The sequence below is a fragment of the Pongo abelii genome, chromosome 2, assembly GCF_028885655.2.
Source record: "Pongo abelii isolate AG06213 chromosome 2, NHGRI_mPonAbe1-v2.0_pri, whole genome shotgun sequence".
Classification (NCBI taxonomy): Eukaryota; Metazoa; Chordata; class Mammalia; order Primates; family Hominidae; genus Pongo; species Pongo abelii.
Window position 1 is genome coordinate 94646676 of NC_085928.1, and position 72089 is coordinate 94718764.

Below are 72089 nucleotides of genomic sequence, written 5' to 3' on the forward strand. Positions count from 1 at the left end.
TGCACTTTTTTTCAATGTAATGAAAAAATTATTCAGTAATATAGGCCAATATTTTCCTTTTTGCTATATCATAATTTATAATCCATGCTAACAGATAGGAGCCTCTTCTTTAATTTTTTTATTATTTTAATCAATGAGGCCAGATCCTATCTGTAGTTAAATAGATATGCAAATCTTTAAGTTACCTATCTATCTATCTATCTATCTACCTATCTATCTACCTATCTACCTATCTATTTATCTATTTATTTTTGACACAGGGTCTTGCTCTGTTGCCCAGGCTGGAGTGCAGTGGTGTGATCTTGGCTTACTGCAGCCTTGACCTCCCAGGTTCAAACAATCCTCCCACCTCAGCCCCTGCAAGCAGCTAGGACTACAGGTGCATGCCACCACACCTGGATAATTTTTGTATTATTTTGTAGAGATGGGCTTTCACCATGTCGCTCAAGCTGGTCTCAAACTCCTGAGATCAACTGATCTACCTGCCTCAGCCTCCCAAAGTGCTGAGATTACAGGCGTGAGACACCACACCCAGCCTAAGATAAATACTTAAAATTAAGATAAAGTTTAAATCTTGAAGCTAAAGTTTTATTTAAGAGACACTCCTAGAAGTGGTACTACCTTGTCACATGGAATTACAGATTATGGCATTTGATAGGTACAGCTAAATCATTCCCCCTGGGGTTGTACCAATTTTACTTCCATTGGCATTATAGGAGGGTACATGTTATCCCATATCGCTAACAATACTTTATATTGTCATTCTTTAGAATTTGTTGGCAATCTCTTGATCCTGCCATTATCAAAAGGATGACCATATAGACTGGCAAGGAAAGCACTGGGGATGGAAGAGTTGGGTGAAGAAGCACTTGAGAAAGGAAGAATAGTACACATAGTGCAGGAAGGAACAGTCCACTTCTACTTCTCTGGGTCCCTGGTCAAGGCTGGAATTCTATGATGTGACTGAACCTGCTAATAAATATACACTGATTATCAAGAAAAACATAGGTAATTGTTAAAACCATGCAGAGAATCAAAATATTTTAATTAACCTAATATAAAATGCTTATACCCTGACTGATATGAGACTCTTAGAGATTAGTCCAAGATGTCTCAAAAAAACCATCTTGTGAAGGAAGGAACAAGCGACATTTTGGAAATGGTCCAGCTCCTGTGGGAAGCTTCCTCAGGCTGTTGCTATTGTTCACTGTAAATCTCTATGAGTATACTTGCCTCTGGATGGATGGGAAATCAATAAGGACAAGGACTTTAGGAATTGAGTGTGACATCTATTGTCATGGGGAATCTTGAACCAACTCTCCAAGCCAAGAGCAAAAACCTCCAATAGGCTGATTTGCCACAGTCTGCCCTTTGACAGTTGCTAAGGATCTGGGAGGCCCAAGGTTTCTGAGCACTTTCCTTTCCAGAAGCACACCAGTGCTGAGCTAATCTTTGCACTTGCTTTCTGTTCTATATGGAACAGCAATTCCTACTCTCTAGCCCTGATGTAAATGCTACCTCAAAGCCTTCCTCAATGCCTCTTCCCACTCAGTGTTACAGCTTCCTCGAGCTCCTTTACGATACAGTGCAAATCTTGGACTCCATCACTGCACTTGGCTCATCGTGTGGCTACTACGTGTGTGTATTGGTCTTCCCTCTGGACTGAGAGCAAGAGAAATGTGTGTGTCCTACTTATTTCTAGTATCTCTTGCATCTCGTTTCATGCTTGCCACAAATTTACTGCAAAGTAAGGATGTATAAAACTGAATAGAAAGACAGTAGCCACTCATAAATGTTGAGTGAATGTTGACTGAATCTTTATTTATCTCTATTTTACTTCTTTCCCTAGAGCATTCAAGGCATAAAAAATGCATCAGCAAATGCCAAACAAGTCCATTAGGTCCCACGATTGTCCACATTCTACGGATGAAGAAAACAATGGGTGAAAAAAAAACAGGATTCACTGAGATTCTTTAACCTGCCGAAGGTCGTACAATTAAGCAAAAATATATATTTGTATAAATTTAATCCATTTCTTGTTTGCCCAGAGAAAAGTGCACTGACGTGAGCTACGCTTTGTAAATGGGAAATGGGTTAAGGAGTCCAAGTGCAGTTTTGTTACATGGATATATTGCCTAGTGGTGAAGTCTGGGATTTAGTGTAACCATCACCCAAATAATGTGCCTTGTATCCATTAAATAATTTTTCACCCCTTGCCCTCCTCCCACCCAACCACCTTTCCACCCTTCCCTGTCTCCATTGTTAAACTTGGGCTGCTTGATTTCAAAGACTGTGCTCTTAATAATGACATTATCCTGCTTCCAGGTCTCTGACCACATTAGAAGCCTAAAACCTTAATATCTGAAATCTATTCTGAAACTCACTTCAAAACTGAGTGAGGCAGAAAAGCTCACAGCAAACTCATCCATTTTTACAACTGCCCTGATGACAATGGATTCTCTTTGGTAACTTACAAACAAAACAAAAGAAAAACCTATCAGGGAAATTATAAATGAGATGAACCATCCCAATCTGCCACATCTCTTTACACTCCAAGGAGGTCTTTCTGGAGATGGGTGGGAATTATAGGTTTAAATGGATGATAAATACATCATGTTTTGAATGAAAACTAAAGTATCAACAAATCCTTTGATCATTAAATCAGCATACATGAAATTAAAATAAATTAGACTTGGAAATGATAAAGTTATGATTACACAAATGCTAATTAAATTAATATTGACAGTGTTCTAGGCTGAAGTCAAAAGGAAGCTGGCCCCTGCTCCCTCCTCAGTGTTCCCTGGCCAAAGGTAAGGCCACCTCGAGCAGAGTGACATTTGGGATGGGAACAGAAGCAGACAGATGTCTTCAGGTGACATGTGCCAAGACTGCCAAGTAGGCACCGACTGCTCTGGTATCCTTGCTATCGATGATGGACAGCCACACCTGCCATGCTCAGAAACTCAGTGTTCTTACAGCCCCCCGCAGTTACCACATAGACTTTCTCACCCACCAACCCACTGTAGCATCCAGGGCCAGACCTGAGCTTCACACATGGGAAGACCCTCCCTCTTAGTGCAATCAAGGCCCTTTTCAATGCCTCCTTCAGCAAGAGAACACCCTAGTCCTTCCGTTTGGAAGAGGATGCCCCCTCTTCCGAATCCTCAGCGTATTCAGTGTGTCTCACCCCATTCCTCTTTCAGTACCTCTGTGTCTACCCAGCTGTCGCTTATTAAGCTGTGTGTCCACAAACCAGTAAGTGCTTACTATCTTCTCTAGTTATTGTCCATTTCATCATCTGAATCCCAGCCCAATTATACTCCTTGGGGAAACTTTCTAAAATCTCACAATTGGGTGAAATTCCCTCTTGAGGTGCCACTTCTATCTTGTCCCCCCTTTTAAGAAATTTTTCATTATTTGCAATTTTACTTGTATTTTAGGAAGCATTTGATCATCATTTCCCCTCACAGGAGTGTGACCTTCATGAAGGTAGAACTGTGGCTATTTTTACACACTATTAAACTCCAGACTCTAGCATAGTAGTCAGAATGTGATAGATTCAAAGCTTACTGAATAAATAAATGAGATTACTCAAGAGAATGTTTTAAAAGCATCCTGCAAAATATCTTAACAGTAAACAATAAATAATAGTTGTAACATTACTTTACTATTATTATTATTATTTCTAGTAGAGACCAGGAAACATATACTTAGGGGTCACAAAGTCATGTCCCCTGACTAATTGCCTTCTTCTTCCCTTCTTTTTCTCCCTTTTCTATGTTTTTGTCCTGGCCTACAATAACCTCAAACTATGCAAAATAAGCTTCTCCGTATTCAAGATTTCATAAGAAAATAAGTCTAAAGGTGTCATAGACACCTGAGCAACCATTAAATAAGTAAGACATTATTGTGATTTTTCTCAGGTGCAAATCAGATAGCACTGGATACACCTGGGTTAAGCTCCAAGATGGCTTCAGCCCAGGACAATCTGTACAGAAGCACACAGCTTGAGCCACAAGTCAGCTTTCATCTCCCAGACTCTCATCAGACTTTTCCCCAAGAGACTATTCATAGGCTAAATGATTAAGGCTAAGATGGATGTCCTGAGGCTCAGCAGGGGCAGCAGGGGCAGGGAGGTCACCTTTCCAGACCCTAGGTCTTCTTTCAAGACAGTCACATGTCATAGGCAATTAGATTGGGTGCTCAGAATTGGGAGTGCAATTCAATTGTCTATGAAAACAGAGCCCAATTGAGTTGCCCTGCTGGCTCCATGGGAAGCTTCATCACCCCAGGAGGAGTGACCCAGGACCCCTTCCTTTACTTTTGACTGCCTTCAGCAATCCATTTGTTCTGGGACACTCGCCATCTGAAGACAAGCAAATATGCAGGGAGTGCCACTTCCCAGCCATTGGGATAGTTAATATTGATTAACTTTCATTGGCTGGAATGGGCAGTACATCTCACACAGCAGTAACAAGCAGTAGAGTGAGTCCATCCCTGATTCAGAGGATGGTATTAGTGTGACCCTCCCACCCTCCTCCTTCTTGCTCATGACGAGGTCTACTGGATGAACACCAGATGAGGGGCCAGCTGCTACATAAAATCAAAATCCTAAAACCACCTTGGGCTGGATAAAACACTTGGGGCATCCAGAAACCTCCCATCTTTCCCATCTGGAAACACCTAGTAACACCTGGAAACCTAGGGCTGACTATTATGACCAGCAAGTACAATAGTGAACAATCTCCTGCTCTGTGCCTGATTCAATAGAAGCAATAAGGACAGACAAGCCTTCCCCAAACACGAATAACTCACATGCACAACATTCCCGTTGACTTGAGCCCTTGATCTGAAGCACAGACTAATTGCTTTCAATCCATTTTTCTAGCCTCAGGATCCCACGCCTCTGTCACTTTTTAAACACAGTTTCATGCCAGAATCCAATGTCGTGCTGAATATAAAGACTGAGCTGTCCGATTAAAAAGACATGTTCTTGACCTCCTATCTCATCCTTATGCCAGCCTCTGAGCTTCCTCTTTGCAATATAAAGGGTCCTCAAAGGCTAGTTTGAAAAACATTGCACTGAATTACCTTCTTAGGAATCTCTAAGCTTTTATCACCAATGTGAGAACCCAGTCTTGTTCTTAATGGAGAATATGGGGCCTCAGGCCTTATCCTCAGTCAGTTTTCTTGCACACATTTGTTGTAGAATCAGGGCTTTTGATGATTCAACTCCCAGCCTCAATGGCTGGCCACTCCTGGACAAGGATGTCAGCTAAAAGGGTGTTAAGGCTGAAGTCTCACACCTCCTCTGTCTGCCAAGCCATGGATCTTGGCACAGGGCTTCCTGCAACTAAAGGCAGAGACACATTTTCCTAATGTGCCCAATGACACACAGCAGCAGCTCCAGCTCACATTTTGAGCTTTTTTTTTTTTTTTTTTTTTTTTTGCTATATGTATTCAGGCACGTAGCTCCTTGATAAAGAACGAGGAAGCTCAAACACAGCAGAAAGTGGTGATGACAGGGGGAATGGGTAGGAGAAGCATTGAATGAAGGACTCAAGTCAGATTTAAGTCAAGGATCAAGTTTCAAAGCATAGAAGCCTTCTCTATGGAAACACAAGTTGCTCTTGTTATTTTTTAAACAAATATTTGATGGGCTTATTTTGTACACGTACCTGGCGCAGTAACTGGGTTTTACATAAGTGGATGGAGAAATGAGTTAATCTGAATAAGAAGACAGGTTCATTTGAAGAGCCTGGCCCAGTGGAGTTACAACTTCTTTCTCTGAGGTCTGCCACCTCCCAGGCTGCCAGGAGGGCCTGTCGGGGCCTGCATGAAGGCTGCAGAGTGTGCAGCTGGACAAGCCCTGTGCGCTCAGGTGACCTCCTGTCTCCCCAGCTACACGCTCAGGAGCAGCGCTGCTCGCTCACAAGGCAGGGCAGGACCCCGACTCGGCTCCAGGGAATTAACAGGCAGAGGTGACAAAATGATCCCCAGTGTTTTAATTATTCTTTAATTATGCTCCATGTCATTACCTCAGCAAGGACTCTTACAGGGCCTGTCGTGCTGCCAGGGGGAAAGCAAGAGGGGGAATTAAAAGATTTCTTTTCCCACTGTCTGCAGCCACATTCGCATTCCAGGTTTGCAAAGCTTTCTAATCAGTCCAGTTGGGCATGAAAAGGCAGAACGTCCTTCCCTCAAAAGCCCACTGGAGCAGAGGCAGGAAGAGAAAGGGGACTTTTAATGTGATAAGTAAAAGAAAAATTCAATCCTGGCCTTTCAAGTTCTCTTGGGCTTAAGATTTCTTTTCTTTCCTCCAGCATCTGCTGCTTCTCCCTGAAGTTAGAAGAAAATACCTCTTGGGGGCTGATTCTATGCCATGCAGCAGCCCCGGAAGCTTCTTTCTCAGGGATGTTCTACATACCCAGCAGCAGCACCCTGAGAGAGCAGAGGGCCACATCTTCTGGAAATTAACCCTAAATTTGAGGGATGTGAAAACGGAAGAGTCTTTGAATTCTTCTAGCCAATGACTTACAATTCTATCATGTCTGAAACATCTCATCCAGCCTCTGCTTCTCAGGGTGGGTGAAGGGCTCACAGCCTTCCATGGTAGCCCACACACTGCTTAGTCCATGCTATCCACAGCAGGTTCTTTTAATTTCAACAATCCATTTATTAAACAATTGCTTCAGAAGGAGGTTTGAATCCTAGCTCTGTTGCTTGCTAGCTGTGTGATCAGCAAGTAGGTTAATTTCTCTGAACCTCAATTTTCTCATCTGTAAAACAGGGATTAATAATGGTACTTAACTCTTTGGGTTATTATGAAGTAAGATAATATGATTTAAGATCTTGATATAGGGCTTTGTGACATGTTAAACATGCTTCATTATATACCACATATGATATATAGGATATAATGTACTATGTATTATAGGATATAACATACTATATATTAGCCAAGATGGCCGAATAGGAACAGCTCCAGTCTACAGCTCCCAGCGTGAGCAACGCAGAAGACGGGTGATTTCTGCATTTCCATCTGAGGTACCAGGTTCATCTCACTAGGGAGTGCCAGACAGTGGGCGCAGGTGTGCGCGAGCTGAAGAAGGGCGAGGCATTGCCTCACTCGGGAAGCGCAAGGGGTCAGGGAGTTCCCTTCCCTAGTCAAAGGAAGGGGTGACAGACGGCACCTGGAAAATCGGGTCACTCCCACCCGAATACTGTGTTTTTCCAACGGGCTTAAAAAACGGCGCACCAGGAGATTATATCCCGCACCTGGCTCAGAGGATCCTACACCCACGGAGTCTCGCTGATTGCTAGCACAGCAGTCTGAGATCAAACTGCAAGGCGGCAGCGAGGCTGGGGGAGGGGTGCCAGCCATTGCCCAGGCTTCCTTAGGTAAACAAAGCAGCCGGGAAGCAGGAACTGGGTGGAGCTCACCACAGCTCAAGGAGGCCTGCCTGCCTCTGTAGGCTCCACCTCTGGGCGCAGGGCACAGACAAACAAAAAGACAGCAGTAACCTCTGCAGACTTAAATGTCCCTGTCTGACAGCTTTGAAGAGAGCAGTGGTTCTCCCAGCACGCAGCTGGAGATCTGAGAACTGGCAGACTGCCTCCTCAAGTGGGTCCGTGACCCCTGACCCTCGAGTAGCCTAACTGGGAGGCACCCCCCAGCAGGGGCAGACTGACACCTCACACGGCCAGCCGGGTACTCCAACAGACCTGCAGCTGAGGGTCCTGTCTGTTAGAAGGAAAACTAACAAACAGAAAGGACATCCACACCAAAAACCCATCTGTACATCACCATCATCAAAGACCAAAAGCAGATAAAACCACAAAGATGGGGAAAAAACAGAGCAGAAAAACTGGAAACTCTAAAAAGCACAGTGCCTCTCCTCATTCAAAGGAACGCAGCTCCTCACCAGCAACGGAACAAAGCTGGATGGAGAATGACTTTGACGAGCTGAGAGAAGTCTTCAGACGATCAAATTACTCTGAGCTACGGGAGGATATTCAAACCAAAGGCAAAGAAGTTGAAAACTTTGAAAAAAATTTAGAAGAATGTATAACTAGAATAACCAATACAGAGAAGTGCTTAAAGGAGCTGATGGGGCTGAAAACCAAGGCTCGAGAACTACGTGACGAATACACAAGCCTCAGTAGCCGATGCGATCAAATGGAAGAAAGGGTATCAGTGATGGAAGATGAAATGAATGAAATGAAGCGAGAAGGGAAGTTTAGAGAAAAAAGAATAAAAAGAAACGAGCAAAGCCTCCAAGAAATATGGGACTATGTGAAAAGACCAAATCTACATCCGATTGGTGTACCTGAAAGTGACGGGGAGAATGGAACCAAGTTGGAAAACACTCTGCAGGATATTATCCAGGAGAACTTCCCCAATCTAGCAAGGCAGGCCAACATTCAGATTCAGGAAATACAGAGAACGCCACAAAGATACTCCTCGAGAAGAGCAACTCCAAGACACATAATTGTCAGATTCACCAAAGTTGAAATGAAGGAAAAAATGTTAAGGGCAGCCAGAGAGAAAGGTCGGGTTACCCTCAAAGGGAGGCCCATCAGACTAACAGCGGATCTCTCGGCAGAAACTCTACAAGCCAGAAGAGAGTGGGGGCCAATATTCAACATTCTTAAAGAAAAGAATTTTCAACCCAGAATTTCATATCCAGCCAAACTAAGCTTCATAAGTGAAGGAGAAATAAAATACTTTACAGAGAAGCAAATGCTGAGAGATTTTGTCACCACCAGGCCTGCCCTAAAAGAGCTCCTGAAGGAAGCACTAAACATGGAAAGGCACAACTGGTACCAGCCATTGCAAAAACATGCCAAAATGTAAAGACCATCGAGACTAGGAAGAAATTGCATCAACTAACGAGCAAAATAACCAGCTAACATCATAATGACAGGATCAAATTCACAAATAACAATATTAACTTTAAATGTAAATGGACTAAATGCTCCAATTAAAAGACACAGACTGTCAAATTGGATAAAGAGTCAAGACCCATCAGTGTGCTGTATTCAGGAAACCCATCTCACGTGCAGAGACACACATAGGCTCAAAATAAAAGGATGGAGGAAGATCTACCAAGCAAATGGAAAACAAAAGGCAGGTGTTGCAATCCTAGTCTCTGATAAAACAGACTTTAAACCAACAAAGATCAAAAGAGACAAAGAAGGCCATTACATAATGGTAACGGGATCAATTCAACAAGAAGAGCTAACTATCCTAAATATATATGCATCCAATACAGGAGCACCCAGATTCATAAAGCAAGTCCTGAGTGACCTACAAAGAGACTTACACTCCCACACATTAATAATGGGAGACTTTAACACCCCACTGTCAACATTAGACAGATCAACGAGACAGAAAATCAACAAGGATACCCAGGAATTGAACTCAGCTCTGCACCAAGCGGACCTAATAGACATCTACAGAACTCTCCACCCCAAATCAACAGAATATACTTTTTTTTTCAGCACCACACCACACCTATTCCAAAATTGACCACATAGTTGGAAGTAAAGCTCTCCTCAGTAAATGTAAAAGAACAGAAATTATAACAAACTATCTCTCAGATCACAGTGCAATCAAGCTAGAACTCAGGATTAAGAATCTCACTCAAAACCACTCAACTACATGGAAACTGAACAACCTGCTCCTGAATGACTACTGGGTACATAACGAAATGAAGGCAGAAATAAAGATGTTCTTTGAAACCAACGAGAACAAAGACACAACATACCAGAATCTCTGGGATGCATTCAAAGCAGTGTGTAGAGGGAAATTTATAGCACTAAATGCCCACAAGAGAAAGCAGGAAAGATCCAAAACTGACACTCTAACATCACAATTAAAAGAACTAGAAAAGCAAGAGCAAACACATTCAAAAGCTAGCAGAAGGCAAGAAATAACTAAAATCAGAGCAGAACTGAAGGAAATAGAGACACAAAAAACCCTTCAAAAAATTAATGAATCCAGGAGCTGGTTTTTTGAAAGGATCAACAAAATTGATAGACTGCTAGCAAGATTAATAAAGAAAAAAAGAGAGAAGAATCAAATAGATGCAATAAAAAATGATAAAGGGGATATCACCACTGATCCCACAGAAATACAAACTACCATCAGAGAATAGTACAAACACTCTACGCAAATAAACTAGAAAATCTAGAAGAAATGGATAAATTCCTCGACACATACTTTCCCAAGACTAAACCAGGAAGAAGTTGAATCTCTGAATAGACCAATAACAGGAGCTGAAATTGTGGCAATCATCAATAGCTTACCAACCAAAAAGAGTCCAGGACCAGATGGATTCACAGCCGAACTCCACCACAGGTACAAGGAGGAGCTGGTACCATTCCTTCTGAAACTATTCCACTCAATAGAAAAAGAGGGAATCCTCCCTAACTCATTTTATGAGGCCAGCATCATCCTGATACCAAAGCCTGGAAGAGATACAACCAAAAAAGAGAATTTTAGACCAATATCCTTGATGAACATTGATGCAAAAATCCTCAATAAAATACTGGCAAACAGAATCCAGCAGCACATCAAAAAGCTTATCCACCATGATCAAGTGGGCTTCATCCCTGGGATGCAAGGCTGGTTCAATATACGCAAATCAATAAATGTAATCCAGCATATAAACAGAACCAAAGACAAAAACCACATGATTATTTCAATAGATGCAGAAAAGGCCTTTGACAAAATTCAACAACCCTTCATGCTAAAAACTCTCAATAAATTAGGTATTGATGGGACATATCTCAAAATAATAAGAGCTATCTATGACAGACCCACAGCCAATATCATACTGAATGGGCAAAAACTGGAAGCATTCCCTTTGAAAACTGGCACAAGACAGGGATGCCCTCTCTCACCACTCCTATTCAACACAGTGTTGGAAGTTCTGGCCAGGGCAATTAGGCAGGAGAAGGAAATCAAAGGTATTTAAGTAGGAAAAGAGGAAGTCAAATTGTCCCTGTTTGCAGACGACATGATTGTATGTCTAGAAAACCCCATTGTCTCAGCCCAAAATCTCCTTAAGCTGATAAGCAACTTCAGCAAAGTCTCAGGATACAAAATCAATGTATGAAAATCACAAGCATTCTTATACACCAATAACAGACAAACAGAGAGCCAAATCATGAGTGAACTCCCATTCACAATTGCTTCAAAGAGAATAAAATACCTAGGAATCCAACTTAAAAGGGACGTGAAGGACCTCTTTAAGGAAAACTACAAACCACTGCTCAAGGAAATAAAAGAGGATACAAACAAATGGAAGAACATTCCATGCTCATGGGTAGGAAGAATCAATATCGTGAAAATGGCCATACTGCCCAAGGTAATTTACAGATTCAATGCCATCCCCATCAAGCTACCAATGACTTTCCTCACAGAATTGGAAAAAACTACTTTAAAGTTCATATGGAACCAAAAAAGAGCCCGCATCACCAAGTCAATCCTAAGCCAAAAGAACAAAGCTGGAGGCATCACACTACCTGACTTCAAACTATACTACAAGGCTATAGTAACCAAAACAGCATGGTACTCGTACCAAAACAGAGAGATAGATCAATAGAACAGAACAGAGCCCTCAGAAATAACGCCGTATATCTACAACTATCTGATCTTTGACAAACCTGACAAAAACAAGCAATGGGGAAAGGATTCCCTATTTAATAAATGGTGCTGGGAAAACTGGCTAGCCATACGTAGAAAGCTGAAACTGGATCCCTTCCTTACACCTTATACAAAAATCAATTCAAGATGGATTAAAGACTTAAACGTTAGACCTAAAACCATAAAAACCCTAGAAGAAAACCTAGGCATTACCATTCAGGACATAGGCATGGGCAAGGACTTCATGTCTAAAACACCAGAAGCAATGGCAACAAAAGCCAAAATTGACAAATGGGATCTAATTAAACTAAAGAGCTTCTGCACAGCAAAAGAAACTACCATCAGAGTGAACAGGCAACCTACAAAATGGGAGAAAATTTTCGCAACCTACTCATCTGACAAAAGGCTAATATCCAGAATCTACAATGAACTCAGACAAATTTACAAGAAAAAAACAAACAACCCTATCAAAAAGTGGGCAAAGGACATGAACAGATACTTCTCAAAAGAAGACATTTATGCAGCCAAAAAACACATGAAAAAATGCTCACCATCACTGGCCATCAGAGAAATGCAAATCAAAACCACAATGAGATACCATCTCACACCATTAGAATGGCAATCATTAAAAAGTCAGGAAACAACAGGTGCTGGAGAGGATGTGGAGAAATAGGAACACTTTTACACTGTTGGTGGGACTGTATACTAGTTCAACCCTTGTGGAAGTCAGTGTGGCGATTCCTCAGGGATCTAGAACTAGAAATTCCATTTGACCCAGCAATCCCATTACTGGGTATATACCCAAAGGACTATAAATCATGTTGCTATAAAGACACATGCACACGTATGTTTATTGCGGCATTATTCACAATAGCAAAGACTTGGAACCAACCCAAATGTCCAACAATGATAGACCGGATTAAGAAAATGTGGCACATATACACCATGGAATACTATGCAGCCGTAAAAAATGATGAGTTCATGTCCTTTGTAAGGACATGGATGAAATTGAAAATCATCATTCTCAGTAAACTATCGCAAGAACAAAAAACCAAAAACCGCATATTCTCACTCATAGGTGGGAATTGAACAATGAGAACACATGCACACAGGAAGGGGAACATCACACTCTGGGGACTGTTGTGGGGTTGGGGGGAGGGGGGAGGGACAGCATTGGGAGATATACCTAATGCTAGATGACGAGTTAGTGTGTGCAGCGCACCAGCATGGCACATGTATACATATGTAACTAACCTGCACATTGTGCACATGTACCCTAAAACCTAAAGTATAATAATAATAAATAAATAAATTTTAAAAAAAACATACTATATATTATGGGATATATTATATATTATGGGAAATTATATACCATGTTGTATAATAGTGATCTATTCACTATGGATGAGGCATACTAGAAGGCCTACTAGACCATCTTCTTCAGAGTCCACAGGGACCATGTCTCCTTTTTTTCCTGTTTACCTCTGTGTTTCTAGAGCATAACATGAGGAATAGCACACAGTAGGTCCTCAATAAATAGTCATTGAAAAATATGAATAAACACTTTGGGAGATGTAATGGAGCATGGAAAATACAGTGATAGAGGGAAGCCCAGAGTGCTGTGGGAAGAAAGAGGAACCCTGCTTCTAACCACCCCTAATTGAGAGCTGAATTAAGTCCTTGCCGGCCACCTGGAACATCCCAGAGTATCAGGTCTAAGGCCTCTTCCAATATTGCCTCAAGGCATTTCTTACAGAAAGCTTGTCCAACCTGCAGCCCACAGGTTGCACGCCACCCCAGGACAGCTTTGAATGTGGCCCAACACAAATTTGTAAACTTTCTTAAAACGTTATGAGATTCTTCTTGCAATTTTTTTTTTTTAGCTCATCAGCTATCATCAGTGTTAGTGTACTTTATGTGTGGCTCAAAACAATTCTTCTTCCAATGTGGCCTAGGGAAGCCAAAAGATTGGACACCCCTGCCTCACAGGATACAGGTTTTTTTCCTCCCCTTCCTTAGCCACATTCATTACTCCCTTCTCATCTCCTAAGGAGAGCAGTGTACCTATGACTGTGCTATTTAGAACTGGACAAAATATTCTCACTGTGGCCTGTCCAGCACTAATTCCTTCAGACTCATTGGCTACAACCAAGGACGCCAATAGTTCCATGGGTTCTCAGTGCCAACCCTATTCTTTGAGTCTACACGCAGCTTCTCTCTCTTTCACACTTGGTCGAGATATTTATGTGTAAACTGCAATTTAAATTAAACTGAACTAGCTTCATTGTATTTATTGATGTCAGGGACCACTGGATAACTCGGGTTGCCCTGCCATTTCACAAAATTGGAGTTGGGATGGCCAATAGACTGCTTCCACTGAAACTGCAGGACTGAAGCACCAGTTCTTCATGAGCTGAAAGAAATTCCACCCCAGTCACAGCATTTTGGTTTAGGTGTGGATCTTGAGACATCATTACATAGTATAAGGGCTGAGTGGTTCAGAGATGTCTTTCTCCACATGCAGGTCAGATATCATCATTATCATATGAGATGTTTCTAGGTGGGGCTCATGTTCCTGTTCTAAAATGTTCACAGTTGAGTATTTCTTTTGATGTGTATGAGGTAAACCATAACCAGTATTTCAAAATCATATTTTACACAGATATTATGGCTATTTACTCGTATTAAATTAAAGTTTAAAGATAAGTCAACTTAAAGAAAGTACTGAGTACACAGAAGCACAGGTGGTGCACAGATACAACAGAACTCCAAGTTTGGTCTGGGCAAACCAGAAAAGGCAATCACAGCTCTCTCCCTAGGATCTGGGAGGCCTGGTCTCGTGGCTGCAATTGCACCAAGCCTTAGTTCCTTTATCTGCAAAATGGGAGTCAATCATTTTCAATCAGCCACCAGCTGCAGATTGCTTGTGAGGATACAGGGAAATAATATGAGCAGTCCCTGCCACTTACTAATTATATTTATTAAATTTTAGCATGGAGTTAAATTCTTGATACACTTCATCCAGTCAATCCTTACGGCGATCTTATGTGGTAGATGCAATTAATCTATTTTATAGAGGAGGAAACTGAGACTCAGGAAGAGATGAAGCAACTTGACCAAGTCACATAGACAAGAGGAAGAGCCAGGATCTACATCTATGTCTCCCAATTCTCAAATCCATGCCCTTCACTGCCCCTGGGATGTATATAAGTGTGAGCTCTGCAGAGTCTGTTGAAATGAACAGCATGAATGATATGGAAAATGAGCTGCATGAAAGTGGGGGCTTGGCTGCTCTGTTCATTGTTGTGTCCCAAGAGCATTTGGGACAGCTCCTAACATGCTGTGGATGCTCAGTAAATGTGTACATGAGAGAGAAAAAAGAAGGCAAACAAGGGAATGGAAAAATCCAAAAGAAAGGAAGAGAAGGAAGGTAGGATGGATGGATGGGAGGAAGGAAGGGAGAAAACAGCCTTTGGCAAGATGAAACTTTGTGTGTTCTACCTATGAAAACAGAAGGTCAGAGAACGAGACTCATTGCTTGGAGGTCAGGAGCTGCCATCACTGCTGAGGAATAAACAAGAGAACCTCTTTTAACCACTGACAAGTTGGTTCATCTGTACACCGGCTTGTTCTGTGCTAGAGTAGCTAAACCATCACAAGTGTCCCATAGAGGAATTAGAAGAAAGGGATGCAAAGAACAGTAAATTTTCACTGATAGGAAATCAACAGAGAAGATCGATAATAATGCCTATTTGTCCAATTATCTTTTAAAACAATTTTGACACCAAAATAATATATACATCAGGATATATAAGCTTACCTTCTAATATTATAGAATCAAAAGTTGGGAAGTATCATTGAAAAATAATCTTGTTCTAAGCAAAAACTGAAAAAAGAAATATATAAAGATTAAAGATTTCTATATAACAAAATATGTCATGAAATTAAAAAAAATAAAACTGAGAAAAATTTATATAAGCTATTCAAAAGACAAAGGACAGCATTAATATACAGGATATATTTAGTGTTCTCATGAACCAATAAGGAATAGACAAATGAAGTATTCAAAATACTGAAGAGAATTTAAACAGATTTGCACAGAAAAGAATGCAAAAAGTCCAGTAAATATTTGAAGAGATCTCAAGCTCTCTAGAAGTTGGGAAATTGTAAATTAAAACAAGATTAGCAAAAAATGTTTAAAATATTGATAGTAGTCTATTGGTTATTATGGCCTTTGAATATACAGTTGGTGAGAGCATAAATGGATGGAGCTTTCATAAAAGTTAATTTAGCAGTATTTGTCAAATTTAAAAGTGGACAGGGCTTTTGACTCAGCAGTCCTTTTTCTTGGACTCTTATCTTTGGAAACACTTGCACAGGTGGATAAAAATGGGATCCTACGGGCATTCATAGCAACATTATAATAGTGAAAAACTGGAACCAGCTTAAATACTTATCATTTAGAAGAATACTTGAACGAATCGTGGTACATTCATTCTATGAAGTGTGTTCAAAAGAATGAAGTGGACCTATACACACTGAAATAAAGATCTCCAAGATACATTATTGGTGAAAAAAAAGCAGCTTACAGAATAGCACATATAACACAATGCCATTTATGTTAAAAATAAGATACCTATGTAATATCTAAATATGTGGTATACATGCACAGAAAAGGGGGCTTGGAAATATGTACCCCAAAATAATGACAGAGATTACCTCTGGGGGACAGAATTGGAGCAGGAAAAGTCGAAGGAAAACTTTCATGGTTTGCTTTATATGTTTATGCATGGCCAGAATCAGAATGTATTCATGTATTACTAATATACATTTTTAAAATAACAGAAAAAGAAAGAATTTCAATTTCTCTGAGCCCTCCTGAACCTACATCATCCCCTAAACTGAGATGTGTTTGTGGATTTTTTGCCTTTTATTTAATTGCTTTTTCACTCCATCACAAGCTAATACCTGGATGCCCCTGGCACACTTTCAGATGCCTGCACACGCTAACACAATTCACTCGGCACCACAGAATCTGGGAAACAGCAAAGGCCTTGGAGATGATGTAACCCATTTCTCTCCTTTTAGAGATAATGCAATGAAGAGTTTCAATGGCTTGCTTATGGTCTCACAGCAAAAGAACTGTCAGGGTAGGAACTAGGAGCTGGCTATTTGGCTCCAAGTCCAAGTTCTTCCCATGGTACTCCATGGCAGGGGAAAGTCCATTGCAGGATGAGACCCCAGAGGCTGCTAATGGTCTCACCAACTGCCTTTCACCTGCAGCAGTGCCGCCTACTACCATCCACTGAGCAGGTGGAATCTGAGGCTGCTGGGAGCAGAGACTTTTCCCAATGCATCATGATTCCCACAATGCCTGTGCTAAGTCACTCTGAGCAGCTGTGAAAATCCTGCCCATGTTCAGTAGCCCTTGAAGTTTCTCATTTTTGTCTTGAAGTGAGTGAAATGTGGCAGAGAAGCTACCCATTACAGGACCAGGGGACACAGTTCTAGACTCTTCTCAAGTCCATATGCTGCAAAGATTTTAAGGACTCCCTTCACGTCTCCAATTTTTTTTTTTTTTTTTTTTTTTGAGACAGGGTCTCATTCTGTCACCCAGGTTGGAGTGCAGTGGCACAATCCCCACTTATTGAAGCCTCCATATCCTGAGTTCAAGTGATCCTCCTGTCCCAGCCTCTTGAGTCACCACCACACCTGGCTAATTTTTTTTTTAATTTTTAGTAGAGATGGGGTCTTGCCATGTTGCCTAAGCTGGTCTCTAACTCCTAAACTCAAGTGATCCTCCTTCCTCAGCTTCCCAAAGTGCTGGGATTACAGGCCTGAGCCACTGTGCCTGCCCCCACTTTTTTCTTAAATGCACTATTTTTCCATAATCAAGGTGTTCAACGCACATGCTTTGTAGTTACTGAACTTTACTTAAGATATTTTTCTTTTTGAGGTGACTTAGCAATAATGCATGCTGCAGACGAGCTTTTATGTCTGTCTCACAATAACTCCACTTTAAGTTTACCTCTCTCTGTGAAACAGATTCATTCCTAAAGAGCATGGAAATTTCGTCTTTTTAACTTGAGTTGTATTTTATTTCTTTATGTATTTGTTTGCTTTGAAACAAGGTCTTACTGTATTGCCCAGGCGGAAGGCAGTGGCACATTCCTAGCTCACTGCAGCCTCAAACTCCTTGCTCAAAGAGTCCTCCTGCCTTAGTCTCCCAAAGCTCTGGGATTACAGGTGTGATCTACTGTGTCTGGTCATGAATTGGATTTTATTTTATTTTAATTAATTAATATGTTTATTATTTTTTGAGACAAAGTCTTGCTCTGTTGCCCAGGCTGGAGTGCAATGGTGCCATCTCGGCTCACTACAACCTCCGCCTCCCTGGTTCAAGCGATTCTCCTGCCTCAGCCTCCCAAGTAGCTGAGATTACAGGCACTTGCCACCATGCCCAGGTAATTTTTGTATCTTCAGTAGAGACGGAGTTTCACCATGTTGGTCAGGCTGGTCTCAAACTCCTGACCTCAGGTGATCTACCTGCCTTGGCCTGCCAAAGTGCTGGGATTACAGGCATGAGCCACCACGCCCAGCCAGATTTTAAATGCTCTGATAAAATACTTGATTTAGAAGGATCTTCTTGTGAGTAATGTGAATACTTGATTTAGAAGGATCTTCTTATGAGTAATGTTTTAAATGCAATCAATCAGCTATTAAATATACACTGTCCAATATGGTACCCACTAGCCACAGGTGCCCATAGAGTGCTTGAGTGTAGCTTATCCCAACTGAGATGTTTTAGAATAAAATATGCACCAAAAACTTTTCAAAATATGTCATTAATATTTTTTATGATGATTACACATTGAATAATGATATTTTGGATAAACTAGATTAAAATATATTACTAAAATTAATTTTCAGTTTCTTTTTATCCTGTTTAGTGTAGCTACTAGGATATTTAAAATTTTATATGTAGTTTGCAACATATTTGGACAGCACTGAAAATAATTAGTTTTATAACCTTGGATTTTTCTCAAGCCAATTTTCTTAAGGGGAAACCCATCTATTTTCAGAACATAGCCACAACTTGCAACTGTGGATAAAAGGTGGGGTTTTAAAGGGATCACTTAATTTAACATTTGATCAGTTGAGTGTTTAATATATTCTGGATGTAGTGCTCGATGGATTGACTCTTGACCCCAAAGGGTTCACAATCAAGAAGAGGAATTAGGCCATCATGCATATAATTAATTAAAAATGTCAGTCTTCTCCACCGTCCCCAAACCTGCAAAGTAATAGAGCTCTTCAAATGTCTAAAAATCTATTCTAGGTAAAAGTATTCTAAAACATCAAGTTCAGATCACAGATGTCTGTGTGACATCTAGAAGGTACTCAGGAATTGCCATGTAACGCATAGTCTCCCAAATCAAAAACAATAATAAAGTCACAAAACATTCTTTTAAAATTGTGTTTGCATAACTTTTTTAAAGAGAGGAAGAAGTCACTCTTTTTAATTGTCATGTGACTTGGATAGAGGCAAGGGATAGATTGTTCCAATGACCTCTTACTTCACCAAGTCCATACTAAAGAGTGTATGTAATTAAATGGAATTCAAGTATGCATTCATGAAGGCCTACTGATATTAATCTGACCTACTAAAGATTGGCAAGTTTTGACAAGTGAGTTGTCCAATTTCTATTCCTATCTAGCTAAAGGATGAAGTAGATTAAAATTATAAACACACACACACAGACACACACACACATATATCACCCCTGGCTTGGGTCCCTGGAAGATAAGCTTATGCTACATGACGTCTCTTCTGGACTCCAGCTGATTGATCTGAGCTGCAGAACTATCTCATTCTTTTAAATAACTACATGATCTCTCACTGCATGTATGTACCATACTTTATTTAACCAGCACCATATTAAAGGATATTTAAAGTCTTTACAGACTTTTTTTTTTCAATATAAACAATGCTGCAAAGAACACCTTCGAACACATGAACACGCATGTTGGATACATTTCTGGAATAGGAGTGCTTGAGTTAAATGGCTCATGTGCTTTTAATTTTGCACATATATTGCCAAAATGCCCACAAGAGAGGGCTTACAATTTGTGTTCTCATCAATGTATGGAAGAAGAAAGGCATTTTATTTAATGTACCTGTATTTATGCCAGATGAAGAGATAGTTTTATATAAAGCATAAATAACCTATAGAAAAATCATGCAAGGCTACATTAAATAAAAAGAGGCTAAATTTAGTGTAACTATTTCACTCATCTGTTAAATTTTGTAATAAGGAATTTAAAACTATACAATAAATACCACTAAACATAATAAAACCCTCTTATTTAAGGGAAGATATCAAAATGTTAAGAAAGAAGAAAAAGCACATATAGTAAAAGAGGGAGAGAGAAAAAGGAAAGAGATCTATAGAAAGATGTCATACAATGAGTTTGACACCAGTAAATCTCAGTGAAAATGAGGAGACTGGTTTTTCTACCAAGAACACTCACTTTCTGGGCCTTTAGTGAATTATGCATTTGTGCTATTTTGTATCCTCAGGTGTGGCAGGTTGTCATATTGGACCTAATTCTTCAACTCTCTCTTCAGCTGTACCTTTCACATAGCCTTATCATGGGCAGAGTGTACTTCCATGTCCCTTGACTTTGGATTGGCCATATGACTTGCTTCAGCCAACGGCATGTGTGCATAGGTACCATTGGGCCAGTTCTGAGCTTAGGCCATGAGGGTCCTCATATGGTCTATTTGTTCTCTTGTGCCCCTACCATCACTTTGAGAAAAACATGCCCCTGAGTACCCTTCTGGTCCAAGGAAGATCACAGACTCATGAAGGGGACCTGGAGCCATATCAGCTGAGCCTAGGCTAAATCAGCCAACCCCCAGCTGACCTGCAGATGTGTGAGCTAGCCCAGCCAAGATCAGCAGAGCTGCCCCAGCTGAGCCCAATCTAGATGAGGCAACTTTCAGCCAACCTGCAGACTGCATGAACAATGAGAAATGATTGTTTCAAGCCACTGAGTTTTGGGGCAGTTTGTTACATAATAACAGCTCATTAACGTATCAGACAACCAAAAAGGATGGGTTTGGCCCAAGCTTTCAAGGTCCTCCCTTCATTCAACAAATAGTTATTAAGTACCCACTATGTGCAGGCACTAAGCTAGGTTCTGGGGATATAGTGAAGAACAAGATAGACCAGGTGTTTGCTTTTATAGACCTAAGCCGAGTAAAGAGAAGACAACATAGATAAGCATGATATGACTTATAAATATGACTGGCTGCTGCTTTCAATTACTTGGACAGTGAAGTTTTCTTAGAAAAAGTGACATTTCAGTCCAGATTTGCCTGACAAAGAGGAACCAATTCTAAGTTCCAGGGGTAGAACGCTCCAGAAAGACAGAACAACTAGAGCAAAGGCCCTGAGTGGGAAAGAACTTAATGCATTCAAGATACAGGAAGGAGGCCAGTGTGGCTAATCATGGTGAGCCTGCTGTTGAAGCACTGTCTTGCTCCTTTTAGATAGTTAGTGCCTCTTTGTATTTGGGAAAAATGTGCTTGCTTCAGTTGGCAAGAGGTCTGTGTCAATTGTAATTTCACTATTCTAAACTTAGCTTGGACTTCAAATAAAAATGAAAACCCAGCCTCACTCTATTCTCATTTAAAACACATCTACTGTTCACTCAAATCTTCAGTAATAAATGAGCACAAATGAAGTAAAGCAACTAACAGGTGATGTAATGGCCAAGAGAGGAGGCAGACAAGGCTTCAGTCACCAGGTTCAGTACTCAGAGAAACAACAGCAGATTTCCAGATTTGTCAATCCTGTAGTTTTGCTCTTTCCAACTGACTTTTAAATTCGGTGGAAAGGTTCTGTGTCTAAATGAAGTAGCACTCACCCTCTAAAGCACAAACAGATCTAAGTGGTTCCCAGAAGAAGCGCTATTCCAGGTTGGGCTGGAGTTCGAGGACTGTAGCCCATGTGACTGCCTTTAAAAAACAGAATGGGTCAGGAGTGTGGCTCACGCCTGTAATTCAAACACTGGGAGGCTGAGGTGGGAGGATCACTTGAGGCCAGGAGTGCAGAACCAGCCTGGGCAACATAGTGAGACACCATCTCTACAAAAAAATTAAAAATTAACTAGATTTGATGGTATGCCCCTGCAGTCCCAGCTATTCTGGATGCTGAGGTGGGAGGGTTGCTTGAGCCTAGGAGTTCGAAGCTGCAGTGAGCTATGATTGCACCACCGCACTGTAGCCTGAGTGACCAAACAAGATTCAGTAACTCTCCAAAAAAAAAAAAAAAAAAAAAAGAAAAAGAAAGAAAGAGAAATGCATTTCGAGACATTTCCTCCCCCAACCCCCGCCCCTCCAGAAATTAGCTCCATTTAGATACTGGAAAACAGGACAGTTCACCTGGCAGCTCTCTGCTTATTATTCTGTGACCTTGAGTGGATAATCTAGCTTCCGTGTGCTTTAGACTTATTTATGAAATGACAATGGTAATAACTAACCAACCACAGGTTGCTATGAGGGTTAAATACAATAATATGGTTCTAAGTCTTTATAAACCATGAAGGGCCACTTAATTGTGAAGCATCCTGATTATTTATTAAAGATGCCAAGTTCTTCCCCAGGCTGGATTGCTTTCTATCCCTAATGGGCAGAAAACCTGGAGTATAATATTTTGATATATAACATTTAAAAATACATAAGCCATGTGCTATTATTGTCCAAGTGATAACACCATTTTATGATTATTAATCAAACAATAAATTCTCCAAAGACTTCTAGGGATATAACTTTGTCTTTCTCATGATTTTTCTGTGGGTATCCATGGAAGCACAGCAAAGACTTTTTGCCTCTAAATATTCTCATATGGAAATTCTGATTACATTCCATTACATATCAGCAATGAGAAGTCTAAAATACACAAAATACATTTATCTTTGGATTATATTAATATTTTATTTATGCAATGGTCTGACATCTAAGCCCAGAATAAATATTTTAGAAATCTCTTTAATGTCTCAAAAGTCCTTTAATTGATCCTTCTTTTGGCTAGTCTCTTTCTTTAGTATTAAACTTGGAACTCCTGAGTTACAATTAGCAGCACACACTGCCATCCTTATAAACAAAGGGAGTTAAGTTTCTTATACCCAAATGTTCAGTCTAGCAGCATCCACCACGGTTCTGGCTGCTGCCAGGACCCAGAGGTTGTGATTAAGAGTTCATTCATGCTGTCGGTGGCACCACTAGAACTAAACTGCATCTCCTGGCCTTTGGCTTCCAGATTTATAAAACTACAAAAACCATATTCATTTCCTTCATTGGCTTGCTCTAAGAAGCTAGCACCCCTGTTGCCAGCCCATTCAAAAATGCATGACATAAATGTCAAAGCCCCATTCTGAATGATGTTTTTCTTGTAGAAATTATTTTTCCTAAGGTGATTTTAATAACGTAGCTAGCAATCTGGCACACCTAGGGTAAGCAGAGAGAAGAGGACCCAATATTTAGATTTATCAATAAGTAAATTTAAGACTAATGGTGGTTCACATTATGTGAGTACTTTCTACTTTGTCAGAAGATCTGTCACAGGATTCCTGTAGCGAGCTTTCCTGGAGCGTTTGAAATGTGATTCGATTTATGGAAAATCAGTTCACGGGTTACTTTTTGAGAATACATTTATTTTATAAAGTATCAAACCTTAGGGCTCCTGATTTTTTCAGGTAAGGTTTGCCTGTGTGGAGTGTGCCAGGGCAGGAGTTTGAGGAGGTTATATTGTGTAGGGAAGGTATCTGATAAATATATTTTGGATAATAGGATGAATGAAAAAAGCGGACGGTTGGATGGGTAGGTGAGAAGATAGATGAATCAAAATGAAATAAATGAATTGGACTTTTGGAAGATTTTCTGAATTGTCAGAAGGGAAAGGGGATGTTTACTAGCTATGAGTTCATTCATGCCTAAGTGACACCCTTGCCTAGTCTTAGGCATTCCAAAATGCAAGCATGAATATGGAATCAAATAAATATTTTTCAAATGTCAGTGTACCTGGGGTGAAAAGACAAAGAGATGATGACTGTCAAGGTAACAAATTTACATATTTATTTCAGACTATATTAAATTAAAAAGTGACATCCATCAAAATTACCTAAACCAAAGTTATTGTTGATCCTCCCCACATTGCTAAATGCTGTGCTCGTTCTGACACCCCACACCATTTACCCAGCAGCAGCACTTAGGGTGGATGACAACTTGCACCTTATTATTATTATTTTTTTTTTGAGATGAGGTCTCTCGCTCTATCACTTAGACTGAAGTCCAGTGCATGATCACAGCTCCCTGCAGCCTTGACCTCCTGGGCTCTGGTGATCCTCCCATCTCAGCCTCCCAAGTAGCTGGTGCATGCCATTACACCAGGCTAATTTTTGTATATTTTGTAGAGATGGGCTTTGCCGTGTTGCCCAGGCTGGTCTCTAACTCCTGGGTTTAAGCGATCTGCCTGCCTCAGCCTCCCAAAGTGCTGGGATTATAGGCATGAGCCACCATGCCTGGCTGCACCTTCTTGATACAGTGTCCTCCCTTGGCTTCCAGAATTCTCAATTGTCATGATTTCATGAGCAAGTTTGCTTCCAGGAGCTCCCATCAACAGAGGCATGTGCTTTCACTCCAGCCACATTAGATTCCTCACTGTCCCCAGGCATTCTTTGCCATTCCCAACTGTGGTGCCTTTGCTTCTACTGATTATTCTGCCCAGAGTGATCTCCACATTCCTTTCTTCCTAGTGAAACTCCATTCATGCTTTGAGACCCGAAATTACTAGTTCCTTATCCCAAAGCCTTTTAGGAATTCTCTTCCTATCCTCCAACCTCTCTCCTCTACTTGGTTTCTGCCTCTATGTAGTAGCAGTGATAACAGGAGTGATCCGAATGATTATAGGAGGGATCAGAACAGTAATAGGAGTAATAAAATGGGGAGGAAGAGAAGCAGATAGATTTAGTGAACATTTACTATTACTAGACACTGGGCTAATTCTTTCATATTCATTATTTTACTGAATCCTTACAAGGGCAGTTATTATCATCACTTTATAGAGGACACACCTGAGGCTTTGAACAGGTGTTTGAATTACCTGAGATCATCCAGCTAAAGTGTGGAGGTGACCTGTGAAACCCAGGCCTAACTCTGTCCAGAGTCAAAATGCAAAACCACCAGCATTTGGTGTGGATGATCACTTGCAACTTTTTTTTTTTTTTTTTTCAAAGTCTCACCCTGTCACTCAGGCTAGAGTGCAGTGGTCATTCTGATACCCCACACTACTTACCCACTAGTAGCATCTGGTGTGATCACAGCATGATGCTGCCCCATAACACTGTGTTAGATTTATTGATGTCTCTATCTCCCCTATCTCCTCCTTGAGGGCAAGGAAGTGTCTCTATAGTTCCAATGTTTGGTTAGTACCGAGTGTTTAGGGCATGTTTTTTAACTAAATGAAGGCAGGTGGCATATTTTCAAGAGTAAGAATGGGCTTCTGATGATCTCTGCGGAGCCTCTGTACACAATTTTGGAGGTAGCCGGTAAAAGCCAGGTGGGCTCTGTCTTAACTGGACCTGCCAGTCCCAAAATGGGGACAGGAATTGTGTGGGAGTCATTTTAGTGTGAAATCACACTGCTTCCAGCATGAAGAGGACCTTCCACCCTGGGTATTTCACAATTTCTTGGCCTTACTTCTGGCTGCCTGATATGCTTAGTTGGATGTTTACATAGCAGAGTTTACTCTAGCAGAGAAAGGATGAGTATGTCCTCTCTGTGTCAAGCAGTTGAACTTACTGAGACTGACACCAGTCTGATTTTATCTCAGTGGCTCTTTCACCTCTTGGCAGCCCCTTGAAAAACCTTATTTACTCAAGATGAGCCCTGGCTTTCAACTGCTATTGGAGGACATCCTTCAATTCACTCTCAATGAACAGCGGGGATAGCTCAGTCCTCACTCACATTCCTGCCCCCTTTCCCTACTTGTCCTCATCAAAGCCCGCTCAAGACTGCCACCACCATCTTTTCATTGCATTTATTGCTCCTATACGCTCCCTCAGCTCTCTTTTTTTTTTTTTTTTTGAGACGGAGTCTCGCTCTGTCGCCCAGGCTGGAGTGCAGTGGCGCAATCTTGGCTCACTGCAAGCTCCGCCTCCTGGGTTCATGCCATTCTCCTGCCTCAGCCTCCCGATCCCTGTCTCTTAACAGCCAAGCAATGCATGCTCTTCGGTCAGGTCACACTCTAAATAAGGACAACACCGATAAGTCAGAACGTTGTGCACTTGTAGAGTGCCTTGTGACTTATCAAATGTCTTTTTACCCATTATGTTAATTGCACTTTTCTAGGACGGGTGCACCATACTTTCTCTTGGAGCAAAACTCTTAAGTCAGCTTATTTTTTTTCAAATTCAGAAGATGAGAACCATGCAGGATATCATTAAAATAAATCTTTCATTTTATGTTTTACCAAAGGTAATTGGTATCTACTATAATACCTGTAAGTCGGCTCAGCACAAGGACTACAGAGACAACTGTGATAGTATCCCTGTTCCCAGGTGCCCCTGCTTTGGAGCCCAGATAAAAAATAAATAAATAAACAATTGCAAAGGCTGAGGAAAGTGGAACTTAAAGGGATAAACACACGAGAAAACACAGGAATGGGGAAATGTCACTGCTAGGGTTGATCAAGAGGATGTGAATCATGAAGAAGGGTTATTCCATGCACAAATACCAAGAAAGGGGTCCTTTTTAAATTACAGCAATATGTATTGAATGCCTACCACATTTTGGGCATGGAGGATATGACAGTGGGTATGACAAATGTCCTTGCTCTCAAGGAGATTATAGTCTAGTGGAAAGACTAGCAAATAGATCAATCCAATAGAAGCTTCAGAAAGCTGTGATCTTTTTAGACTTGTGCCACTGAACCATGACACCCTCCCACTCCACGCTGACCTTGTCACTGCCATGTACTAGTCTTCTGGTCATTCCTTCCCATCCATCAGAAATGTGGACATCTGACTCATGGACTGCCTCTTCAACTGAGACAATGCTTTTTATGTGGCAATCTATCTGCATCCCTGCCTCTCAGGTTCTGACATCCTCATCTCCAATAAGCCCCTCTTCTATTTGCTCTCTATCACCTCCTGGGAAGTTACACCCTAGACCCTGTGATCACTCAACACTTCTCCATGGCCAGAAGCCTGAATTTTAGCCTTAGGTTCTGACTATGGACTCCTCCCCTACTATTTTCTTTGACTATATTCTCTAAGACTCTTTATTTAGACTTCCCAGAGACTGCTGATCCATTGAGCAGAAGTTGGGTGTATTCTGCCTTCCCAAATACTCAAGGGCAAAAGACTTTGCCACCATTTTATGTCAAAGTGCTTAATGTAGTAGGTGTTCAGTAGAAATTTATCCAGTCTTTGTAGATGTTTATAGAGCACCTGCTAAGTGCCCGGCACAGTGGTGGAGTGGCCAGGCAATGCAACTGTAGTCACTTTTACAGCCTGCTGGTGACTACACATCTGAATCCATTGTCTGGAGGTCATCCCTGAAAACACTAATACAAAACTGTTCTTAGAAGTTTTTAGAAGCTTAATCTTCTTGGCCAATTCTCCCCAGGCTCCAAAGAGAAAAACCAGGGTCCATCCTATTATAATTCCGTAATTGTTTGATTCTTTTCTACTAAGAACCACTAGGGTGAACTAGCTAAGAAATGCCTTTGCAGGCACCATCTATTTTAGGTAGATCTTCTTTTCTCTGCTTGTAGCAGTTTTCTATACTTGATAATTTGCTTAAAACTCCTCAAATTCCCATTGGAATTAGAGGGCTTACCCCAACTTCAGGGGGCCTTTCAAATGATAAAGGAAGTCAAATATATTTCTAAAGCTAGGCCAGGAAAGCCCAGCAGCTTTGAAAGCATAAGCACATGGTCTTTATAGTGACTGAGTAATATTAGGGCACCAAATACTCCAAAATAAGGGGAAAAGAAGTACATTTTTCTGTCATTCTTTTAGAAGAGGATCCATGATGAAGAAATGGGTCTAAGTGTGAGTTTCCATTGTCAGGATACTACAGCAGCCAGAGTGGTCTGTTAAAAGTTTCAAAACCCAGTGACTCAGACCTCTACCCTTATGGTCAAATCCAGTCTTGAATGAGGCCAGTGAGGGTCTGCATGATCTGACCCAGAGCGGCCTCCCTCCTGCTCATCACACTTTAGCCACAATGGTAGCTTCCTGGTTTCCCTCACAAGGCCAAGTTGACTTTTGTCTTCAGGGCATTTGAACTTGCTCTTCTGCTTGGAACGCTCTTCCTCCAGATTTTTATATTACTGGCTTCTTCCTGCCAAATGGGGCTCATCACCCAGTGTAGTTACTCCTAGCCTTAGTAATTCTCCATGCATGGTCCAGTTTGTTTGAATGTTTAGCATACAACTTGAAATTATCTGCAGGCTTATTTATTTCAGTTATTTATTATTCCCAGCCCCCTTCAGAGTGTAAGCACCTTGAGAGCAGAGATCAGACTTGGTCCTTACTGTATAAGCAGAGCCTAGAACAGTCCCTGGACATAGTTGACACATGGTACATATTATTTGAGTAAATGATTTGAAAACACTGAGTAATTTCTCCATCAAAGGGCCTTCCCAAGCCACAGCATTGAATCCATACATAAATGTGGCATATGAAGCAATTAATCAAAAACTTTGCTTATCATGCACCACCAATGGCAGGCCAATATGGAATGTTCACAACTCTAATGAACGTTAGTCTTCCCAGGTGCCGTCCAGGCACTCTTGGCACAGGTGATTCTGGGGTGCAATTAGTCGGCAAGAACAGCACCAGCTACCCTACAGTCTCCACTTACAAACAAGCACAGTGCTGGCAGGGTTCCTGGGAGGGCAGAGGCTGGCAAAGAGCCTGCTCTTTGGACTGCATACTGATCATTAGAAAATTGGGTAAATGAGGATGTTCCCTGTAGAAAACAGAGATGGTGGTGAAGGGGCAATGGAGGATAATTTTGCTGATAATAGACTGAAGAACTGTTGATATTGGCAGAAAGAAAACAATACTTTTTTATAGTTTGAAACATTCAGTCTTTAGCCAAATGTCCAGGCAGATTATGATTTATATGGACATGGTTGTGCAACCCCCAGAGGGAAATGCACTGTATGAAAATATGTGTATGCATTTCAACAATGCACTTGAGACACTGCATGCACACACCTTGGTGAATTTTTATGTGCATACTCTGCTGCGTGGCTGTAAAAAAAAAAAAAAAAAAAAAAAAAAAAAAGCCTGCCCTTTCAAATGTACTGTGTGCATTTTCTATTTTTTCTAGTGGCGAATGTAAACACACCTTAAGTGATCATAAACACTTGGATTAACATCAGTCAAGATATCTTGAGCACATATCACATATAAATTTAAATGTCTCTGTTGATTACATTTCCACTTAGAGTTGGGAACCTGACACATTAAAGGAGACCAGAATTTAGAAAAGCAAGATTTTTTCTGTGTGTCCCAAGAATTTGGTTACAATGTCTGAAAAATAATATCTGAATTTTAAAAGTAATTACTAGTGCTTATGGAGGAGATGACTTACTATACACAAAGCATTTTGTATACATAATGTTGTTTTATCTTCACAATAACCCTATGAAGGGTTTTATAAATAAGGACAGAGTCAAGGCACAGATTTCACCAAAGATCACACAGCTAGTGAGGCTGGAACTGATTCCAGCCCAGGCAGTCTGACTCACGAGCCCACATTCTTAGTTACTCCACCCCACTGCCTCTTCAAATCCTAGACTACCTTTTGTTACTTGCAGGTTCACAAACACCTGCATACTCCATGTCTCAGATTGTTAATAGTGCCTTGTTCCTAATGCTAAAACAACATCATTACTAACACTTGTCTTTGCAAAAATTCAGAGCAGGCTCAAGCTTAGGTTTATGATGATATAATTCTCATTCTTATGCAGGAAAGCAGAAGGCCCATGAAATGACAGTCAGCTCAAGGGCATGGTGCATTTCTCCATTTATTTATTCATTCGCTTGTTCAGTCCACAAAAGCCTAATACGTGTAATTTACTAAATGCTGAAGATATAAAGGTAATGAAGCGAGTTTACATTTTAACATCTAGTATGTGCTAACCCATTGACAAATTAAAATATTAAGATGGTAATAAAAGGTATAAAGGGAAATGCATGGTACTAGGGGGTTCCTGGTCCTGTTGTAGGGGGCATGAAAAACCTCCCTGCAGATGACAGGGGAGCTAAGAGCTGAAGGCAAAGGTGGAGTTGAGGGTTGCGGAAGGGAACAGCCCTAGGAAAGGTCCTTGAGCAGAAGAGATCCCAGCCTGTTGCAAAATCTGAAGGAAAGTAGGAGTGGCCAGAGTGCAGGCAGACAGGTCAAGTCTCCCAGCAAGGCAAGGCTGGGAAGAAGACAGGCAGCCAGCAAGCCACTCCTAGCACTTTCCCTGGAGTAGCTCATATGAGGCTTCCAACTACCCTTCAAGGGAGGTAATATTATGCTTTTTTTTTCTTTCTTTCAGAGAAGAAACATGTCATCTAGAGTGAGGAATTCAATTTTGTCTATGCTCACACAGCCAGCAAATGAAGGATTCAAACCCAGATACTCTAGCTCTGAGCCTCCACTATTGACAACTGGGCTACACTGCCAAGACACAAGGAACTCAAGACACCGCAGAAGTTTGTCTTCAGATCCTGGGCCACTAACCACAGTCCTATGTTGCCTCATGGCTAATTCTAGGTGCCATATAGGAAAGTGCTGCTCTTCACTGGGAAGAGGATGTACTGACTTGGCTAAGGGAGCCATGCCCTCATCAGGGCTCGAAAGACACGAAAGACTTGCTGCTGACACAGTGCCTGGAGAATAAATGACTTCAGAGGTCTTCACACACTCTGCCCACCCTCTGACCCTGATGCCAATGTCAGAGGAAGATCAATCAGACATAAACAGAGTGACTGTGTCTTTCCCTGGCCCTTGGCAAGTTACTTGTGTGCATGGAGCAGTTCTCATTATCCCTATTTTTCTGGTGGGAAGATCAATACCTCAGATGTTTTCCAATTGGAAACCAAATTCAAACAGAAAGACTCTTCCAAACATAAACAATATGGCTCAACTAGGGATTTTTTTTTCCCTGAAGAAGTATATGTTTTTCCCAAATCTTTTTTCACCATGTGGCCTGCCAACATTTTGCTTGTATAACAAGGAAACTGGGTCCCTGCTTAGAGTCTGATGCTTGAGATGGCAGTGACTTCTGCCAACCACCTTTGCCAAAGATATTCTATTAGTCTTGGTTGTTTATTGGCTAAGGGAGAGCTCCCTTCATGGGCATCTGGCAAGGTAGAGGGGTAAGAAACAAACAAACAAACAAAAATTAGAACATGCTACTTCTGCTGTCATCTGGCACTCAGAACCTATCATGTAGGCAGCCCCTGGCATCACATTTGGGCAAAGAGACTGGCATCCCATTGGCTAGAGGGCTGGAAGCCAATGCCTCTCTTCCATCACCATCTCACTCATTCTTCTTTCTCTTCTCTCTCTCTCTCTCTTCTTTTTTTTTTTTTTTTTTTTTGGTACCATAGACCACCAGCTGGACTCTCAGACCAGTGCTTAAATTTCTTCTTTTGTTTCTGCAGATAAGAAATAAATTTTTTTTTACGCAAGTGGCCTCTGGCCTTTTCTGGTAGGAAGCTTCCTCCAGCTACAGACACCTCAAAGCAGCTGGCCCAGAGTCTCATGCTAAGCTGAGCCTCCTTTTTAGCACTTAACAGAAACATTCTTGAACTTGCCTTTTGGACTTTGGAGCATCTAACTGCCCTTGGCCTGTTTCTATGAAGCTCCCTGGTGAGAAGAGTCTGTCTTTTCCTTTGTACCACCAAGCCCCTTCCTGGGCTAAAAAGGTGCTGAGTTATGGTGTTTTTCTCTGCTGCATGTTAGAGCAGGGGCCCTCACCCCTTTCTTTGGCCAGGGCTGTCATTGGGGACCTCAAAGCCTCAGCTTTGTTTCTCATGCCTGCTGATCCGACGATATTCAGAAGTGCAGATGCTTTCTACTTTGGTGGTAAGACTACATCATCTTAAAATGGATAAAGATGACTTTTAAAAAATTCCTTGTTTTTCTCTTCCTCCTATTTCTGACCATTTCTTCTCTAGGTACAAAGGGGTTAAGAGTGGGGATGAGGGGTACTGGCAAGGAAAAAACTGTTCCAATGTCCTTTTCTCCCCCTTCCAGGTTTCTGAACCTCCCTATTCTTCCCTAAAAATTTCCCAGAGGGGGCTGAGCCCATTGCCTCTTATCAAAGTGAGGAGGGGAGAATTCCTGCTTGATAGTTAACTCAGAGATTATACAAATTTTAAGAGATGCTCCCTTAGGATTCTGAAGCATGTATTCAAGTAAACATGAAGCTCTGTCCAAATATAGGCCATATTTTGGGGTCGGGATATCCTCCCGGCTGTCTGGTTATTTGGTCTTCAGCCATGTTAGAAATCTGTCTAATTGGGTCGCTTTATTCTCTCCTTCCACTGCTGAACAAAGGGAATAAGGCAGATCTTGGAAGACACTGCATGGCTCTGTGGTGAGTTTAATGCTGGGTCTAATCAGTTTAGGTTAATACTTAGTATAACAAAATATTTGCAAGAGCAATACCTCTTGCTCCCTGGAAGCTAGTGGAGTACAGAAATAAGATTCTATCAAGTCACACACTTCTTTTGCTGATAAGTTTCCTGCCCTTTAATGCTAAGGGGTAGACATTACACTGGAGGGTACAGATAAATAGTTATAAAGCTGATTCTGGCACTTGAACTAAGGAATCACATTCATAATTTTAAGTCATGCTTATCTATGTGTGTTTGTAACTTTTAATTAAAAATAAAGCTAAATAAAGTGAAAAGACAACTTATAGAATGGGAAAAAATATGTGCAATTGGAAACCAAATTAGAACATATGTCTAATGCCTGGTTAAGAGTTTAACATCCAGAATAGATAAAGAACTCCTGTAACTCAACAATAAGAAGACAACCTAACTAAAAAATGGGCAAAAGACTTGTACAGGTATTTCCTCAAAGAACATAGACAAATGGCCAATAAACACACCAGATAGTATAACATCATTATTACTCATTAGGGAAATGCAAATCAAAACTCCAATGAGATACCACTTTACACCTACTAGGGTGGCTAAAATTAAAAAAAAATTAAGAGATGTTGACTAGAATGTGGAAAAATTGGAACCACTGTACATTACTGGTGGGAATGTAAAATAGTGCAGCCACTGTGGAAAAGAGTTTGATGATTCTCCAAAAAGCTAAACAAAGAATTACATTATGAAACAGACATTTTATTACTGGGTATATATTCAAAATAACTAAAAGTAGGGACTCAGATATTTGTATGCCAACGTGCATTGCAGCATTATACACAATTGCCAAAAGGTGAAAACAACCCAAATGTCCATCAACAGATGAGTGGATAACCAAAATGTGGCATGTCTATACGATGGAATATTATTCAGGTGTAAAAAGAAACAAAGTTTTGAAACATGCTAAAACAAGGATGAACCTTGAAAACATTATGCCAAGTGAAATACACCAGGCACAAAAGAACAAATATTAGATGACTCCTAGATATTTATAAGAAATATCTAGAATGGTAAATTAATAGAGACATAAAATAAAATAGAGGTTATCAGGGACGGCGGAGAGGAAGAAATGGTGAGTTATTACTTAATGGATTCAGAGATTCTATTTGGGTGGATGAGAAAGTTTTGGAAATAGAAAGTGCTGATGGTAGTACAACATTGTGAATATACCTAATATCACTGAATTGCATGCTTAAAAATGATTAAAATGGGCTGTGTGTGGTGGCTCACACCTGTAATCTCAGCACTTTGGGAGGCAGAGGCGGGTGGATCACAAAGTCAAGAGATCAAGACCATCCTAGCCAACATAGTGAAACCCCATCTCTACTGAAAATACAAAAATTAGCTGGGCATGGTGGCATGCACCTGTAGCCCCAGGTACTCAGGAGGCTAGGGCAGGAGAATTGTTTGAACCTGGGAAGTGGAGGTTGCAGTGAGCCGAGATTGTGCCACTGCGCTCCAGCCTGGCGATGCAGCGAGACTCCATCTCAAAAAAAAAAAAATTAAAATGGTAAATTTTGTTATATATATTTTGCTCTAACGAAAAACATCATGAGAAAAAAATAAGACAAAATAAAGCTAAGCAGATATTTTCACAATTAAACATCCTCTGCAGTTCCTTCAGCTAACTAACAGAATTCAAAATCAGATCATCTAACTTTTAGTTCAGTGCTAAATCCATTACAACAGTTAGCCTCATTTCTGTGACCTTAAATTACATATTCATTGATTCATGCAAATCATTTTTTTCATTCTTCAGACATTTCTAGAATGCCTAGTAAGTGCTCAGTGATCAAAAACTAGTGGTGAGGGGTGGATGGAAGGAACAGATGTCAACACGTGGTCTATGTCAGGTTCTGTCCCCAAAGGCTTTTTATGAGCTGTATGAGTTAAGCTTTCCTTCAATGTTATGAATCAAGATCATCCCCATTTTAGGGCTGAGGACCCGAGGCTAAGGCAGGTTAGGTGGACTTGCCCACGGTGCCTCTAGCAAGTAGCAGAATTGGGATTGGAGCCTAGATCTGCCAGAATCAAAGTTTTCCATGCCTCATGCTGTTTTTACTTTCTCTTTCTCTCAAATTTCCTTGGATTCTTGGCTCTCCCCATTGTTGTTAGGAACCACAGATAGCCTCCAAAAGGAAAAGAAGCCCCTTGCTGATGGCTCTGAAGTTCAGGGTTGCCTGTGTTCTGGGTGAGAGTGAGGATCAGATCTTGCAGTGATTGCACTGCAGCTGGAGGAGCCCCCTGACCCACCGTCGGGGGTTTGTGTGCAAGAATTACAACTTGTTGGTGCCAGGCATAGCAAACAAAAAGGCATCTGTAACAGGCAAGGGGAGCTGCAGGCCTCCAAGGCCAGGATCTAAGCAAGCAGCAGGTGTGCCCTCCGCTTTCCACAGGTTGCCAGACAAGACAGCAGTAGGTTCCACCAAAGGGTTGGCTCTGTGTATTCATTAGCAGCACATTCGTGAACCTCTGCAAGCTCCTTCTGGGCTGCGAAATGATCAAGGGACCACAGAGGGACCCCGCAGGCCAGGCCCAGCCAATTGCAGGCCTTTTTTGCTACAATGAGCAGAGAGGTCGAGGAGAGTAGGGAGCAGAATGAGATAAGGAAAAGTAGAGGTGATTCAGACCCATGACAAGGGCCAAGAGCAAGTCTCTTCTTGCCTTCTGCCCAACTGTGCCGCCTTAAATTCTACCTCTCTACTGCTTCTTTTGAGACTGCATTGAAGAATTTCTGTTTTCCCCTGCAAGTGCACAAGACTTGTTCCTGCATTCACAAGAGCCTTATTATCTCTGCATTTTGGGAACGAGTATATTTCCAGATCAGCAAGAGAAGACGATGAGCAACTCAGGAAATGAGCACTTCCACTTACCACTGAATCTTCCGTTCATTACAAAACAGTATGCCCTGCCTTCATTTACTCCATCACATGAGGTTGTAACGTACCACACAGTCTCCTGCTCATTAATACTGCTAAGGAGCATTTGCAAAGTATTTGAAGTCAGCCCGCTCTGTCTTTCTCTCTGCTCATTCCCTGTGGTGCCGTCCAGTTTCTGGGATGAAGCTGGATCAATAAACATGTTCTGTTTGTTGAGACTTTCTGTCTTCCAATTAGAAGATAGCAGCAAAATATGCCGCTTTATTATATAGAGACAGCAGTCAATTTTGGCTCGATGCTGAGTGGGAAATGCTGATTTTTCAGATGTTTTGTAACAGAAACAAACAAAGCATCACTTGGAAAGCAACAGGATTTTTCTTAGCCAAACTATACACAAATGGGTTCTTTCAGCAGCCCAAGGAAGGAGGAAGCAAGTAGGAATGCAGCCCTACGGGACTTCAGCTGGCCACTCACTCACGCTTGTGTGTGTGATCCAACGTGAAGCGGCAGCACAGAAACCTGTCAGACGGCCTCCTGTCTCCTAGCTATTAAAAACTCTGCTTCGCCCAGGCGAGTTCTCAAATCCCTATGCAGTCTGGATCTTTAGCATGAGGGAGGCAAAGTGCCGAGATCCATATACCACCATATGGGCTGCTACTCATGAGCCTTTGCTCTAAGAGCTGAAAATGTAAGTCCTCTGGGGTCTTCACATTTTTGAACACCACACACAGGCCTTCTCGTTTCCTGGCAGACACTGCTTTGGACTCTTTGGGACTAAAAACCTTTCAACTAAAAGCTTGAAGGCGGTTTGGGAATGTCTTATGCTTGTGGTTCATTGCTAACATCAATATATTGAGAAAGAGAATAGGGTGGTGAGAGAGGAGGAGGAGCAAGAGAAAGGGGAAGAAAGAATGGGAGGGAGTGACGGAATGGAAGGGAAGAGAAAACACACTAGCCTGAGAGTCAGAAGACTTAGATTTTACTTACAGCTCTGCTCATTGTTAACCTCAATAACACAGGTCAAGACTCTCCTTTTTTTTGGATGGATAATAATTTAAAAATCTGATAAGGTTTTATCACAGATGTGTTAACATAAAGTCAAATTTAGAAGATGAGTATGAAGGCGCTTTGTTGCCAGTGTAACCCAAATAAAACGGGGCCACCTTGAGGCTAGCCTAAGCACAAAGCTATTAAACCACGTGTACACTCTCCAAAGTGTCTTGAATAGCAATGTACGAATAGGCGCCCTGGCTCATGCCTGTAACCCCAACACTTGGGAGGCCAAGGTGGGAAGATGGCTTGAGGTCAGGAGTTCAAGATCAGCTTGGGCAACAAAGCAAGACCCTATTTCTACAATAATGACAATAATAATAATAATAATTAGCTGGGCATGGTGGTGTGTGCACCACCACATGGTAGTCTCAGCTACTCCAGAGGCTGAGGTGGGAGGATGGCTTGAGCCCTGGAGTTTGAGGCTACAGTGAGTTATGATCATGCCACTGCACTCCAGCCTGGGTGACAGAGCAAGACCCTGTCTCAAAAGAAAAAAAAAAAAAGACCTGAAAAATCAAAACAACCCAAAAATGACAAGTTCCTTAAAGAGCTTTATAGACACATCTCCCTTTTCCCAAGGTCCCTTTCTTCATGGTACTTATTCAATTCTCTCTCCTATCTTCAAGAAGTTCAGCCCATACTTACCACGTCTTTGACTTTCTTCTTCTCTTTAATCTCTTCCTCCAGCTTCCGAAATAGTTTTATCCCCAAGTAGATTGACACGTATGCTTACTTGTGCAGAGGAATCTACTTTTCCTTCCTTTACCTTCTTCAACTCAGCCTTCCTACTCATTACCCTGATCTGTCCAACAAAGATCCAGTAGCTGAGCTGTGACCACATGGTATTCTCCTCAAACGCTGGGAGCATGGAAAAATAGTTGCATACATTTTGTTGTTGTAACTGGTTAAAACTTTAATAAGGGATTGCCATCTAACCAAATCTGATTATACAGTGTCTCAATAGCACAAAATCTGTATTATTGGTCTCCAAGTTTATTTGTCATTTATTAATAACTTATCATGGGTCAGACACTCTATAAAGAGGATGCTGTAGCCTTAGAGGTATAGACTTCTATGTCATAGAAAACTAAATTAAAGGTGTCACCCTGGACCATCAACAAACAGATTCCAAGAGTTATCCTGAACCCTCAAGAAATAGATCTTTAGAGTTCCCAGGAGTCTTAGCCTCATATGTTTCTATGGCTTCACAATTCCATTAGTATCACTCAGCATGTAAAGAAAAGAGACTGAGGACAGTTGGATGAACTTACCCACATCCTCATAGTAAGTGGCAGAGTTGAGAGTTGAAACTAGATGTTAGACTTCAAAACCTTGATGGCTCTTTGGTGTTTAAATTATAGCCCCTATGTTTTGTCTCTGTCTCTTTGTATCTACTTCTTCCATAGGCAGTCCTACATCTAATCTCGTATCCACTACAGGGTAGGCCTTACATGAAGATGGATTTGGCTCTGGGGATTGATTTGATGGGCTGCGCTAGCCACAGTTTAGCTCCTTGTAAACTACAAAAGCCCCTGAAATGACCATAACTCATGTCTTTCCATTGGGTTATGCAGGATCATAAAACACAAAGAACTCTTGCCCAATTTTTCACACAGCCATCACCAGCTGATCATAGCAGGCTTTCCTGCCAAGCTCCAGCAAGGCACTGGGATCCTTTTCATCAGAGTACTCTAGGGGGCCACTGCCAATGATATGAGATAGCAGTTGAGAAGAAACCTGTTGGCCAAGAGCTAAGACACTGACTGCCCAGTGAAAATGCACGTAAGTTACCTGGCAAGAAGAACTTATTTTGATATGGTTAATGACTCCCTCTTTAGGCATCCTTCCTTCTCTCGGCTTCTGAGACATCACATTTGCAATGTTTTCTTCTCACTGTCTGTCCCAGATTCCCCTGCTGGTTATTCCTTTTTGCAGTGTTGGTACCTCAGGATGAGGCTTTGGGCTCCTTTTGCCTCTCTATATAAATTCCTCCCATCCCCCCAGTGATCTCACCAAGTCCTGTACTTTAAATATCTATGTCAATAGCTCTCATATTCTGTGTCTCCAAATCTAGATTTACTCCTTAAGCCCAGATTTGGAAGTCTATATATATCTCAATCTTAATGTAAGAAAAGCCTTCTTGGTTTTCTTTCCCAACTTACACCTTCCTCATTTCAGTGAAAAGCACTATTATCTTTCCAGTGGTTCAAGCCAAATTTTCTTTCACTTACCCACACAACCACATCAAATCCAGAAACAATTCCCATTTGGTTTACTCCATGATCTATTCCAAATCCATCTACTGTCTCTTCTCTTTCTCTTCAACCACTACATTAGTGCAAATCAGGAACATCTTCTACCTGGACCCTATAATGACATCCTAACTGACCTCCCTACTAGAATTCTTGCCCCTCTCATTCCCAACTCTATACAGCTGCCAGAGTAAACTTTTAAAAATATAAAGTGTAGGCCGGGCGCGGTGGCTCATGCCTGTAATCTCAGCGCTTTGGGAGGCCAAGGTGGGCGGATCACGAGGTCAGGAGTTCAAGATCAGCCTGATCAACATGATGAAACCCCGTCTCTACTAAAAATACAAAAATTAGCTGGGCATGGTAGCAGGTGCCTGTAGTCCCAGCTACTCAGGAGGCTGAGGCAGGAGAGTCACTTGAATCCAGGAGGTGGAAGTTGCAGTGAGCCAAGATTGCACCACTGCACTCTAGCCTGGGCGACAGAGTGAGACTTTGTCTCAAAAAAAAAAAAATGTACAGTGTACACATCAACCCCTTCTATAAATCCTGCAATGGAACACCTTCACACTTAGAATAAAATCTAAACTCCTTACCCTGGCTTTTTGAAATTTTATGTATTTTTCTTTCCTGTACCTTTGACTTCAACCTCCCAAATAAGTCTCTTCCTTTCACATTATATTCTTACCATACTAATTTTCCTTCTTAGACAAGCCAAGTTTTTTCCTGCCTCAGGGTCTTTGCACTGTCTGTCCCCTCTGCCTGCCGTATTCTTCCCCTGGATCTTCATAAGGAGGTTCCCTCTTATCATTCATGCATCAGCTTCAGCATTACTGCATCTGAGAACGTTTTCCTGACCATTTAGTCCAAAGTAGCCATACGTATCAGTTTCCTGGTGCTGCTATAACAAATTATCACAAGATGGGTGGCTTAAACAAAGAAATTTATTCTTCCACAATTGTAGAGACCAGAAATGAGATCCCAAAGTGTCAGCAGTGCCACACTCTTTCAGCATTTTGAATATATCATCCCATTCTCTCCTGGGCTGCAAAGTTTCTGCTGAAAAAGCTGCTGTTAATCTAATAGGGATTCCCTTGTGTGTGGCTTGATGCTTTCCTTTTGTAGCTTTTAGAATTCTCTCTTTGACTTTGACTTTTGATAAATTAATTATAATATGCCTCAGAGAGTTTTTTTTTTTAACTGAATCTAATTGAGGACTTCTGATCCTGCTGGATCTGGTTGTTCATATCTCTCTCAAGACTGGTAAATTTTCAGCTATTATTTTGTTAACTAGGTTTTTGGCTTTTCTTGATCACATCTCCCTCTGACACCCTTATAATGTAAGTATTTGTTTGCTTGATAGTGTCCCACAAGTCCTGTACACTTTATTTTTTTTGTTCTTATTTCCTTATTCCACTCTAACTAGTTTCCTTCAAAAGACCTGTCTTTAAGTTCAGAAAGTCTTTCTTCTGATGGATCTAGTCTTTTGTTGAAGTTCTCAATTGTATTTTTTATTTCATTCACTGAATTCTTCAGCTCCAAGATTTCTGTTTGGTTCTTTCTTATAATATCTCTTTGTTGCATTTCTCATTCAGATCACAATTTTTATTTCATTGAATTTATCTATATTCGTTTGTATCTCACTGATTTTTCTTAAGATTATTGAGTTTCTTATGAAGCATTTTGCAAATATTTTCTCTGGAGTCTGCTACTGGAGATTTATTGTGTTCCTTTGGAGGTGGCATGTTTCCTTGATTTTTCATGTTTCTTTTATCCCTACGTTGATGTCTGCACATCTTGTGGAAAACTTGCTTTTTACAATTATATGGAGTAGTTTTGTAGGGAGAAACTTTTTCTCTGTAGACAGATTCTTGATGACAGTTGGGTATGGAACATGGGCTTTGGTTCTGGGTGGCTCAGTAGCATGGTCTTTGTGTCATTTCTTCAGCTGTAATCTTCATCAGCAATGTCTGTGATTGCCTCAATGCCAAAGGGTGTGGGAGTTTGTGATGACAGTGGCATGGTCTTACTGAGGGCAGGGGCACTGGTTTGGTTTTCAAGTCAGGCTTGTTCAGGCATGGCAGGCAGGCTGGCTGTGCAGCAACGTCTCTGGGGAGGTAGGATCACCACTGAGATGGCTGTCAGGCCTGGCACTGGAACACATGGGCAGGGTAGGATGGCCCGCTGTTCAGTGGCTTCCCCACTGTGCAGATCTGCCAGTTTTCTAGTGGGAATTGTGCTACATAGGTTTGGACACCAGGATCTTGGTCATTCCATTGGGCCTAGGCTTCACATAGCCAGGATCATGGTGATGTAGGCACTGGTGTGAATATGATGAAACGATGGCAGAGCCTCAAGAATGGAGAGAGCAGTGGTACTGGCCCCCAGGTCAGGACACATTGTAGCAGTGGATCTGGTTTCAAGATGGCACCATGCTGTAGCAGCTTAGGTCATGGGACTGGTAGGGGGTGATGCATGACCTGGGCTCCTACTCTGGGGCAATGCAGCTGCATGAACTCCTAGCAACTTTCTTAATTGGATTCAGAGCCTGTGAAGACTGGGGAATGCTCCTATAGCAAAGACCACTGGCATCTGTAGTGGCTATAGGAACTGCTAGAGGTCTCCAGCTTATCTTTTCCCTGAAAGAAGAAATCCACCATGTCTCCATGCTGATCCCAGTGGGGGAGAAAATGTGGTAGATGCAAGATGATTTGCTCCTTCTTTTATGGTGCTATTTTGGGCGTCCATGCTCCACTAGGGTTTTGCCACTCCTTTAGGGCTCTCCAACATACTTCCTCAGTCACTCTAGTCAAACTATAGTTGTTTATTTATTGTTTTGGTCCCTTTCTGAGGGGAGGACGAATGCCAGGCAACTCTAATTAGCCATCTTGCCAATGTGAGCTCCCAGATCTGCCCGTCTTGAAAGGATGCGTGTGACTGCATTTAGGTCCCGCCAGTACAATCTGGGATAATCTCCTTCCTCCAATATTCTTAATTACATCTTATTGCCATATAAGGTAATATGCACAGATTCCAGGGGTCAGGACTCAGATATCCTTTTGGAGATCATCATTCAACTTTACCATGCAGGACATATTACCTGATTTTAGCTCTTTTTAACACATACCATTATTGTTCTCATTTATCTCTATGTCAACTTGTTAGTTTAATTCCTCTCTCTCCACTTGAATATAACAGCCACGAAGGCAAGGACTTTCCTTGCCTTGAAATCCCTGATATTGAGAATAAGCATAGAGCAGGCACCAAAAAGTATTTTTCTTTCTTTCTTTTTTTTTTTTTTTGAGATGGAGTCTCGCTCTGTCACCCAGGCTAGAGTGCAGTGGCACGATCTTGGCTCACTGCAAGCTCCACCTCCCGGGTTACACCATTCTCCTGCCTCAGTCTCCCAAGTAGCTGGGACTACAGGCACCCACCACCATGCCCAGTTAATTTTTTGTATTTTTTAGTAGAGACGGGGTTTCACCATGTTAGCCAGGATGGTCCCGTTCTCCTGACCTCGTGATCTGCCCGCCTCTGCCTCCCAAAGTGCAGGGATTATAGGCGTGAGCCACCGCGCCTGGTGCAAAAAGTATTTTTCAATGACTAAGTTGTGGATGATATTAAGCCAGTAGTTAAGTTTATTTATTTACTTGTTTGTTTGCTTCAAAAAACCCTTTGTTCAAATCTAGTGCAGGAACCAGACTGGTAGACCAAGGTCAGTTAGAGGCTGAGCTCTTCTGTTAAAAGTAGGGGTGGGAAGCTGGGAGCTCTTGGCCTCAGGTCTGGTCTTCCTTCTCACAGTGAGCACCAGAGATTGGAGGAATTGTCTGGAAAACACACTTTTGATGTCTTAGCTCAACCTGGTTGCTTGGGAGAACTAGAGTACAGAGGAAATTGGAGGAAATGGGACACTGAACAAACATTGATAAGTGAGCTGGTACAGGTAGCAAAGGTAGTGGTGTTCTGTGCATGCCAAGGGTGGCCTGTAATTGGCCAGGGAGGAAGTGCTATAGATGTTAGAGGACTGAAAAGTTGTCTTTGTCTGACCCTCCATTTGTCCATGGATACCCAATATTACATGGTTATCTTTCCCAAAATCTATCCTTCTGCTCTGAAAAGAGTGAAGCTGAGTTTAGGGTTTCATTTGACCCTCAGTGAAGACTGGGGGAGGTTAAAGAGGGTAGTGCTTTAAAGCACAGGCCCTGGAATCAGACAGACCCAGGAACCAACCCAGGATCTGCTGCTGCTTTGGCTGCATCATCTTGAACTGCTGCTTACCCTCACCAAACCTTATTTTCCCCATCTGTAAAACGGGGATAATAATAATGCCTACCTCAAAGGTGTTGAGTATCATGAGATAATTCACATTAAGTGCTTAGTACACCATCAATACATAGGCATAGCTTGCAACAAATTGCAATGATTACCATTTATTAAGTATTCCTATTATTTGAGTATTTGGGTTTGCAGATGTAAATCTCAGGTTGTTCTTGAGTAGTTTGTCATTTCCATCTCCTGATCCAAGAGTATTTGCTACAGCAAAATGACCTTTGAACCAGGCCAGAGAGTAGTTAATTCTTTCATTTATTTATTTGCTCATTCATCCAATTAATCAGAAAATATTTAATAAGTAGCTACAATGACTCAGAAATTGTTCTAGCTGAAAAGGATAAATAAGTATGTAAGACAAATTTCCTGTGAGGTCTTCTCTGTTGCTACAAGGGTCTGCCACCAATAAAGGCCACCAACATTGCAGAGATGTCATCCTAGCCTGCTATGATTTCCTAATGGTAATAATATATCAAAGACTCATTACCACATGGTCTTTTATGATGTTATGGTTGATGTTGTTGTTGTTGATGTTGATGATACTATTAGAGGATTCTATTATTTGTAGAATCCTTTTTTTTTTTTTTTGAGATGGAGTCTCGCTCTGTCCCCCAGGCTGGAGTACAGTGGCATGATCTTGGCTGACTGCAAGCTCCGCCTCCTGGGTTCACACCATTCTCCTGCCTCAGCCTCCCGAGTAGCTGGGACTACAGGTGCCCACCACCACGCCTGGCTAATTTTTTGTTATTTTTAGTAGAGATGGGGTTTCACCGTGTTAGCCAGGATGGTCTCGATCTCTTGACCTCATGGTCCGCCCGCCTCGGCCTCCCAAAGTGCTGGGATTACAGGTGTGAGCCACCACGCCCGGCTTTGTAGAATCCTTTCTAGGTTTACCATGTGTGTTATTTTGTACTGATCACTTTATTTAAATTCTCTCATGAACCTATGAGCTAAGTTCTGTTATGATTCTCCTTGGGAGATAAAGAAAATGAAATTCAGAGATATTATAAAACATATGCCAAGATATTGCTCCAGAGTGGCTCAGCTGGGATTTGATTTGATTCCAGAGTCCCTGGTCTTAATCCCATACTCTGCTCCCTACTCTGTGGGTTCCCATGAGCCCTTCAATAATTATATGTTAGACTCCTGCTGGGGCTGCAAGGAGGACTGTGCTATGTAGCCAAGCTGGTCTGCCCACAGCTGGCTGATGCCCATGAGGCAGGACCTACTGACCTGAGCTTGGCACTGCTGTGCCCAGGCTGACTTTGCTTTCTTGTAGAGGATTGTTTCATCAGGATTCTTCATGAGAATAAGAACCTGCTCCCCTGCCATCAAGGCTATAGAACCTCTAGAGAGAGAAAGGAAATGATTTTACAATGTATTAGTTGTGAGATCTTGGGCATGTAATTTTGCTTCTCTGAGCCTCACATTCCTCATCTGTGAAAGGGAACTAATAATAAAACCTACTGCATGGGTGAGTAGAAGGACTAATGGAGGAAAGCATCTAGCACAATGCCTGACATGCAAAGAGAACCAAAATGCTAGGTAGAAAGGAAAGGAGAGAAGGAAAGGGAGGGAGGGAGAGACTTAAAATACAGGCTGATTATCATCTGTCCTTCGCTAAGCTCCTTCTCTCTGGACCTCAGTATCCCTATTCATCATGTTGGAACTTCTAAAAAGTACTGACCTCTCAAATTCTTTAAGCCCTAACCTGCCTCTTGCCATCGCTGCTTCTGGAAGTCTCTGGGTCTCTGTAGAACAAAAAATCCCATTAAATGAGCACAGATGACTCCCTTCCTGACTGCCATTGCCAAGTCTGTATCTCAGAGTCAGTAACTCCAGGATGATTTCTGGATGAAAAGAAGCTCCATGAAATCAAGTATCTTTCAAGAGAGAGAGATGACTAAAAGGCACCACACATCCCCAGCCCCACCTGCAGCGTGATCCTCAGAGCCTCTGGCGAAAGCCTCTTAGAAGAGCTGGCTGGCTCCTCGCAAACCCCACCAACTGCCTTTCCCACATGGACTCACACTGCAGGTCTGCTCAGATCCTGACTTTCATTATCAGAGGAAAAGGGTTTGCCCATGAATGGCCATGCTGGGCCTGCTCCTTATTTCAGATTGATCAGAAAAGTCCCACTACTGCAGTGACACAGGCTGGCTGGCCCCATAAGGGAGTTGGAAATAATGAACCCTCTGTGCCCACTTGGGGATGCTTGCCAGCCTGCCCAGCCAGGCACCTTTTGTTGCAAATGAAAAATTATTTAAAAGCAGGACTATAAGGCTTACACATCTGGAAGTAAAAGCAAGAAAGGCAGAGGTGTCCATTTGTCCTCAGAGTATGCTTCTTATTTCCATTTCCCTCAGATCCAGGAAATAAGCTTTTCTCTTGGTTCTCTTTCTAAGGCTTTCTACAAACACTCACACATCACTCGCTCTGTTCTGATCTGCTCACACTGGTTCAACAGATACCAGGCTGCACCAGAGCTGGGTGTGATGTTCCTGCTCTTGAGGAGCTCTGATTGCTGGAGAATGAGGAGAAGGTAATGACAGCATAGTGAAGGCATACTGAGCACCTGCTGTATGCTGTCAGCCCTGTACGAGGATTCCATAATTTACTCCTTCCTCAGCCTGTGGAATAGGCACCATATTCATCTGGGACAAATGAGGCCCCTTTGCTCAAGATCATACCACCGATACATTGTAAAGCTGACATCAAACACAAAAGGGTGAGGGTCCAGGCAGAAGGACAACTCTTAGAAATAATATAATGTGGTACAACTTTTTAAAAAGGGCCATTTGATGGAAGTATTAAGGGGCTCACAAATGACAAAAATGAACAGAGCAATTCCAATTTTGGGCTGCATCCCAAGGTAATAATCAGATGAGGGTACTGGGTCTAAGGGTGTTGATTATGATGATGTTTATAATTGTGAACCATGGTGAACATCCTGGATATTGATTAATGGGAACTTCTATATTGTCTTTAATAATAATGTGAATGTGTATTTACTCACCTAGAAAGAAGTTTCTGACATACTAAGGGAAAATAAATGGGCTACCAAACTATGTATCATGTGATCCGATTACGTGCAAACATATAAAGATTCCCATGTGTCATTTACATAGAACATGTCTAAAAGTTTATACATGCTGATTTTTTAAACAGTGGTTATTTCCAGATGAAATTATGCGTGATTAAAAAATTTCTTTTCTTCCTTTTTTTCTTAAACATTTTTACTTACAAAATACACATGACACGCAGCATATTAGCTTTTTTTTTGTTTTTGTTTTTTGGAAACAGTGTCTCGCTCTATCACCCAGGCTGGAGTTCAGTGGCGCGATCTTGGCTTGCTGAAAACTTCACTTCCTGGGTTCAAGTGATTTTCCTGCCTCAGCCTCCTGAGTAGCTGGGACTACAGGCATGTGCCATTATGCCCAGCTAATTTTTGTATTTTTAGCAGATATGGGGTTTCACCATGTTGGCCAGGCTGGTCTCGAACTCCTGGCCTCAAGTGATCCACCTGCCTCAGCCTCCCAAAGTGCTGGGATTACAAGTGTGAGCCACTGCGCCTGGCCCATCATATTAACCATGTTGAAGTGTAGAGTTCAGCAATCTTGAGTCCAGTCATGTGTCATAACATGGGGATATATTCTGAGAAATGTGTTGCTATGGGATTTCATCATTGTGGGAACATCAGAGTGCACTTACACAAGTCTAGATGGTATAGCCTACAACACACCTACGCTAGATGGGATGGTCTACTGCTCCTAGGCTACAAACCTCTACAGCATGTTGCTATACTGTAAACTGTAGGCAACTGTAACACAATGGCATTTGTGGATCTCAGCATATCTAAATATAGAAAAGGTATATGGTATTATAATCTTATGAGATCACCTTTGTATATGCAGTTCGTTGCTGACTGCAACACTGTTATGTAGTTTGTGACAGTACATTCACATTATTGTGCACCCAATCTCCAGAACTCCTTTCATCTTGCAAAACTAAAACTCTACACCCATTAGATAACTCCCTGTCTTCACCTCCCTGCAACCCCTGGAAACCACCCGCTTTTAATGAATTTGTCTATTCTAGATTTACCATATAAAGAGAATCATAAAGTATCTTTTTGTGACTGGTTTATTTCACTCAGCATAATGTCCTCAAAGTTCATCCATGTTGTAGCCTGTGTCAGAATTTTTTTTTAAGGCAGAATAATATTCCATTGTATGTGTACACCACAATTTATCCAATTATTCCTTAATGCACAACTGCATCCCTTCCACAGTTTTAGATATTGTGACTTTATTTTTTATCTTTACTTTCTATTTATTCTATAGGAAATCAGTCTACTTACATTTCCAATGTTAGAACCAGGACAGAAGTATGCATAGGGTACATAGGTCTCTGCAAATGATGAGAGATTTCTAGGAAAACAATATAAAGTGGTGGTCAAGAAGCCCTTCTTTGGAATCACACAAACCTGGACTTGAATTTCCATGCCACTATGCACTAGTTGTGTGGCTGTGGAAAAATTATTTAGCTTCTTAAAATCTGTTTTTTTTTGTTTGTTTGTTTGAAAATCTGAAATCCTGGCAAGCTTTATCATGAGGTTATAAAGTCCAAAGCCTGGGCCAGCACACAGTCAGCACTCATAAATGGAGTGGGGAGGAGATTGGTTGCTTTTGAATTCTTCATATATTCAGGTACCCTCCTGCCTGTCCCAGAAACTTTTCATAGGCTGCCCCCCTCCCCGCCCCCGGTCTCAGACACTCTTTCCTCTCCTCTGTACTGAATTAAACCCTTTCTGCCTTCATACTTCTGCTCAATTCAATGTGCCCCCCAAGAAGATGTCCCTGGTCTCCTTGACTGTGTTAACCCTGTCCCCCATTATGTATGCTCATCATAAGATAGACTTGCCTTCCTAACAGCTGAGATTCCACCTGTCCCTGTATTTCTGTTTCCCACTCCCAAATTGTACCTGGCATAAAGCAAATAATGCAAAAATATTTTTACAAGTGGATGCATGAATGAATGAACACTCCAGGAAATTAAAGATGATCTCAATTCTCAAAGTGGGGCTCTGGCATTTGCCTGGGCAGCTGATGCTGCCCCACCCTCCTCTCCCTCTCCTGCCTTTCTCCGTCTCTCCATCCTAGTACCCCACCTTCTGTACCCCTGGCCCCAGCATCCACTCAGCCCTCAATCTTCCATGTGGAGCCTGCAGAGAAAGTAGGAGGAAGGAAACTACAAGGCCTGCTAGAGTTTAAAAAAGTGCTCACCCGAAATTGCACAATTCATCCCATGGGCTCAGCAGGAATGCAGCATTTGGAGAAATTACACCTCTGAGCTGCCAGGATATATTCAAACAGCCAAGAACAGAAGTTGGCCCAACTGGGACGCATCCGTGGAGCAGCAAATATGCACAGCGAGCTTGCTGGCAAAGCATTTTTATTTCTCAGGGGAATGTCCAAGAATCTTTGCCTATCTATGGGTTCCTTGTTCTCTTCGGTTCTAGGGTAATTTTTATCCAAGAGTTTCCAAAGCCAGTACTGGGGAGGGGAGAAAGAAAAAGAGCTATAGATGATAATCAAAGCTTTGAGTTCTAATATTCCAAAAGTTGCTAGTTGTTTTTTTTGTGGGGAAGAGGAAGATAAGAACATGAGTTCTGGAATTTGCCTATCAAATCCCAGCTCTGACACTTACTAGTTGCATAACCACGGGCAAGTTTCCTTACCTCTCTGTGCCTCATTTTCCTCGTCTATAAAATGGGGATCACAATCTACCCTTCTTCACAGGGTTAGCTTGAAGATCCAAAAAGCACATGGAAGTACTTAGACAAGTGTCTTGTATGTAGTAAGTGCTCAATAAGTATAAGCTTCCTTTGATAAGGACAGAATTGGCAGGACATTTGGCTGGTGCAGTGGCTCTTGGATATTTAAATTTCAGTCTCATAAAATTAAAAAGTTCCCTCCCTCTTATACTGAGCATTTTGTTTTGCATATGAAAGGTACTAGAACCATCAACTATAACATCTTAATCTAAAAATAAAGGCTAACTGAAAGCCTCAAATGTAGGATGGACATGAACTTAAAAAAAATGTTTAGCTTTATGATAAACTAAAAATAAACAGTAAAAACATTGCTGTTTGTTGAAGCTATACTGATCATGAGTGAGATAAATTAACTGTCTGGCAGCTCCCGCCTCCTCAGTGGCTCCTCCCTCGTATCCCCTGTTCCCACAATCCTCTCTATCCCATCTCAGCACTGGTCACTTTGCAGTGTCATTGCCTCTTCAGTTCTTTGCCTCACTCCTCTACTCCCCACATATACATCAACTCCTACCCAGAGGGTAAGCTCCTTGAGGGCAGGGCCTGTGGGTTATCACAGCTGTGTCTCCAGCACCTTGCACACAATAATTGTTCAAAGTATTTGAGAAATGAAGAAATAACCCACAGTCCTCATTTCCAGTTGGAAACCACACATCATATGCTGCACACAGATAGCCTCTCACATATTTGCAGGCACTGTTCCCCTCCTCCGGTTTTCCTCTTCCTCCATAGTGCCTGTGGTTTGCATCCCTAAATTCATTCTGGTCTCATTTACCCCCTCAGCAAGGAGGTCTCTCCTGACCAGGGTATTTAGAAAGCCTCTTCCTCCCAGCCTTGATCAGTCTCTCTCATACCCTACAATCACCTGCAGTCTGCTGCATGTTTCTTTGCTCACTTGTGTATTTTCAGTCTCTCCACTGGAATGTAAACCTCAGGTGGGCAGGGACTTTGTGCAACTTGTTCTCTGTTGCAGTTCCAGCTCCTGGCAGTCATGCAAGCAAGATGGTCAACCTCAGATACACAAGGCTGGCTTGAGCAGTGTTCACTGGGGAAAATCATGGACAGGGGAGCAGAAACAGGTACGCAGGTACTCATTGCCCATTGCATTCTGGAGCAGCACTCAGAGCCACAGCAATTTAGAGCTCAGACCCCGGTAGGAGGACCCTGACTTACAGGCTATGTGGCTTTTAAGCTGCTGTGGTCTTGTGATATAATAAGAAATATGTATTTGATTCCTGACCCAGTTCCTAAGACACAGCTCCTAAAACCTTCATATATAGGGATACCAGGAGAATCTTTTGTTCTGGTATTGGGTCTTTGACCCCAGTTCCTGATGCAGAGCTCCTAAGACCACCTTTGTAATTTTCAGAGTGATAGGAAGCATCTAACACAGAGCTCCTAAATCCCTTAGAATTTTCTGGGTTATAGGGGCATCTTTTGTTCTGAGGAGATGACTCTCGGTTGGCTCCTGGATAGCCTCAGGATTGGGGTTGGTTGCTAGGGAAACCAACCGTGTTATTAGAGGGTTGGAATTGTCAGCCTCAAACCCTGACCTCCGGGGAGGGGAAAGGATTGAAAGTTGAGCTGATCATCAATAGCCAGTGGTTTGTTCAATCATGCCTACTTAACAAAGTCTCAATGAAAACCCAAAAGAACAGGGAGCTTCCAGAAAGCTGAGCATGTGGAAGTTCCTGGAGAACAGCTTATCCAGAGAGGGCACAGAAGCTCCAGGCCCCTTCCCATATACTTTGCCCTATATATCCCCTCAATCTGGCTATTTATATCTATATCCTTTACTCTGTCATTAATTAATAAGCCAGTAAACCCAAGTAAGGTGCTTCCCTGAGTTCACTAAGCCATCCCAACAAATTAATTGAACCGAAGGAGGGGGTCATGAGAACCCCTGATTTATAGCTGGCCAATCAGAAGTTTAGGTGACAACCTAGTACTTGCTATTGGCATCTGAAGTGGGGGACAGTCCTGTGGGACTGAGCCCACAACCTGTGGAATCTGATGATATCTCCCAGTAGAAAATGTCAGAATTGAGTTATAGGACACATAGTTGGTGTCTACTGGAGAACTACCTGGTGTGTGGGGAACCTGCTCCCCGCAACCCCCTGCAAAACACACACGTGATATCAGAAGTGTTGTGCTGAGAAACGTGTGAAAACGGAGAGAGAAAAAAAAGTTTGTTTTTTCATTTAAAGCCAAATAGTTAGGGAAGCACTCACCCCTCCCCTGGCATAACCTGGGGCCAGAATACAGTAGCAATATGGTAAGTTGGAGTCTCAGTGCCAATCCCTCCAACTGGCTTAGTGTTTGTAGCCCCTTCCCTGATCTGGAAGCCTAGTTTCAAGACTTACAGTTGTGGATCTATAATAAGAAAAGCTTGAGACTGAATTTGTCACTTCATAGTTCCTGCTTGAAGAAGAAACCGTCTCTTACCTGGCATAATGGGTGGCAATCGTGGTGGCAGTGGCAGCAAGGGTTGCTATCCAAGACTTGGAATGCAGCAGGATTGCTTTTTTTTTTTAACAGAGTCTCTCTCTGTCGCCCAGGCTGGAGTGCAGTGGTGCGATCTCGGCTCACTGCAAGCTCTGCCTCCTGGGTTCATGCCATTCTCCTGCCTCAGCCTCCCAAGTAGCTGGGACTACTCAGCATCCACCACCACGGCTGGCTAATTTTTTGTATTTTAGTAGAGACGGGGTTTCGCCATGTTAGCCACTATGGTCTCGATCTTCTGACCTTGTGATCTGCCTGCCTCGGCTTCCCAAAGTGCTGGGATTACAGGCGTGAGCCACCGCACGTGGCCCCAGGATTGCTTCTTAAAGCACTTGGCAGTGGCCAGTTTCTATAGAGTATTGGCAGCTGCCATGATTTGAATGTGTTCCCCAAATTTTACATGTTGGAAACTCAATCCCCAAAGCCACAATGTTGAGAGGTCAGACTTTTAAGTGGTGATTAGGTATGAGGGCTCCGCTCTCATAAATGGATTAATACCATTATTGCATGAGTCAGTTAGTTATTGCTGCAGTGGGTTAGTTATTGCTAGAGTAGATTAGTTATTACAGGAGTGGGTTAGTTACTGCTGAAGCAGGCTCCTTATAAAAGGATGCATTTGGCTCCCCTTGGCCTCTCATCCTCTCTTTGCCCTTCCAACATGATATGATGCAGCAAGAAGGGCCTCACCAGATGCAACCCCTTGATCTTGAACTTCCCAGCCTCCAGAATCATGAGCCAAAAAAAATCCATTGTTTTTAAATTACCCAGTTTTTGGTATTCTGTTATAGCAACAAAAATCACAGAGGCCAAGCCTCTTTTTGGAAGGTCAGCCTATGGGGATTGGTCTGAGACAAGTTAACAGTTACCAATCACTAGCATATAATAGGTATTCAATAAATGTGTTTCATGAACATATGAATGACTTTTGCCCATTAACTGAAAGACTGAATAATCATTAGAAGAAAAACAGTTGACTTTCATTGAGCATTAACCAAAGAGAAACTCAGCTCTATTTCTCTGGCTTCCTTTTGTCTGTGCACATACCATGCTTGTTCTTGCCTGCCTGTCTTCCTCTCTTGCTCATTTTTTCTAGAAGAAAAACCACCCACCCCAATGTCTTGCACACTGCAACAACTCTGTGAACATTGGTCATTATTCTGCTATTGTTATTGGTGCTCTTTATTGGCCAAAGCTCAGTGGGAGGACTACTACCTAACACAACTGCCCTGCAGGACAGAAAGAACAAGAGTGCTAGAGCTTTTCTGCATCTGGGCCATTTTTTCATTTGACATATGAAGAATCTAAGAACCTGCAAGGTGGAAGTGACCTGTTCAAATAGTAGCAAAGTCAAAAGCAGATGTAGCTCTCTACCTCTGAGCCTCTAATAAAATTAATCTAAATAGTTGTCAATTAGCAGTTCACAGCTATATTTTGTTTAATATATCTAGTTTTGGTCTCTGGTAATTATTTTTCTCTGGAGAATTAGTTGCCCCTTCTATCAGGGCCAGGAACGTTCCAGTTTTCCACAGCCTACCCCACGTCTTACTCCATCTCACATTGGCCTGCTTCCCTCCCTCATGTATCTGCCTGCCACCTGAGGCATTTGAGTATTCAAACCACATCTATATGCCTGTGCTTAGAAATTCAATTAGCATAAGACTAGTCCTTGAAGGCTGACCTCCAAGCTAAAGGTCAGCCCCCTTCAAAATTCCAAGGAAACTGGTCATTGCCTAGTGCTTAAGGCAATTGATCTGAGTGATCCCCAGTCCTGGGCCAGATTCTACACATATACTCCATCATGCTGGTTTTTAAATGTACCACTTCATATGTAATAATCATATTTTCTTTAGTAGATTCTCGGGCCCTAAGGTGAGGTTATGCTCTTACATCTCTTTGTATTTTGCGTATCACCTGGCTTTATAAGAATCACACTTCTGCACCCTCAGAAGCACAATGAAGGACAAATTCCCAGGAATCACCTACAGAATTTGGGTTTTGGCTGTCTTGGTCAGGGACTAGGAACGGCATATAGTCATTTTGTACAATTCTGCCACTGCAGATCCAGAAACTGAACTTTGAAAATCACAAGGTGCTGGAGCTCTAGAAGAGGCTCAATCAAGACATGAGGACTGATTTGTCCCTACCCAGGCATCGGTCTGGAGAGACAGATGTCTAACTCCACCCTGCAGATGTTTTTCTTTTTGCCTGCTCAGTGTGTTTAAGAAAGGAAACTGAATTATCACCAGTATTTTAAAGACAGGAAGATGTCATAAGCCAGATTTCAGACTCCTTTTGAAAAAGATCAGATCATGTAAAGGCCCTGGGCATGCCCTTATTCCTGGGAAAAACCATCTGGAATCTGCATCTGCTGTCCTCCCACCCTCACCCGTGGTCACAGCAGTCTCCCAGGTCCTGTGGCAATAGGCCCCAGCCCCATTGCTTATGGCACCTGTTGACATTTGCTTTTGTAACCCCCTTTATTCTGAAACTTTACACCTCTTTGATGAGCCCATCATCAACCAGGGCACAAGCCCTTTCTGGTTGAGATCTGTATGACAATGCCACCTGCTTGGTGGGTACAGGCACAGCCTACTGCCTTCTAGCTAAATAAAGAGGTTAGGGGAATAAGCCTCACACTCTGGTGATCTTAAAACTTGTGTGAACATTCCAACGAATAGATCCAGGCATTCAGGAACCCTGGAATGAGGTTTTTGAAACTGGGTCTCGACCTAAAAACTTGGGATCACTTTTAAGAGTATATTGAGATGATGTCAGTCCCAATGAAAGTAGAGGACCAAGAAGTAGATTAACTCACGTGCTCTGAGAGACATGGCAGCTGGACTGAGAAACTGCTGAGTGATGGAAGAAGTCAGATCAAATAAGTGACAACCTGTCACAGCCAAAAGAGAGTGGCAGTTAACAGGAAATCTTCTTTCTCAGTGGGAGAGGTCAGGCAGAGCCTGGTGGTCAACTAAGAGTGTATGAAATATCATTGGTAGAGCTGCTCAAACATCTCTGCCTAGGTGTATTGGTAGGACTGCTTGGGAATTCTTTGGTTACAGAAGTCTGGGCTATCACAATATTTTTGAGCTGCAACAGTGCCTTGGAGCTCAGCTAACAGAATGTCCACATTCTAAAAATTCAGAATCAGACTGAGAGAGGAAATCTGCCATCCACTTGGACTCACAGTTCCTAGAGAACAATTTTTAGAGTAAAAAACAAAACATTATAGATTAGTTTATATGAGTAACTTGGAAATCTTGTTAAAATACAGATTCTGATTCAGGAGATCTGGGTTACAACCTGAGATAATTAGCAAATTCCCAAGTGATGCCAAGACTGCTGGTCTCATGACTGCAATTCTCCAAAAGTACAGCGGAAGTTTGGGTGGAATGTAGTAAACTGGGAGGGAATAGTAAAGCTAACCTCTTCTGGGTCACCAGGAGTAAGTCCTTGGGGAGCCCAGTGAGAGGGCCTGACTCCTGGAACACTTTAAAACCGAACTGCATTGATGATGCTTAAAAAAAAATTCCCCTCTTCAATGCATTTTAAATGAGCCAGCAAAGGATTTCAAAGGTCACCCTTCTTTTATGGTTGATTCTTGCAAAATCATGAACTATATTTTCTAATGAGCCCACTTAGAACATTTCTCCTATGGAGGATTCCCATGGGGGCAGGTGAGAACAAGGGGAATGAAAATAACTTTGCCGTGAGTGGTTGAGATTCCAAACCCAGGTCCCCTGTGATGGCTCAGGCAAAATGCTAGGAGCTCTCTGCCAGTTTCATCCAGAAGCCAAGTCTAAGGTCATTCGGTAGAACCTTGTTCTTTGCACCAGAAAACACAGAAGTAGGGTGGCTCAGCTGGCCAGCTGGGAATCAGACTAGTCACAGCTTAACAATTTCCTCTCAAGTTTTATATCTGGTTATCAGATGCTGCCATACTAAGGGAGAAACAGAACCATAAGTTACCCTCAGCCTTGTGCTTTCAGGAGTGCATCTGCTCACAAATGCACACTGCCAAAGACTGTCTTCTCCTAATTACAATTCCCTTTGCTGTGGGCATTATCTCTGGCTCGCCTATACTGAGCCCCAGAAATGTGCTGCTGTCTGATCAGCACCAGAACTGTGAGACATATTGTCTGCAGAGCAGGGCTTCTCAGACTCGGCAATCGTCACATTTTGGGTTGATAATTCTTGATTATGGGGCTCACGATCGAGCAGCATCCCTCACCTCTACCCACTAGAAGCCAGTAGCAGTAGCCCTCCAAGTCATCACAATTTAAAATCTCTCCAGACATGGCCAAATGTCTTGTGGGGTGGGGGAACAAATTGCCCTTGGTTGAGAACCACAGTCTATAGTCGAACTGCAGGGATTCAAATTTAAGCTCTTGTGCTTCTTAGCCATGAGAACTCGGGCACAGCACTTACCTCTCAGACATTAGTTTCCTCATCTGCAAAAAAGTAAGGTCATTTAACAATAGCATCAATCATAACACCATTACCTCGTAAGGTAATTGGGATAATTAAATGAATTAATGTACACATACATCTCAGAACAGTGACTGAAACAGAGGAAGGGCCAAAAAAGCATCTGCTATATTACCAGCTTAGACCCCTTCACTATCGTTGTCACCAAACCTGATGGAGACCCATCACTCAAACCACAAACCTCGTGGGGCCAGTTCGCCAATTTTACAAACCTTGATATTTAAGCACCTTAGCTCTCTCTCTTTCTTCATTATCTGAGAGCAAGGGAAGTGAACGGCATAGGAATTTTTTTTCCCTCAAGTTCAAAAGAGACAGTGAGAAAGAATGTAGAGAAGAGTGTGATTTGAATTCCCAAGGAGTCTACATATGAAAGATTCTTTTTATGCCTAAGGATTTTATATTCAGTTTCCCTAGAAAGGAAGACAGATAAACTTTCCTGGCACAAGCTGAAGCCACATTCCCTCCATCCAGCCTCCCCAGCCCCCATCTGTCTGTCTCTGTCTTCCTTTCACATACATACACACACAAGCTTAGGAGAAACAGGAAAAAGAGGAGATTCAGACATTTATTTTGCTTTGGCAAATCTACCACTGACCTAAGAAGCCAGGACTTTTGGTTGTTTGCTTTAGAATCTCAGATGGGAAAAGGCACCCTAAGTTATTTATTTGTTTTTTCATGAATTCTTTTTTATTCCGTACTTAGAGTCAGTCAGCGATGGCAAGCATGTGGTGTCGGTCTGTAGGGCAGCTGTGTACATCTGGGAGACATTCATAGTGTGAGCACCGACTCTGTCATTCCCCAGCATAGAAGGAGCAATGTAGCTGGTGCTTCCATGCCCCTATGAGCAGCCTAAATTCCAAAAATTCCATGGGAAGAAGGGACATGGCTGGCTGAGCACACTGTGATTCCCACCACAGCTGAGTGCAGGGATCCTGGGGTGAAAAATGAGATTGCAAACATCACTCTGGCAGCATTTTCATCAGATGAAAAGATGGAGAGCCTGCAGGATCTCAAGGGAGCCTGGGAAAATCAGCACAATGCCTGGGTATATTTTCTAGATGGGCAAAATAAAACAAACCAAAAAAGAGGTTTAAGGAAGACGATGATGCAAGAAAGCACATCAGCACAATAAACAAAAGATTGCCAAGCTACAATTGCAGGTTGGAGGTTAGGCAAATTCTCATACATAACAAACAAGCTATTTAAATGACTCCTGGACAGTCTCGGAGGCATCATTTGAAGTACCACCTTGAATTTATTTTGCAGCAGTTGCCATGCCAACAGGAAGACTGTATTCCAAAGGGTAAATGGACACTCCATCCCCAAGCTGCCTTGCACCTGATGCTTCAACTAAGCTGGGTCTCTCACTGCTCCCTAGGCCTGTCATGCCTCCTCTCCCCCAAAACACCTTCAAAAGTTATATCTGAGGTGCAGTCTTGTGTATATGCAATCTCTCCCTCTCCTTCGAACATTCTATCCATACTCCTTGCAATGCTGCCTGGCTGCCTCTGGCCAGACCATGAGCCCCTCATCCCTGACATGATAGGAAGTGCCTTCAGTCCATCCTTGAGCCTAGCCCAGTGCCTGAAATACAAAAGAAGGTGTGAGAAGTTGAGCTGGTGAAGGCTCAGACATCACACCTACTGCATGGTGTGGTTTTCAGGTGATTGTCGTCTTATTTTTTTCAGCAACACATAAAGCACCAAGGAAAATGTGTCATGCCAGGGTGGATGCTTAATGAATATTTGTTGAATGGCTAAACAAACGAATAAACAAATGGATGTCAGATGAATTGGGTTTTTAAAAATAACCCTCTCCTTACTTATGTGTAAAGTTTGCCTATTGAAGATCAGGCACCATTTCACAGCAGAATTAATTACATGAATCACAATTGCTAGTTACCGAATGTTAGCTATCTGCCAGGTCTTCTTTGTTTGTTTTTGAGACAGAGTTTCAGTCTGTCATGCAGGCCGGAGTGCAATGGCATGATCTCGGCTCACTGCAACCTCCGCCTCCTGGGTTCAAGTGATTCTCCTGCTTCAGCCTCCTGAGCAGCTAGGACTACAGGCATGTGCCACCATGCCCTGCTAATTTTTGTATTTTTAGTAGAGACGGGGTCTCACTATGTTGTCCAGGCTGGTCTTGAACTCTTGACCTCATGATCTGCCCGCCTCAGCCTCCCAAAGTGCTGGGATTACAGGTGTGAGCCACTGAGCCCAGCCCAAGTCTTGTTTTAAGCTCCTTGCTCACATTCTTTCCCATTGTCACAATACACTACAAGGTTGGTTCTATTTCAGTGAAGGAAAGTGAGGCTCAAGAAGGGAAAGTAAACTACCACCACCACCACACTACAGTAATATAGGAGGCAACAGAGGGGGCTTTGAATTTGAATCCGGGTCTGTGTGGTCTCCAGGACCTTTTCTCAGCCCTTGCAGAAAGGCTAAGTGCCCAGGGCCCAGAATTAGACAGACCTGGGCTCAAATCCCAGCCTTGCCTTGTGCCAGGTCCATAGCATTGGGCAAACAACTTGAGCTATCTCACCCTCAGCATCCTGTAATGTAAAATGATCACCACCTTCCTAAAGGTGTTGATGGGGAGAGTGAATGGGATCATGTACTCAGAGCACTTACTCCATGCCTGGCACAAAGATGTTGGTAAATAGGAAAACAATCATTTTTGGTGATCTTATGACTTTGCATAAACAGAACTTACTTGCCATTTTTGGAAATGTAGGCTATAGACCACTCGAAGACAAGCATCAGCCTATATTTGCGTGATTCCAAACACCCACATGGACATTTAAATAGTGGGCACTCCTGTTTGCAAATGCCCCTCCCTCTTTTTCTCTGGAGACAAAAGGAATTAATGCTATTATATGTGTACTTGCTTAGTTACACATACATACATACATGTTTATTTCTATTTGGCTTATTTATGTTTTGTTCATGTTCTAGAATCTTTATTTTTCAGCCATTGATGAACAGAAGGATCTCTTTTCTATCTTTAGCATACCTTCCTGTCTTGCTTCATCTGAGCTTCTGTTTACATTACAGACGTGTATCAACACTATTTCTGACTTCTCTCATAATTAGTGGCCTAGTTTGAAGCAGAAGCAAGGAAGTTATCTTGGTAGGTGGAGACAGGAAGAAAGAGAAAATAGGGAGAGAGAACCAGAATCCTTGAACCACCTCCCAGTTTCTGCCATTTGTTCATGAGGTATTTGTGAATTTGGACTTGCCTTGGAATTTTGGGGTAAGGGGAAGTTTTAGGGCCATCCAGTACTGAAAAATTTCTTCCAATGTATCTAGGATTCCAAGACTCCAATATTGAATGCTTTTGTACTAATCAGCTTGGAAAACAATAGTGCTCAATAGCCCTTAAAATTTCTCATTTTGGACCTATCTCAGGTGAATCAGCTGACAGAACACAGGGCAACACAAAATTTTGATAGGAGACTCCTCAAAGGCTCTGTAACTAAATGTAATTGTGCAACCAGTAAGGACCTCCTGGCTGGAGGTACCTGCTGCTTGATTTCTGCATCATCATTTAACTCCCTTAGAAAGCACTGAGTGGGAGGAGAAGCACATGAATTCTTCAAGGGAGATTTAGGGGATGAGTATAAGACACTTGAGAAAAGACGGTCTGGGCCTTGGAGCAAGTGAAGCCAACCAGGATCAGCTGAGTGCAGCTTGTTTGGGAAGTCAGTCTTCCAACTCCGGAAGTGGACTTGCTAGTGATGACACATGGACACTTGATTATATAAGCACCCTTGTAAACAGAATGGATTCCTGGGAGTCAGAGGCCACTTTGTATACTTCTCAGGTGAGTGTCCTGAGAAATTTCCTGTGATTACCCAGCACAGCACAGTGAACGTAGTAGTTGGTCAGTAACTATTGCCTGGAATATATGATGTTTTTTGAAGTGAAGATTTTACCTCCATACAAACAGTTGGAGACAACATAGTAGAGAAGGTATCACAATGAAGAGGTCAGAAAGAATCAGAAAGGTTGCCTTCAAATCCCTACCTTACCACTTACTAATTATACAACCTCAATATTTCCATCTATAAAATGGGATAACATGAGGACCTACTTTGCATAGGGGAGCGAGGATTGAAATATGAACAAAATACATTGTATAGTGCCTGGTACATAGTGGTGCTCAAAAAATGCTAACTATAGCTAGTGATTATAGTGAAAAATAATCATTTTTCTGTCAATTTCAACCAATTGCTGTGGTTTGCCTACAGAAAAACCATTACAGTGTTTATTAGATAGAGGAGGTGTCCAGTTTTTCATTTTGACCAGGGAACGAGTCAATTTGTCTTTTGCAAAGACAGTTTTAGGGTGGATATAATAATAAACACATTTTTTTTCTATTATACTTTAAGTTTTAGGGTACATGAGCACAACGTGCAGGTTTGTTACATACGTATACATGTGCCATGTTGGCGTGCTGCACCCATTAACTCATCATTTACATTAGGTATATCTCCTAATGCTATCCCTCCCCCTCCCCCCACCCCACAACAGGCCCCAGTGTGTGATGTTCCCTTTCCTGTGTCCAAGTGTTCTCGTTGTTCAATTCCCACCTGTGAATGAGAACATGCGGTGTTTGGTTTTTTTTGTCCTTGCGATAGTTTGCTGAGAATGATGGTTTCCAGCTTCATCCATGTCCCTGCAAAGGACATGAACTCATCATTTTTTATGGCTGCATAGTATTCCATGGTGTACATGTGCCACATTTTCTTAATCCAGTCTATCATTGTTGGACATTTGGCTTGGTTCCAAGTCCTTGCTATTGTGAATAGTGCCACAATAAACATACGTGTGCATGTGTCTTTATAGCAGCATGATTTATAATCCTTTGGATATATACCCAGTAATGGGATTGCTGGGTCAAATGGTATTTCTAGTTCTAGATCCCTGAGGAATTGCCACACTGACTTCCACAATGGTTGAACTAGTTTACAGTCCCACCAACAGGGTAAAAGTGTTCCTTATCTCTCCACATCCTCTCCAGCACCTGTTGTTTCCTGACTTTTTAATGATTGCCATTCTAACTGGTGTGAGATTGTATCTCATTGTGGTTTTGACTTGCATTTCTCTGATGGCCAGTGATGATGAGCATTTTTTCATGTGTCTGTTGGCTGCATAAATGTCTTCTTTTCAGAAGTGTCTGTTCATATCCTTCATCCACTTGTTGATGGGGTTCTTTTTTTCTTGTAAATTTGTTTGAGTTCTTTGTAGATTCTGGATATTAGCCCTTTGTCAGATGAGTAGATTGCAAAAATTTTCTCCCATTCTGTAGGTTGCCTGCTCACTCTGATGGTAGTTTCTTTTGCTGTGCAGAAGCTCTTGAGTTTAATTAGATCCCATTTGTCAATTTTGGCTTTTGTTGCCATTGCTTTTGGTGTTTTAGACATGAAGCCCTTGCCCATGCCTATGTCCTGAATGGTATTGCCTACGTTTTCTTCTAGGGTTTTTATGGTTTCAGGTCTAACATGTAAGTCTTTAATCCATCTTGAGTTAATTTTTGTATAAGGTGTAAGGAAGGGATCCAGTTTCAGCTTTCTACATATGGCTAGCCAGTTTTCCCAGCACCATTTATTAAATAGGGAATCCTTTCCCCATTGCTTGTTTTTGTCAGGTTTGTCAAAGACCAGATAGTTGTAGATGTGTGGCATTATTTCTGAGGACTCAGTTCTGTTCCATTGGTCTATATCTCTGTTTTGGTACCAGTACCATGCTGTTTTGGTTACTGTAGCCTTGTAGTATAGTTTGAAGTCAGGTAGCGTGATGTCTCCAGCTTTGTTCTTTTGGCTTAGGATTGACTTGGCAATGCGGGCTCTTTTTTGGTTCCATATGAACTTTAAAGTAGATTTTTCCAATTCTGTGAGGAAAGTCATTGGTAGCTTGATGGGGATGGCATTGAATCTATCAATTGCCTTGGGCAGTATGGCCATTTTCGTGATATTGATTTTTCCTACCCATTAGCATGGAGTGTTCTTCCATTTGTTTGTATCCTCTTTTATTTCCTTGAGCAGTGGTTTGTAGTTCTCCTTGAAGAGGTCCTTCACATCCCTTGTAAGTCTGATTCCTAGATAATTTATTCTCTTTGAAGCAATTGTGAATGGGAGTTCACTCATGATTTGGCTCTCTGTTTGTCTGTTATTGGTGTATAAGAATGCTTGTGATTTTTGTACATTGATCTTGTATCCTGAGACTTTGCTGAAGTTGCTTATCAGCTTAAGGAGATTTTGGGCTGAGACGATGGGGTTTTCTAGATATACAATCATGTGATCTGCAAACAGGGACAATTTGACTTCCTCTTTTCCTAACTGAATACCCTTTATTTCTTTCTTCTGCCTGATTGCCCTGGCCAGAACTTCCAACATCATGTTGAATAGGAGTAGTGAGAGATGGCATCCCTGTCTTGTGCCAGTTTTCAAAGGGAATGCTTCCAGTTTTTGCCCATTCAGTATGATATTGGCTGTGGGTTTGTTATAAATAGCTCTTATTATTTTGAGATATGTCCCATCAATACCTAATTTATTGAGAGTTTTTAGCATGAAGGTCTGTTGAATTTTGTCAAAGGCCTTTTCTGCATCTATTGAGATAATCATGTGGTTTTTGTCATTGGTTCTGTTTATATGCTGGATTTCGTTTATTGATTTGCATAAGTTGAACCAGCCTTGCATCCCAGGGATGAAGCCCACTTGATCATGGTGAATAAGCTTTTTGATGTGTTGCTGGATTCGGTTTGCCAGTATTCTATTGAGGATTTTTGCATCGATGTTCATCAGGGATATTGGTCTGAAATTCTCTTTTTTTGTTGTGTCTCTGCCAGGCTTTGGTATCAGGATGATGCTGGCCTCATAAAATGAGTTAGGGAGGATTCCCTCTTTTTCTATTGAGTGGAATAGCTTCAGAAGGAATATAAACACGTTATACAATAAATCTCTTTATCAGAGAAGAGTATGGTCAATGGTGTGCTAGTAAATGTTCAACAATTGACTCCCCAAAAATATGCATTTATACAAATATAAGTTTATTACAAATTTTACTGATAAAAGGACATATATCATGTAAGTTATAAATAACAAAATATACAACATTCTGTAAGTTCCAATTGATTTTCTCAGAATGCTTTCATTTTTTGCTGAACTCATTATAATTTCTTAGCCATTCGACCTTGATTTAACATACAGTTTTAGTATAATAGCTACAGATGCAACACACTTTTAAGTGCATTATCAACATTGCGATAGACAACAAAGAATCAAGCCCTAATTTGAGGCCCTTGCCAATTTCCTGGTGTAAATACTCCCACCTCGGCCAGTTTCAGGTTACCAAAAGGATGTCAATGAATGTGGTGGTGAGAAGATACGGGCAGTGGCATGCTGTTATATGGTATTTTACTATACAGATTGGATAGATTTAAATAACTTCAAAAGCAGAGATAATAGTGAAATGTAGTAAAGTAATTAAGGAGTGATGGGTATTCAGTTATAACCTTTGTTTCTAATGTAATTTATTTAATTGTAAGTTTAATTTAATTTTTAATTATGGCAACATTTAACAATAGGCTCATAACATTTCCGAAAATTAAAGAATCTGCTCTGCCAGCAGGAGCTGGTGGCAGAAGACCACTTTGCAAGAGAAGCAGCTGTCTGACCCCCAGCTCTACTATTTCTATGCCTAATGGAACTTTTCAATTAATTGTATTCTGTTTCAAAATATCACCTCACCCATTTGATTCCTTTCCATTCTTCCCTCCTTTGTCTAATGAGGTTCCATTTTCTGTTCTTCTTCCTTACTCCTATTGTCACCTTGCTAGTCAAAGCCCACCACCTCCTATTCAGACCACTGTGGGACCCTCCTGTTTCCTGCGTCCTGTCTTCCTCTGTATCATCTAGATCCTTTTCTGAGATTAATTTTAGCCACATGCTTCTTTAGGCCAGGTTCCTGCTCCACAACCTCCAATGGTCCTTTAAAAGCTTCCTGGATAGGGTTTGAAATTTTTGGAAGTTCTGGAGATGGACGATGGTGATGACTGCAGAAAAATATGAATGTACTTACATCACAGAATTGTATACTTTAAAATCATTAAAATAACTTTTATATTATACGTATTTTACTACAACAAAAAATTATTAATCAAGGCCCTAATCAATCTGCCTTTGCTTAGAGCTTTAAAAACTTATCTTTCATTTCTATTATTGCTGCTACTAACTTATGCTTACTGCCATAGACTAAATGTTTGCCCCACTCCACCAATTCACATGTTGAAACCTGATCTCCAATGTGATGGTATTTGGAGGTAGGACCTTTGGGGGGTGATTTGTCATGCAGAAAGAACCCTCATTAATGGAATTATTCCCTGTATAAAAGAGGCCCTAGAAAGCTGCCTTGACCCTTCTGTCATATAAGGAGACAGCAAGACGATGCCATCTATGAACAAGGAAGTCGGTCCTCTCCTGACAATGAATCTACTGGCGCTTTGATCTTGGACTTCCAGCCTCTAGAACTATAAGAATATAAATTTCTGTTGTTTATAAGCCACCCAGTATATGGTAGTTTGTTATTGCAATCTGAATGAACAAAGATACTTACTGAACCAATGTACTGGGCATTGTGCTGAGCAGTCTACAATTAATCCTCAGTATAGCCCTGTAAAGTAAGTACTTTTACTGCCCCCATCTCGTGGTGGGAAAACCAAGAGTTAAACACCCTGATGAAGATCATACATCCCAGAATGCTGCTATGATGCTTGTATATGCAACCGTAACAGCTCAGACATCACCATTTATCTGTGATATCTTCCCATCTCAGGGCTAGGAACAGGGTGACATAAGTGAGGCACTCCTCTTTGGCACAAAATTTAAGGGGATAGTCAAGATAATTGATATTTTTAAGGCAATGACTTAAAAAATCAAAAGCAATGCAAAAATCCAACGATGAACAAAATATCAAATTTTAAATAAGGACACTACAGATGGCCCTCCATGCATTGAACATATTCAGAAAAAAACAATAACAGCAAGAAAGAAATTATAAAAATTACACTATTTACATAGAATTTACATTGTATTAGGTATTATAAGTAATCTAGAGATGATTTAAAGTATATACAGGAATGTGTATATAGGTTGTGTGCAAATACTATGCCATTTTATGTAAGGGATTTGAGCATCAGAGGATTTTGGTGTCTGTGGGGGTCCTGAAACCAATCCCCAGCAGATAATAAGGGACAACTGTTATACCTCATTGACCCTGCATTTGGACAACTCTGTCTCATTCACCTCACCATGGTGCAGCCTTGGTTCCTATAAAATCTTATTTACCCAAGCAGGTGACAGTCCATGGCTCATAGTTTGCCAATTTGATTTTTTAAAATATTGTTTTATTAATTTTAAATTTGTTTATTAATACCATTTAACTGACAAATCATAATTGTATTACATTTATAAAGCACAATGTGATGTTTTGATATATGTATACATTATGGAATGATTGAATCAAGTGAATTAACATATTTTTAATATTAATTTAAAATACTATAATAATTACTAAGTTTCCTAGACTTGCTTTGCATTTTGTGCCCAAGGCAAGGATCTCATTTGCTTTACCCTAGTCCTGGCGGTATTGTACTATGAGGTAGACAAAAGATCTAAACCCATCTTTCTTTCTCTACCTGCCTCACCCCCTTCCACACCATCTCTCAGGTTCTAACTCTCGACCTTCATGCTAGTTCCACCATAGGGAAATGTGACTATTTCAGGTCATGGGGAATTTTTATTAAGAGAGGGAAAAAGTTTGGATTATTTCATTTTTGTTACAACAGAACACTTCTAGAGTCCAAATTATATTTCTATAGATTAACGACAATAAAAATGCCTGGATATCACCTCATCAATAAGAAAGGGGTTAAGCTCTTCTAGTTGAAGTTTTCATAACAATTTCATAATTTATACATCACCTAGCATACTCTCTGAAAACATTAGGCCAGTAGTGAGATGATCTATTTATTGCTGAAAACACCATCACTGGCTTGTAATGCTGATTAAATTAGGGGGAAAACAACTTTTTAAATTCTTTTAGATGTTGAGATCATCTGGAGTTGGTTTGCAGAAAGAAATGCCTTCCGCTTTATCCTTCAGGTAAAAAGGTATCCTTGTGAGAAATTGCTTTTTGTATTTTTAAATGATCAAACATCTAGGGTTTTTCCACAAAATAAACCTAGAATTCAAGACAACTCATTAAATAAAATGGGAAGCATTGCTTCACCAAAAGGTCCAGAATTGTAATCAAGGCATTAAATTGGTTCTGGTCTCAGTGCTCTGAGTGGGCAATTTTGCTGAGTTATAGGCAGGGAGACCTAAGTGATATACAGTAGTGAGAAGTGCTCTCTAATAAAAGATGCTTAGGTCAGCTCAGTGCACTGAACCGATCCTCCTGTTAAAAACACAAGGAATAGAAGGGTGAAACGTAAAGACAACAAAACAAGTATATACATAGTAGAGCTTGCAAGGGATCCCCAGATGTCTACAAACAAAGAGGGCCACGAAATCTAAATAGACATGATGCCATGGTGACCTTTTGGATAATGAGAGGCTGGAAGTTAGAAGTAGGCCCACAACAAAAATACTGGAACCTTCAAATATTCTTCTTTCTATGGTAAAAGACTAGAAAAATTACCCTGTTGGCCTAATATTGCACCTTATAAAACTATAAGGGAGTTACAGGTGGAGAAATAGTTACACATAGAAAGAGTAAAACCCACAGACTAAATCCCATGATCAGATGTAGGGTCCAAATTAACCTATGAAATGAGAATCTCAAGCTGAGAAATGAACATAAGCATAAATATAGAAAAGTATAGGAGAATCAAGTGTTTAACTGGTCCACAGGAATATTTTTATAATCCAGGACATAAAGAACTTGCAAAGAAGTTCCCACCCCCCATCTCCAATGATAAGCCTAATTTTTAAAAAATAAGATGATCTGCCCAGGAAAACACAGAACCATGAGGGAGAACCAGCTGTATAACAGGAAAATTTGTACCTCAAGAACTAGAGATAATAGTTTAATTGAAAGTATAAAATCAATGTGTTCAAAAGCATCAAAGATAAAGATGTCATAGAAACCCTAGTAAAAGAACAGGACATTATTTTTTAAAGATCATAAAAATTTAAAAGAGAACCAAATAATTGGCAATAGGTTATATACAGTTGACCCTTGAACAACATGAGTTTGAATTGCATAGTTCCAGTTATAGGCAGATTTTTTGCAAACCAATGCAGATAGAAAATGCAGTGTTGGTGAGATGAGAAATCCACTTATATGGCAGGCCAACTTTTTGTGTATGCAGCTTCCAAAGGGCCAACTGTGGGACTTGAGTATGCATGAAATTTGGTATACAAGAGTCCTGGAACCAATCCCTGGGTATACTAAGAGATGACTGTAATCATTAAATTTAAGACCTCAATTAGCATGTTGAACAACATATCAGATACACCTAAAAAAAAATTGGCTAACTGAATTTGAGGAAAACATTCAGAATGCAATACAGATGAAGACACAACTGGGACAGATGGAAAAGTCCAGATCTATATTTCACAGAAGCTCCAAAAAAAGAATGTAGGGGAAAGCAATTTTCAAAAAGATAAGGCTTATACTTTTCTAGAATTGAAGAAATACTAGCACTCAACTTGAAAACGTACTTCAAGTTAATCCAAGCTAAATAAAAAAAAATTTGCTTAGCAGATTTTTTTGTTTTAATCACTAGAAGAAAATCTTTTTTTTTTACAGTGGCTTGAGTTCCTAAGACTCAACCCAAGGTTAGTGTCTTAGTTTTCTGCTGCTACAGCACAGTACCACAGATTGGGTAATTTATAAGACAAGACATTGATTTCTCACAGTTTTGGAGGCTGTGGAGTCCAAAAGCACGGCATGAGCATCTAGTGGGGCCTTTCTTACTGTATCAAAACACAGTAGAAGGGCAAGCAAGCACAGGAGGCAGAGAAAGGAAACTGGGCTGAACTTGTCCTTTTTATCAGAAACCTACTCCGTGACAACAGCATTAATCCATCAATGAAAGCAGAGCCCTCATGGCCTAATCACCTCTTAAATACTGTTACATTGGCAATTAAATTTCAACGTGAGTTTTACAGGGTCATTCAAACCATAGCACTTAATATTTATAGCAGTGGCCATCTTTCTTTAGAACATCATGACCGCCCAGTAGGTCGGGACCCTGGAGGAAATAGGATTGGTTACAGTCAATCTATTTTGGAATAGGCTAAGACATCTAGCCCAGGTAATTGATCTGTAGTATTAAAATGACATTTAAAGAAAAACAATATTAATGTGGACACCAATTTTTTTTTCACATGCTGTTCAGGATAGCAGCTTTGTAAAATGTGAAGCTATTTATAAACGTCAATAATGTTATCTAATCACTGGTTTCGCGAATAATAATTATTAGCAAGTCCAGCCCTGTGCTAAGCACTCTACAAACATTTTCTCATGAATCCCTACAAATAACTTTTTAATGTAGGTGTGTGTATACGTATATATTTCAGTATAAATTTTAAATATCGATGAGTAAGCTAAGACTCAGAAAAGTTTCTTGCCCGGGGTTTCAGAGAATAATGGAATAGGGACTCATCTCAGATCTGCCCGATGATTTTAACTATTCTTTAATGTGCAGAACATAGAGAAGGCAGATTAACACTATCGAAAAAGTAAACACTACTGTTCATTGGAAATATGCAAGCTTCAAGAATTTTCTTGGGTTAACTTTGAAATATTGCTGTTCTGAATCCAGCAGGTCACCAGGAGAAGGTCGCCTACCTGATGGCCAGTGACTCCTGATCCTGGGAAGTCAGGGTGGGATTCTGGGAGCCAGGGACACAGTTCTTTCAAAAGAACAAAGGAGTTACACGGTGAGGACTAGTGTGCTGGCGGTGGTAAATGCATTAGCAATCTCCTGGAGGTTCATAAATATTGTGCGGGGAAAGGGAAAAATAGCTTCTTTATTTTGAGTGTGGAGTGCATTACATTCATTTTTTAAAATGTCAGGCATATGCATGTAAGATGTGCCTGTTTTCCAGCAATATGCTTTTTCCATAGAATGCTGAATTAAAAATAAATTGCTAATGGAGGCACAAATAAATGAGTGAGAAACAGAGTCAAAGGAAAATATCAACACTGTCTCTAGCTGAGCATATCGCCAAGGTTTTTTTTTGTTTTGTTTTGTTTTTTCCAGAAGATGCTGGCAGCTTAATGTAAGCCAAAGTGGGCTTCTCGGTAAAGGCGGCACGAGCACCGTTTTTTCAATATGCTTTCTCTAAATGTGCAATAACCACTATTTTGAAGTCAGTGCTTTTAGCAAGGCTTCTATTTTTCACTGCAAAGAAACTCAATTTATTCTTTGTTCAAAGAAAATGTGGAATCACAGCCATCTCTGAGGGAACTGATGAAAACATTGGCAAAACTTTCAGATAAAAGAGATCAAATTGTTTACGAAGAAAATATATATAAATATTTATTCTATTTTATTTTCTTTTACACTCATTTGGAAAGAAGGGAGCAGAGGTTGAGTCGGGGGAAGGCTCTGACATTCTTTCTTCCGGTGGAAAAACCTTTTAAAAAAGCAATTCAGCATTTTAATCATTACACCAGGTCATCGGAAAAAAGTACTTAACTTATACCTTGATTTTCATTTCTTTCACGGTTCCAAGATGGTAGTTCCTGTGCTGACAGAAACAGATTTTAGCCCTCCCCAAAACCAGCTGCTGGCTTTCTCTTTTTCGGGGGTAATATAATCAATTTTTTTGTAAGTTCTTTCTCTTATTCTGAGGTACCTATATGCTTGGGTGAAGATCATAGGTTAAACTCTACTGAAAGTAATGGAATTAGTTTGCCCTTATATTTCTGGTCAATACCCCGTTTGTGGGTAGACTCAGGCTTTCTACTGGAAATTCTATTTTCCTAATGCTACTTCAAGACCCAGCTGTGTATTCAGATGTAAGGGCAATCAATTGCCAGTTTGGAGGTAAATAGGAGCACAGAAACATTGAAATGTTACATTTTTAGTTTTTCAACTTAAATTTTTGAATAAATGTCAAGGGGTACTCCCAATTATCATGATCCAAATTTTTCACAACTCAGCATAACCTCTGTTTCTTTGTCAAGGAAGGTTTTTGGATACAGTGCTCAGAATTTTTATATATGTATATATATTTTTTTATTATACTTTAAGTGCTAGGGTACATGTGCACAACGTGCAGGTTTGTTACACATGTATACATGTGCCATGTTGGTGTGCTGTACCCATTAATTCGTCATTTACATTAGGTATATCTCCTAATGCTATCCCTCCCCCTCCCCCCACCCCACAACAGGCCCTGGTGTGTGATGTTCCCCTTCCTGTGTCCAAGTGTTCTCGTTGTTCAATTCCCACCTGTGAATGAGAACATGAGGTGTTTGGTTTTTTTTGTCCTTGGCGATAGTTTGCTGAGAATGATGGTTTCCAGCTTCATCCATGTCCCTGCAAAGGACATGAACTCATCATTTTTTATGGCTACATAGTATTCCATGGTGTACATGTGCCACATTTTCTTAATCCAGTCTATCATTGTTGGACATTTGGCTTGGTTCCAAGTCCTTGCTATTGTGAATAGTGCCACAATAAACATATGTGTTTAAGTGTCTTTATAGCAGCATGATTTATAATCCTTTGGATATATACCCAGTAATAGGATTGCTGGGTCAAATGGTATTTCTAGTTCTAGATCCCTGAGGAATTGCCACACTGTCTTGCACAATGGTTGAACTAGTTTACAGTCCCACCAACAGGGTAAAAGTGTTCCTTATCTCTCCACATCCTCTCCAGCACCTGTTGTTTCCTGACTTTTTAATGATCACCATTCTAACTGGTGTGAGATTGTATCTCATTGTGGATTTGATTTGCATTTCTCTGATGGCCAGTGATGATGAGCATTTTTTCATGTGTCTGTTGGCTGCATAAATGTCTTCTTTTCAGAAGTGTCTGTTCATATCCTTTGCCCACTTGTTGATGGGGTTTTTTTTTTCTTGTAAATTTGTTTGAGTTCTTTGTAGATTCTGGATATTAGCCCTTTGTCAGATGAGTAGATTGCAAAAATTTTCTCCCATTCTGTAGGTTGCCTGTTCACTCTGATGGTAGTTTCTTTTGCTGTGCAGAAGCTCTTGAGTTTAATTAGATCCCATTTGTCAATTTTGGCTTTTGTTGCCATTGCTTCTGGTGTTTTAGACATGAAGTCCTTGCCCATGCCTATGTCCTGAATGGTATTGCCTAGGTTCTCTTCTAGGGTTTTTATGGTTTCAGGTCTAATCTGTAAGTCTTTAATCCATCTTGAATTAATTTTTGTATAAGGTGTAAGGAAGGGATCCAGTTTCAGCTTTCTACATATGGCTAGCCAGTTTTCCCAGCACCATTTGTTAAATGGGGAATCCTTGCACCATTTCTTGTTTTTGTCAGGTTTGTCAAAGACCAGATAGTTGTAGATGTATGGTATTATTTCTGAGGGCTCTGTTCTGTTCCATTGGTCTATATCCCTGTTTTGGTACCAGTACCATGCTGTTTTGGTTACTGTAGCCTTGTAGCACAGTTTGAAATCAGGTAAAGTGATGCCTCTAGCTTTGTTCTTTTGGCTTAGGATTGACTTGGCAATGCGGGCTCTTTTTTGGTTCCATATGAACTTTAAAGTAGTTTTTTCCAATTCTGTGAAGAAAATCATTGGTAGCTTGATGGGGATGGCGTTGAATCTATAAATTACCTTGGGCATTACGGCCATTTTCATGATATTGATTCTTCCTATCCATGAGAATGGAATGTTCTTCCATTTGTTTGTGTCCTCTTTTATTTCATTGAGCAGTGGTTGGTAGTTCTCCTTGAAGAGGTCCTTCACATCCCTTGTAAGTCTGATTCCTAGGTATTTTATTCTCTTTGAAGCAATTGTGAATGGGAGTTCACTCATGATTTGGCTCTCTGTTTGTCTGTTATTGGTGTATAAGAATGCTTGTGATTTTTGCACATTGATCTTGTATCCTGAGACTTTGCTGAAGTTGCTTATCAGCTTAAGGAGATTTTGGGCTGAGATGATGGGGTTTTCTAGATATACAATCATGTCATCTGCAAACAGGGACAATTGGACTTCCTCTTTTCCTAATTGAATACCCTTTATTTCTTTCTCCTGCCTGATTGCCCTGGCCAGGACTTCCAACACCATGTTGAATAGGAGTGGTGAGAGACGGCATCCCTGTCTTGTGCCAGTTTTCAAAGGGAATGCTTCCAGTTTTTGCCCATTCAGTATGATA